This window comes from Glandiceps talaboti, chromosome 17, assembly GCF_964340395.1.
Source record: "Glandiceps talaboti chromosome 17, keGlaTala1.1, whole genome shotgun sequence".
NCBI lineage: Eukaryota > Metazoa > Hemichordata > Enteropneusta > Spengelidae > Glandiceps > Glandiceps talaboti.
The window spans coordinates 13,054,625-13,126,713 of NC_135565.1; the positions used below are offsets into that span (position 1 = coordinate 13,054,625).

General features: G+C 36.5%; 3 protein-coding genes across 3 annotated transcripts; all 3 read right to left on the reverse strand.

Moving 5' to 3' along the window:
- Positions 1–2,642: 2,642 nt before the first annotated feature.
- LOC144448505 (uncharacterized) lies at positions 2,643–5,683 on the reverse strand. Its single transcript, XM_078138768.1, has 3 exons — positions 5,581–5,683; positions 5,121–5,205; positions 2,643–4,931 (listed from the first exon to the last, which is right to left on the reverse strand). The coding sequence occupies exons 1-3, from the start codon at positions 5,678–5,680 to the stop codon at positions 4,559–4,561; spliced, it is 558 nt and encodes a 185-aa protein (XP_077994894.1). The 5' UTR covers positions 5,681–5,683; the 3' UTR covers positions 2,643–4,558.
- Positions 5,684–24,668: 18,985 nt separating this feature from the next.
- LOC144448476 (uncharacterized) lies at positions 24,669–32,755 on the reverse strand. The gene is made up of 9 exons (XM_078138739.1): positions 32,593–32,755; positions 31,794–32,084; positions 30,007–30,327; positions 29,368–29,562; positions 28,340–28,516; positions 27,838–28,008; positions 27,150–27,185; positions 26,707–26,791; positions 24,669–26,542 (listed from the first exon to the last, which is right to left on the reverse strand). The coding sequence occupies exons 1-9, from the start codon at positions 32,750–32,752 to the stop codon at positions 25,912–25,914; spliced, it is 2,067 nt and encodes a 688-aa protein (XP_077994865.1). The 5' UTR covers positions 32,753–32,755; the 3' UTR covers positions 24,669–25,911.
- Positions 32,756–63,478: 30,723 nt separating this feature from the next.
- On the reverse strand, positions 63,479–68,376 carry LOC144448437 (uncharacterized). The gene is made up of 4 exons (XM_078138685.1): positions 68,195–68,376; positions 66,745–66,813; positions 65,249–65,330; positions 63,479–64,940 (listed from the first exon to the last, which is right to left on the reverse strand). Exons 1-4 carry the CDS (start codon positions 68,262–68,264, stop codon positions 64,823–64,825), a joined length of 339 nt encoding a protein of 112 aa, XP_077994811.1. The 5' UTR covers positions 68,265–68,376; the 3' UTR covers positions 63,479–64,822.
- Positions 68,377–72,089: the final 3,713 nt, after the last annotated feature.

The window sequence follows — 72,089 nt, forward strand, 5'->3', positions numbered from 1 at the left end:
AGCCACAAGGTACAAATTCTCCAAATCTGAGAGATAACATAGAATTAGTTGAGTTATTGCTACCTAATTCATTGCACGTAACTTCTGCACCAGTAAACTGCCAATTAGGTGATCCTCCAACTACAGGTATCCATTCACGTTCACTTTCCAGGTACATTTCAACTTTGCCACTGTATGGAGTTGGGTCGCAAACCAATCGGACAGTCTTTGGTGCATCTGAAAAGAGGTTGTAATATTCAACCACTATTAAAATGTATAACACGCATTTTGAGAAACAATTCATACACTTAGTATAGTGAAGCTGTTCTACTTATTTCTGTATTATTCCAACATACTAAGTTACGTCAATAGAATTATTGGTATCTTGATTTTAAAAGTGATAAAAATACGAAAGTGCCTTATTAGTAAAGTACATTGTCAAAATTGATATTTTAATGGTAATCTAAGAGATATGTAACATATTAAGAATCGTGATAAAGTTGGTAATTGCAGTCATGTATATGTGGCCCATGAACAGTCAACTACCATCTACAAGTTGTTGGAGTTCATAACAGTTACTTGTTGATTTTAAATTCGATTATGCACAATATCTATATATATTTAGAGAACACATCCAGGAAGCTCATATCATTTTCAGATGCACTGTTAGATAACCTATTAACTTGAACAAGTATTCATATACTGTTTGCTCGTTTAACTTCCCAGTTTTTCAGTAGTCTCTTTTTATCATCCGTGCTTTTGTCTACCTGCCTGTCTGTCTGTCTGTCTGCCATTGTGAAGACGATATATCTCAAAAAAGATTCCACCACATTTAAAGACAAACACTGGCTTCACATCCTTCTTATGCTAATTTTAAGAAATGAATTGGGTGTTTTAACATTGTAAACATAATATGACTACTAATTACCAATTTACATAATGAATGATTTTCAGTAATTAGACCATATCTTTTAAAAACTCAATTCTAATTCAAAGCTCGTAGTTTTTGGGTCACTTGGATAATTAAACCATAGCAAAACGCACATAAAGCATGTTGAAGTAGCTTTCAGTTTTAATGAGTCATTTGTGTCATAAATTAAATGTTCAGAATGCAAGCCCCAAATTTCATAATGTTGGAACAACAAAGAACGCGTGTTTGATATATTTTTTAGTAAAGTAATTTTTAATTGGTATGATAACTCATTTGCATAATTAATGATTGCAGATAATTTCTTATAGTTTTCTGTAATTAATTTTCAAGTAATTAGGGGTACATAGTGTTTGATAGTTATATCTCAGAATTGTTCATTCCAACAAGATGTTTAGGAATAAAACTAGAACGATTTCCCTTTGGGAAGGCATTCCCTTTACATCCGGTTAATTATGTACATGTGATAAAAATGTACTCTAAACTGTCATTTTTAATATGTTCATGTGATTCAGGGACAGGAACAGTATCGAAAATTTAAAGTAGATAGGCAACGACGACTAAAAACTTGTTCGTAGGTGCATTCTACTTTACAATCACCATTGGAACTTAATCACGCCACTGTGTATAAATAGTATGTACTTACACAAATATATCGACTGTCGTATTTTTAAAATAAACCAGCGTGTACATCAGTACGTTGACAATGACATGAAAACACGGCATTTAAACTTCAACGTTGTATGAAATTACGAAAAAAAAGAAAGAAAGAAAGTACAGCGCAGTGCAAACTATGTTGTGATTGATGGCCATATAGTACAACACTTGTTTGCACTGTTCACTTACCTTGGGTCATTTTGATCGCCTGAATGATTTGTAGTAGCACTATGAAAATAAACAGAGCTTGACAGGCCATGACACTATATACTGGATGTGCTTTAGGTCACATTAATTACCACTTGGTGAAACCTATGGAAGCATTTTATAAATTTCATAATACGACGAAAGTTCCTGGTTCAAAGGTCACAGTTAATATTTATGAATGTGATTTTTCGGATCAGGGAAAAAAAATCGGACAAAAGGATTATATCAAGTCTATGTGTACAGTGTACCGAAACGTTGTAATACCAGAGTCGTGAAGGAGTGTGTTATCTCGACGATATGTGAAAAATGGAGATATGAACACAGCTTATTATAAGGGGCTGTCACTTCAAATGTTCGTTGTTATTAAAGACAGACTTTTGTGTGAAAGACAACGTTCAACGTCACGAAACATATATGAATATTATGTACGTACGGTTTTGAATTTGGGTCGCACACCACTATCTGAAAATTTGGGGAGTACCTACTCCTGTAGTTCAGTTAAAGCAGTTGGCGATTTAAAGTAAAGAATGAACGAGGGTAAAGTCGTTCCGAATATTGTTCGTAAAACCCGGTGTAGAGTAAATAGTAACATAAACCGGTGTTGAAGTTTTTTTCGAAAATTACTAAAATATTAACTCAGACACATAAAGGTCAACGATAATTGTATAATGTGAATTCAAAGCATTTAAATGCCACTTCTATCAACTTTCCTATTTGGCCGTGGTATTACAATCATGGAGACTTGAAAAGAATTCCCATCAGAGACGAGTACTAACACAAAAAAACACCAAAATTATAAGACAGGAAATTATCTTTTTATTAGAGGCTAGCGAAGTTTACTTTCATACCCATATAAATGGAATAGCCCGTATCAATCTCGTCCACAACAGCTGTACTATACAAACATTATTTGTATGACTTCACATATTCATGAGTATAGGTATGTGAGTCACATGCCCTTACCACTTCCTGGCAGTCACTCACTACGTTAATGTAATCGATATATACAGCTTTAGATCGCTCGAGTGATTTATTTCAGGCCTTAAATGTTTTTGTCTCTTATTTCCTCTTTTAATGGTTCTTTTTTTTAAAATCAATATTCGAGTCGAAGTTGAATGATTCATGCTACATTGTTTCCCTTTAGCGAGTGTATGGGCAGTACAGCTAAACATTCGTGGTATTTTAAATTTGACTTTAGGTCGCCAAATTTACATTTTTCCTGGAAAACCAAATAATATATTTAGTATTAAATGATGGATTCCAACTTGTTTACCATAGCAAAGACCGAGAAACACTCATTGTTTAAAGTGATGTGAGCGTCGTAATTCTGGTTATTTATTTTGTAAGACTTTCATATTTTCATGCATACACACTTTTAGCTGACGGTCCCTCGAGAAACTACGGGGTAATATCAGTTTAACAATTCCGGAGCCACAAGTAGACAAATATCATGACAAATCATCGGTTATTAGAATTGAAAAACGTTAAATTCTTACATCTGCTTTAAAAAATAAAGGAAAAAACCCCATTGTACTCACACTGACATATGTTTGATAGCCCCAGGGGACAGAACTGTTCGTGAAGACGTGGTCAAACAATTGTTTTACTGCAAGTGTAAGTGACCAACAAAATGTGTTTGTCAGCATTAACGTTTGTATATTATTTTGAATTGGATAAATACAAGTAAATAATGTAAAACCGCTTACATACAACAACAAAGTAATACATTGTAATTAGTGTAACGTGTTCAATAAAGTTCCAAAGTTGACATTATGGGTTTTGAAATATACCGTATAATTGATTGCCTTTCTCTCATAATACAACTAAATATTTTCATATTTACATTTACTTCAGTGTGAGCATATAAAACACTGGCATATGTTGTCATTTATTTAGTAGTAAATAGATGGTGTTATTAAATATAACAATTAAACCTAATTAATCATTTATCAAATTATTAGTAAGTAGCATCAAAAAGTTAATGATTGATGCAGACGTTACATTACAAACAAAATGATATATATGAGAAAATGAAACATATTGTTAATGTAAAAGGTTGATATCCGTTAGGTAACCCGTTAGGTTAGGTAATATTCACTCTAATTGCAGTGGTTTAGATAAAAATAATACACTAATACACTAAGCGTAAATATACAAACCATTGTTTGCTAACTGGCATTCTCAAATCTTTGGTTTGATAACTTCTTAAAACAAAACTTAACTAAGTTTGATTATTTATTTTGCAGTTGTCGAACCTACACATTTTCATCGTACATCGCATATTCGTGTAAGAAACGAAGGTTTGGGAATTACATAATTTCATAAATGATTCGTCTGGTACCCTCACCTGTAATGCACTCTGTAATCCATATAATCAAGAATTATGAGTGTATATTGCGACGTTTTAGTCAAATGTTTGATATTCTGGATAAGAATCAGTATAAGACCCATGGAGTGATATTGATATCTTAGTATAAGACAATACAACCATTCAATGTCAATATAGGCTCTGTAAGTATTTTAAATGGGGAAATCGTGTAGTCTTGCATTAGCTGTGTGAATTGCTGAATTATCACATTGAATAACTTCCATGAACTGATGATAGCCTGTGACTCTATTGATCACGATGAGTAGTACCTACATGTAGGTAAGATCAGTCACTCTCAGAGTTATTATTTAAAACAGAACACTATAACAATTCGTATGACGTTATTTATAATCTGTAATAAACCCAGTAATCAATAATCAAGATAGTTAATGTTAAAGAGAAAATTTATTTTGTTCTCTCTACTCCAGTGTAGCATATGAATCTTCATCGTTATCTCTAGCATCAAATGACTCATACGCGATATTTTCTTTCATTCCTCTTACTGTATCATCTCGGTTTGTGTCGTCCATCTTGTCAGCACAAATGTCATCAACAGATTCGTATGCTATGTTTCTGACCACTACAGATCCCTGGTTTCTTGTGTGTTTATCAGTGAAGCCATCATTTTCACGATTCTCCGTGGGTATTGGGGTATTTTCATTCACGTGCATACGAATGTGAGACATTTTAGCGCCACCCTTATCATTTATAGTTTCGCACGCCATTGCTTCATTTTGTGTTATCTCCTCTGAGTTTTCATCGTGTGTGTGTTTTCGACATGGCTGCATGCGTCTGCAACATAGTAACATAAACAAATATTTAAAATGTATTACTGACACAGAGAGGTTGTTTTTGAATTTCCATAATGATAGTATTATCTACTACATACAATACATCGTTCCCATTTTACTACCTATGCGTATCATTTAGATACATGGTCCCATCGTTGTTAGGTATGATACTTTGATAAAATAGACCCACCTTCTGATGAAGTACACCCAACAAACTAGTAGTACTGTAATAACAATTACAACAAGCACTCCTGCCGCTGATCCAGCTACAACCGCTATAAAATAATCAGACGAGAAATCAAGTAACTGTTTGAATATGTCACAAAATAATAGTTTTGACAGGCTTAGCATATTCTAAAGAGAGAATTATTCTACAGCAGTTGCGGAACATTTCTAAACACGTTCCAGATAGTCTTAAATATTAAGTCTATCGATACATGTGCATTTACATTCAAAAAATCAATAGATTGATAATAATTTATCATTATATTATAATTCATCATTACAAGCACAAGTTTTCTATGTCGATTGCTGAACAAAATATTTACCTGAATTTAACAAGGATTATGCCCTATCAAGTAAATATAGCAAATATAAACATTATATGGGCGCTTGACAAATTATACGTATTTCTATATCATCCTACTTACCAATGGAAAGGGCAGCGACAGTTTCTTGTGCTGCTTCTGATGGAGAAACAGACGCATAGCCATACTTGAAACAAACATGGAATAGTTTCATTACTTGCATGTAGGAAATCACTACTCAAGTACGGACGATCTTCCGCAACGACAATTGCGAACACTGATAGCACTTGTACATGCAAACTGAAACATTCTGTGTAATCTGAAATTGGATTCATAGTACTGATATTGATTGCTTTCCAAACGAGTTACAATGCACTAAACGTCATTGCAAAGTAAATACGACGACAACGACAACAACAACATTCTGTGATTAACTTATTTTAAGTTTCCATATTCTCCATATAGTTTAAATGTCCACTGAGCTGAGAGGATTGACACTTATAAGTACATAATGTTCATTACCTACATCAGCAGGTTTGAGACATGGTAAACACACACACACACACACACACACACACACACACACACACGGGCCTGGGCAAGCAGACAGACAGACACTTTGCGATGCCTATAGCACTACTGAACCTTATCAGTTCGGTTGTGCTTGTTTATATATGGGAAACTCATGAAGGTGATGTGTTGTATAAATTGAAATAAAAGAAACAGCGATATCAAATAATAGATGCCTAGGGTAAAGTATGCACATTGCAAAAAAAAAATGGGTACATAAACAGATCAACGGCTGGACCTTTCAGATTACTACTTGAATTGTTACTGCATAGTAAATTTGTCAGCAGACAAAGACTGACTGACGAAGCCCAAAAAAACTTATACATGTGTGTTTGGAACAAAAGCTTAATTTACAGTCAATTTCAAAATACTGTACAGCTTTTCTGTTTGATAAAACCACGCACAAATCAATAAGAAACTGGACATGTTACACTTTAAGATAGCAAGATTGAATGAGTACATTTTCTGGCTACATTTTGTCTAAGTGAAATGTTCTAGACATGCCACCATACAGACATCGAATGAACACCACAAAAGACACTTTACGCGCCCTTCATTCTGTGCTTGATACTGTGAAAGACTTTGCAATTGGCGCCCGAATGTCTGCATGGAGTTGCAATACATTTAAAGGGTTTATTTCACTTAGAATAAATGTAGCAAAAAAATGTGATCTTGCTACTGAAGTGTGGCATATGCAGTTTCTTGTTGGTTTCTGCATGGTTGTATCAAACAAACAAAAAACTGAATGGTGTTGTGAAAATCATTCTACAGTTTACCAGCATAATGGTGAAGTTTCACTTGAAAACATATACATGTACCATATACATGTACTTACTAGTACACATAGGTAAAGAGTCATTCCAAGTTCCATTTTTCTGGCACTCTATGACGTGATGAGAACTTCTTAATTCAAATCCAGTTTTACATTCTATTGAAATATTGTCACCATGGAAATAATGACATGCATAATTGTACTTGAAGCTTCTCGCCTCTAAAAGACCAGATGGTGGTTGGCAGTCTGGGATTACATCTAAAGTAATATAAAGTTGACATCGCCCATACACAGGCATATATTAGATATGATTCACGGAGTATATCTTGTCAAGGTATATGTTGATTGTTGTTTATGTGATAAAAAGCTCAGAGAAATCGAAAACCCAAAACATTATATACGCAATGCATTGTAAACAATGTTTGGTTTTTCACTATATTCCATTTCAAAAGTAAAAATATAAATTGGTATACATGATTATTGTGGTGATTGTGAAATAATGGACCTACATGTGCATAAAAAGTTGATCTCATCATGAGTAAAATATAGGAACTACTTCTGAAAAGACAAATATTGTTAATGACTGGAAGGCGCGTATATTATAATGTCTTATGTTTATTTCACAACATTCAACAGATTCCAAGGTTGACAGATATGTGCTTTGTAAATTGAATGAAGTAGTAAAATTGAAGCTAAAAGACTCACCTGAAAAATCCAAAGCAAATATCCCTCTACCACCAGTATCACTGTTGCTATGAAATTGTAAGTGGACAACATTTGAACAGGATGTTGTTCCGTAATTACCGAGTTTTAGACCATAATGTGACCCATTGAAATTTTCAGAAATATTAAATTGTTCCTCTCCGATAAAGTCATGTATAGAAAACATTAGATTTATCACATTTGATGCAGGTGATGTTATAGTCCAGCTACAAGATAACTCATCGGTGTAGTATCCAGGGAAACCTGGTGAGTAGATTGTACCTGGTGCTTCAACGTGGCCACCACATGCCCCTAGACTCGCTGTAAAAAACAGTAGAAACGTTAGATTTTAATAATTTATTGTAAAAATCTTTCATACATTGTAAAAATCTTTGAAATTATCCATTTTCTTGAATATTGAATAGATTCAGTTTTCTATGAGGTATATTTCAATGCAAATGAAAGTAAGCATTATATGATCAGGCGAATTGCGAATCGAATAATCGATTCGTGTCATTGTTATCCATGGTAGACGCCACCTAGTGTCTACTTAAAGAAACTCGAGAAACTTTTGTGGCGGTCGGTTGCCGATCGGGGGCCCAGAGGCGCGTTGTGTCCCAATCGCTCGACCGGTTTGCGCCTCGTGTTATCACTGCACACACTAGGCTCTCACACAACAACAACACGAGACTGTTCGTTTGAATTGTGATCGACACTTTGCTGGTTTAATTCTTCATCACCATCTACAACATGATGGGAAGGCGAAAGGTCAAGAGGGTAACAACTTTACAATAAAATACTAAAATACAAAGTTACAAGCTCATCAAAACTTGAAATACATCTATGACGCAATGCTAAATACAGGCGACTATGACAGTTCAATCACAGATGTTTCAATGTCTCAAAAAGTAGTAAAATCGCAATGAAAACTTTCCAAACTTCACTCGGACATCAATACATATGTCATCTTTCGTTTGGCATACATCAAGAGTCTGGATGCTTTGGATTACTACACAAATTAAATAGTTTTTCTGAAGACATGAAATCACTTACCTACAACATGATGGGAAGGCGAAAGGTCAAGAGGTCAAGACGAACATCGCCCTCTCACACATGAAGTGAATTACTTTTGTCTTTACTATATGCACAAAGGTATAAAGCTTACAACATAAATATAAATTAACAACACTACCACAAGGTTCTAAGAACCTGGGTCACATCCTCCCCTGGTTTGAGGAAAACGGCACACTTGTCGTTTAAACAAGAAATAGAAATACATGAAAATGTAACTAAATACGACTCTTTAGCAATTCGCATAGCAATGCCATGCTGTAGTAAGTTAGTCTGTCAGGTTGTCGTCGTTGTCGAACAGGATAACGTCGTTGTCCAGGTGTTTCAGTCATGTCTGGGGTAGCTTCCTTCTGATGTTCATCCCTTAACTGTACAGGTGAATCAGTGACAGTGGGCTCTGCACCCATAGCATCAAAGAATTCATCAGGATCATTATCAAGGTGACCTTCCTCTGCAATAGTTTCCATTAGATTAGAGGGTAAACCAGTCCTGCAACCAACACTGGGATCTGCTCCTATACATTCCAAAGGGGATACTAAATCACTTTGTAATTCATCTGAATGTCCAACAGCATCGATGGTTGAATCAAGTCTCTCAGCTGGAGTCGAAATACGTTCAGGCGCCACACCAGTAGCTGGCTCCTTTGTCATCTCTGGTACCTGAAGTGGGGACAATGCTGATTCACTCTCAACAAAAGATGTGTACAAGGCATCACCACTAGGACAATGAATTTTCACAATATCACCCTGATCAGACATGTCATCGTCGTCGTCACTACCACTACTTGGTTCAACATTACTATCATCATCATTGACAATAGCATCCTGCTTCTTATCTTCTTTACCATTAACCTGATATTCCCTATCCTCAGCTGTCAAAAATGTACAAGGTTTCAACATATTACGATGCAAAGTTCGCACTCTGTCACCATCTTCTACTTGGATGTCATAGACTGGGAGATCTGGATTCTTAGACAATACGATGTAAGGTATTGACTCCCACTTGTCTCGTAACTTATGCTTTCCAATGGTGGGGGACTTGTCTACTACCAGCACTCTGTCACCAGGATGGAGTTCCATCCCTTCCTTGGTACGCTTGTCATACGTCTTCTTCTGTCGTTCTCTCGCTTTATCAGCCTGTCGAATGGCCTCACTATAGGACTCTTTCAGTCTCCTACTCAGATCTTCAGCATACTCAGACTGGTCACCTGTCTCACTGGAATGTTCACTCACACCGAATGCAAGATCAACTGGTAGACGAGGGTTGCGCATAAACATCAGATAGAATGGTGGGTACCCTGTGGATTCATGACGCGTCGAGTTGTAAGCATGGGTCATAGAACCAAGGTACTCCTTCCAGTTCCTTTTACGTGTTGGATCAAGTGTCCCCAACATGTTTAACAGCGTCTGATTAAAACGCTCTGTCATCCCGTTGCCCTGCGGATGGTAAGGGGTCGTTCGGCTTTTCTTTACTCCAGTAATAGCACACAGCTCCTTGACCAATGCACTCTCGAAATTCCTTCCTTGATCAGCATGGAGTCTTCTGGGAAAACCATAGTGACAGAAGAATTCTTTCCACAATACTTTAGCTACAGTGACAGCTTTCTGATCTTTGGTAGCATACGCCTGCGCATATCTGGTAAAATGATCAGTTACCACCAGTACATTCTCTTCACCACCCTTGGACTTTTCCAGTGACAAAAAGTCTATACACACAAGTTCCATTGGTGCTGTAGTACGAATATTCACCAGAGGCACACGTGTAGATGTAGGAGGTGACTTCCTCAGCACACATCGTTTACATGTTTCACACCAATTCTTGACAAAGGATTGCATTTTCGGTAGCATCAAGTTTGGCTGTGGTCTTTACATATGCGAGAGGATTATTATCAGTCCACGCAGTAAATCTGTTTCCATAGAGATAGTCCTTAAACTTGTCCGTCACTGCCCACTTTAAACACAAGAACTCAAGCTTATGGGCTGGGTAACGCGTCTCTGCAGGCTTCAATCCACGACTGGCATATGCAATAACCCGCTCCTGGCCCTCTTGAGTCTGTGCAAGGACAGCTCCTAAACCATCTATAGAAGCATCTGTTTGCAGTGTAAATGGGAGGGAGAAATCTGGAAATCCCAATACAGGTGCTGTGGTCAGCTTCTCTTTCAACTGTTGAAAGGCATGCTCACATTCACTTGTCCATACAAATGCTGGTCTTTCCTGTACCTTCTTCTTACCCTTCTTCTTTCTGGCATCACCAGATGTAAGTCTGTTCAAGGGTGCTGCTATCTGTGAATAGCCTTTGACAAACTTGCGGTAATAGCCAGAGAACCCTAAGAACTGCAAAACCTCTTTATAGTTGGTTGGTCTTTTCCATTCTCTTACTTTCTCTATCTTCTCTGGATCAGTGTTAACTCCTTTTGCACTCACAACATGTCCCAGGTATTTTACTTCACTTTGTAGGAAATGGCATTTCTTGGGCTTCAACTTTAATCCATGTTGTCTCAGACGATCAAATACAAGTTGTAACCTGGCCAAATGCTGCTCAAAGGACTCAGAAAATACTACTATATCATCTAGATATATAAGGACAGTTGAAAAGTTCTGATCACCCAAACAGGACATCATTAATCTGGAAAATGTGGCTGGAGAGTTCTGGAGACCAAACGGCATGCGATTTGCCTCATATAGACCCATGGGAGTTGTGAAAGCTGTCTTATGACGATCCTTTTCAGCAACTTCCACCTGCCAGTAGCCAGATGTTAAGTCCAGAGATGAGAAATACTTAGACTTGCCAAGAGCCTCCAGTGCTTCATCCATTCTTGGTAGGGGGTAAGCATCACGGATGGACTGCGAGTTCAGCTTTCTGTAGTCGATGCAGATACGTAGAGTACCATCTTTCTTGCGTACCACCACTATTGGAGAGGCAAAGGGTGACTTACTTGGACGAATCACACCAGTAGCTTCCATATCCTTGATGTGTTGCAAAACATCCTGATACTGTGAAGGTGGTATCCTTCGGTGAGGTAGACGAAATGGTTTGTCATCCACAAGTGGTATCTCATGCTGCACTGTAGATGTACAACCATAGTCCAATGGATGTTGAGAAAACACATCAGTATTGCGACGTAGTAAATCGTGCAACTTCTTGAGCTGCCCAAGACTCTCAGTGGCTGCATTAGTCAGATCTACACCACAGTTATCATGCACTGTATTCTGAGAGGACACAGGCTTGCTACCACTCCTAGTTGGTGGTCTTGATCTGTGACGCAGACTGCCTTTGCTGTTACCATTTGAAGTCCGCTTTGCTGCACGACCTTTGCGATTATTTGTGTCATCACCATTGACGTCACTTTGTTTCGACACTTTAGTCACTCTAGGATCTTGACCGCTGGACAAAGTATCTTGTACTTGTACATTAATGTGTAGATCTGCTAGAGTAGTGTTGTGGTGAATCTTCACAGGTCTTGCAGACAAGTTGCATACTCTTACTACAACATGGCCATCTTGTACCGTGCCAATACTTCTACCAATAACCAAACCAGCTCCTTTACTCTGACACCTTGGTCCTTCCACCATTACTGTATATGGTCCATCCCCAAGTGCTCTGGGGGCACGACAACTAACATGCATCTCACTTTCTGGTGGGATAGTACAAGGACGCCGTCCAGTATATTTGGCACATCCAACACAGCCACTTTTGTCACCACATTCTGCTTTTCCTGTTTGTCTGAAAGCATCATACCACACCACAGACTCCCCCTTCACCAAACTCAGATAACTCCTACCACGAGTACTTTTAAGGTGGTCACGACTTGCTCGAATAACATTTGTACCAACAAGCAATGGCACTCTTGTCCTATACTCAGTAGTAGGAACAACAAATGCAGGGACTCCTTTGAACTGTTGACCAAGGAACTCAAGGTTAAGATCAATCACCCCTACATAAGGTACCAAGTGAGCGGTAGCCCCTTCAATAACAACACTGCTAGACTTTAATTGTTGATGAGATAGTTCTGGGTGCTGGGAAACAAAAACATCAGTCACTGACGTAATCTGGGAACCAGTATCAATTAAGGCACTGCATGTTATACCATTCACCATAACTGTATCCTCATTCACTGGACCAACTAACTGCTGATGCAACTCTTCTGGAGGGACAGTTGACTGCACTCCTATGTCACGTTGCAAGTTCAATTGGTTCTGCTTTAAATCTGCAGCTAATTTCTCAATAGGGCTGGTGTTAACAGGTGAGCCCGTAGCTTGCCCTTCAGCCACAGACTTTACTCGTTTAAAGGTGTGTTGGTTGATGCTTCCTTGCCTCTAGACTTTGATCGACATCCTGAGCTTATGTGGCCTTCCTGACCACACTTAAAACAAGTAATAGGCCCACTCGTTTGGCGGCGTTGACGGCTACCACTAGTACTCTGAGCCCTACCACTTGAATTACCTTTGTCTTTCAAAGCCAAACTTGAAAGTTTCTCTTCAAGATCAATCACTTTGCTTGCTTGCTTCTCCTGGGAAGTAGCAATCTGTTTTACCAATTCAGTAAGTTCTGATAGCTCTGATTTCAAAACATTCTGCTTAGCTGGCTTCTCATTCTTTGTCCCATGATCACCCCCTTGGATAACTACTGGCTGACTGCTAACCTTCTTTGACTTCGACTCAACTTTCACCCTTCTCTTTTCATGTGCCAATCTTCTCAACTGGTCTCGCAGATCTTTGAAAGTCATACGCCAAGGCTGCATGGGGTCCAGGCGGTTGTAAACCTCCTCCTCATGCAAACCTCTCATAAACTGGTGAGTAAGGCGATAATCACGATCTGGTAGTTGACGTCCACCATGCTGTCTTTCCTCAATAGATCGAAGTACAGCGTCAAGGGTGATGGCATACGAACAAGCTGACTCATTGGGTTGTTGAAGTCGTGCATAGAATTCAGCCATAGGATCTAACGGACAACGAAGATCACCATATTCTGCTCTAAGCTCTTCGAATGCTCGTTCAGCAGTTTGTTCATGAACTGGCAAATTCAAAACTAATTTTCTAGCTTCACCACCTAAATTTCTAACTATTGTCTGAAATTGTAAAGTAGTTGGCATAGCTCCTGCATTGAGTAAGTACTGTGTGTCTCTTATCCAGTCATCAATAAGGACCTTACAGTCTGGACTACCAGTAAAATTAGGTACATTCTTAATTTGGTGTGAAGATGTCATGTTAAAATGTGGAGTATGTGTAGGTTGACTGTTTTCTGGAATGTGTGTCATAGGTTGTCCAACATGCTGACCTTGGCCAATAATCGGTGCACCACTAAACTTCTGGGTACCACCAACAACAGGCTGTGGCAACCCACCACTAGATGGCACACGCACACTACCATCGACCAAACTTGGATAACTCACATTCCCAGGGCTCTGTTGTAAATTAACTCCCTGCATTGTAGTGCTGGACACAGGTGGTGGTGGTGGTGGTTGACTACCAGGACCTGACATACCAAGAACGTTGAGACCACTACCTATGGGTGTTGACAACGCATGACTGTGGGATGGAGTTGTAGTTGTATGTAAAGGAGTACTACTATACTGAGATCGGGATGTATGTCTAGGTAATTTAGGTGTTGAATAAAGGGGAACGTGTGTAACAGCTACTTGTGACGGATTCAAAGACAATGTACCAGGTTCTGGTTCATCCCTGGCTGCAGTCCCATAACCAGATTCCATTGCTGCAGGGTTTGTACCAGTTGCCATGGCAACAATGATTAGCGGACACAAACAAGCAATGAGACAAAATGAGTACATGTAGCACTTACAAACTACCAAAAATGTCTTATCAAGTTTACAATCACTGATAAAAACTTAGTCCTATAATTTAAGTTACACCACACAAAATGAACAAACTGACTTAATGTTAATGCTTTGTACATAAAAGTAGCATGTTCTCAAACTTGTGATGAAAAAGAAAAAAAAATACTGTGCACCTGCAAACCTGTATCTCTAAAAAGTTACAATGAATGCTGGGATACCAATACCACACTAGTGTTTACTCATGAGCAATATTAATACACAATGTATATGAATGCAGAGTAACACTAAAACTTAGTATATTCCATAGCAGTGTTAAAACTGAATCGAAATAAACACAGTTTGCAAACTTACTACACAGACAAATTTCACTGGCAAAAAAAATATATACTGTTGTCTGTGCAACAACTAAAACCACATCTATGAGTTTAGTTTTCAATACACCAAAAGGTCAAATTGTCTTTGCTTTAAGCTAATAAAAAACAAGAACCTGAAAATAAAAATAAAATAATCACACAAAAAATAATTGTTTACACGCTACAATAAAAACTTGAGTAAAGTATACACATCTTCATGTATTACACGCTGATAACTTCCGTTGATCAACAGCTGACTGCTCCCTTGCACTTGAAACTTGAAACCGGACGCGTTGCTTGGCGACGGCAGACGTCTCAGTTCCATGGATCCAAACGCAGTGATGACGAAATCGCTCACACTCTCCACAGTGTAGCACCCGCAACCAGCATGAAAATGTCCAAAACTCGTCTTCTTCGTTAAATAAAATCGCTCAGTCCTCCACACAGCAATATGTCAGAACTCACAATCACGTCGGGGTCACCATTTGTGGCGGTCGGTTGCCGATCGGGGGCCCAGAGGCGCGTTGTGTCCCAATCGCTCGACCGGTTTGCGCCTCGTGTTATCACTGCACACACTAGGCTCTCACACAACAACAACACGAGACTGTTCGTTTGAATTGTGATCGACACTTTGCTGGTTTAATTCTTCATCACCATCTACAACATGATGGGAAGGCGAAAGGTCAAGAGGGTAACAACTTTACAATAAAATACTAAAATACAAAGTTACAAGCTCATCAAAACTTGAAATACATCTATGACGCAATGCTAAATACAGGCGACTATGACAGTTCAATCACAGATGTTTCAATGTCTCAAAAAGTAGTAAAATCGCAATGAAAACTTTCCAAACTTCACTCGGACATCAATACATATGTCATCTTTCGTTTGGCATACATCAAGAGTCTGGATGCTTTGGATTACTACACAAATTAAATAGTTTTTCTGAAGACATGAAATCACTTACCTACAACATGATGGGAAGGCGAAAGGTCAAGAGGTCAAGACGAACATCGCCCTCTCACACATGAAGTGAATTACTTTTGTCTTTACTATATGCACAAAGGTATAAAGCTTACAACATAAATATAAATTAACAACACTACCACAAGGTTCTAAGAACCTGGGTCACACTTTAATTTCGGGTTGATTGACCAATGGGTGGATATGGCGCGATGGCGGAGTTCGGCAATTAAATTTGTGTCTTTAAAACCTCACGAAGAAAAGGTGTGCTCACGAATGGCTGAACGTTATTTACGAATGATATTTGGATGAGGACTAACATCATACCGGATTATAAGTGCTGGCGGATGCTATTGTTCGGTAAGTAAATCAGTAAATCAGTCGTACTATTGGTTACTTATTTCTACGGAAAAAGTAAGAGTTTTGCTGAGTGACTGTGTGACTATTTGGTAATATACGTACTTTGATATATTCCGATTCTCGAATTTCCTCCGCATATTTGACTGCGATCACCCCAGCATATATCATCACATTCAACATTTGCTACTCTACCAAGTCTATCGTAAGGCGTCCCCTCTAGACCACAGTAACAATAATCATCAAAACTCAGTCCAGCATAGGTCATATTTCGTTCTCGGCAGTAATTAAGACACCATTGAATAGTCATGTTATGTATATGTCTTACTCCAAAGTCTCCAATATCAGGTAGAACAGGATTATTCCAATAGTTTCTATAACATCCAAGGTATCCGTGATCTGTGAATAGCAGAGATATATTACACACGTCAAGAAATTAACTGTATAATAAACTACCCTTCCCAGTGATAACTGAGTTAGTACTTAACTTAGTACTACGAGTACACGGACAGTGCTAGTATGTCATAGTATGATACATTTTAAAAACATAATTGTTTCTTATAAACGAAAGTCTATTGAGTTGAACAAGTATGTCATCTGGCTTGACAACAGTCGTACGAAAATTACTCCATGGTATTGTTTTGCTTGCCTACGTCTTTTTCCCCTTCATTAAACATAAAATTGTTACATTTGATCCATGAGTATGCCTGGAAATGTAAAAAGTGTTGTGTTACATTCTATGCTAAGCTAAAGATTGCTCATGTATAAATAACGTAGCAATGTTGCTAAAATAATTGTAACACGAGAAGCAGTACAAGGCTATGACGACAACGGTTGGCTGACTTTATCAAAACATCTTATGACTACATAGGGTGACACACGCCACCGTGCTGGATTGAACAACAACAACAATACTTACTAGGGAGATAATCAGGTTAATTTTCCTATGTTATTTAACAACAGAAAACTCCCCATGGGGAAAAGTCGTGGTTGCCTTTTTCTAGTCACTTACTATGAATGAGTGTCATAAATTGCGATTTCAACACGATTTCAGGAATGCACAAGTTACTTTGGAAACAGAACAATTGAATATTAGAATAAATGAGGCACTAAAAAGCCAACTCTGCCTTGAGTAGCTGTAATATTATCAATAGATTACTTACAATTGCATCGAGTTGTAGCTGCATCTACGACGGAACTTTCACCATAAGTGTCATAGTCAGTACAATATAAAAGTGATGTCTCTTCGCCATTACATCTCACATCAAATATACTATCTCTTGGGTCATTTCTAAGAGTATCGTCTTCCCTCCCGGACCACATCGCTCCAGGGTACCCTTCATAGTAATGAAATTGAGGAGATTGAATTGTAACAATCGTAATTACGTGACTCAGACACTCACAGTTTCATAGGATATTTTCCTTAAACAATAATTAGCCCTTTAGTGTCAACTTTTCAAAAATATTTCAATCTTAAATTTAAACAGTTTCTAATATTTACCTAACTCATTGCACAGAACATCAGCCTCTTTCATTCCCCAATGCCAATGCCAATGCTGAGTATGGTAAGCAACTGGTAACCATCCACCTAGGTCTTCAAGATACATCTCAACTTTTCCTTCATATGGAGTTCGGCCACCAATTAATCTGACATTACCAGTCACACCTTAATGTTTGTTCAAACCAGATAAATGAAGTGCAACCAGATAAATGAAATGATACATTATATCAAAAAAGCCATAAATCTTAATATTCAATATTCTATATTGGAAGTTAGAATTTAAGGTTTCTTAAATCAATATCATTTACTGGTAAGAGAAACGTATTTTCAAATATAATCAATCTCGAACTGAAATACTGAAGTGAGAACAATAATAACATTGGTTATCAACTCATCTCTTTAACTAAAGGACGATCAGCAGAACATGGTAATTTAAAAATCATTGTATAAACGGTAACGTTATTGATATTGTCCCAGGAATAAATTATAATTAAAGGCTAAGGTAATAATAATATTAATAATAATAATGATGGTTTATTCCCAACATTATATTAATTACAATTTACAAATACATTTACCAGATAAATGCACATCAATAGCTAACGGGAAAGGGGGAATGGAAATAGTTGTCGAGCAACTAATCTAGTCTAGCCAATAATAATATTAAATATTCAAAATACCCAACTTTTGGAAAAAAAATGGTTCGGATGATTCATTCCATTTCCTGAAAGTTATAATTGTCATAAGTCATTTTTGTATAATGTTCAGTTCATCTAGATATCTAGGTACGAATAATTGTATACAATTTAATGACGAAAATATTTAAAATTGCACGGCCTGGAAGACTAACAGAAACTGGCGTACTTATGTATTAATATGCATATCTTCTTACTACACTTAATTTACTGAAACGTTGGATTTTGAATGTATATGTATTAGTATTAGTATTATAATGCACTGTTATGAATGGGGCAAATGCACTGAATACATTGACTGAAATGATTGATAGTAAATAAGCAAGCTATCACTGAATTCTTAGTAAATCAACAACATGAAACAGGAATGGAATTATTGCCTTCTTTTAATGACCCATTTTCAGAGATTCTTTTGAAAATGAATAGCATTGAGGGGGCTCTATCTTGATATTAAATGAATAAGTTATGTAACAGATACAATCCGACCAATATGCGTCGAGCGGTAGCGAGGCGCATATTGGTCGGATTGTATCTGTTTTGTACACCGGCTAATTTCCTTTGTTGTGTATTGACTTCCGATTTCCCATATACTCCGGACATAACTTTGTTGTGTATTGACTTTCGAATTCCAATATACTCCGGAGATAATAATAACAATGTCTGTGCGGGGAATTTATACACTCTAGCTAATACACATGCACCAACAAAATTAGACACTACACACTACAAGTTCTCAAACGAAATACATATTTCTTTATTGAAATGCAGCAATTGGGAATGTATAATCCTAAAAAAATGTATGCCATTACCATGGTTACATTATGTAACGGTCACATTCAGCCAAACGTTAGCACAATTACAATACTACAAATAACAATGGCCTCAGAATACAGTGCATGGTATTTATATTTTGTCATTTTTCACTCTGTACTTTATTTGCAAGGACACGGTTATGACCTTTTCATCGTTTTCTTCCGTTGTTCTGCTTTCAAGTTTTAAACCTGTTGGATCGATCTCAGTGTCTGATGAAAACAGTGGGTCAAAGTTAAGGTCAAAGTTAGGCATCATCTCCTTATCATTATCGATCTCAAACAACAAGGGCCCTGTTTCAGAGCTATCACCCGATATTTCGGCTTGTCCTACACTTATGTTGTGTCTGAATTTTTTATGTTTGTAATCATGGTCATTCTTCTCTCTATTTAATACACTCACTTTCAATGCAACTGGCTCGGTTGGTATGATTACTTCCCCCACTTCTACACTTTTGGATTTGTCATGACCAATACTATTCCCAAATTCTCCAGATGTTTCCCTGCCACTTCCAATAATGTTTTCTTCATCGTCATTCTCTTCTATGATGCTTGCAAGCTCTGATAGTGATGAAATATCAAGCACTTCTCGTTCTTCTATTGGCGTTAATTCTATCCATTCACGACGATTAGGACAACTGATGGGTTCGGTTGCCGTTGGATTCGTCCCTTTACGCGTACGTTTGGCCACCTGTTCGTCGGGTTTCATGGTTTTAGCTAACTCTGATGCCATGCTAGCTGTTAGTGTATATCGCATGGATGGATTCCACGAACTCTCAAAGGTCTGGGATTGTCTGGTTAAAAATGGATGGCTAGTGTTTCGCTGTGTCTGTCCTTTCAATTCCTTGACTTCACATATTTCCTTGGGTGGGTCCAGCATTTTACTTATCATTTTTTGTTGTTCATTGGATGTTCTCTTGTACTCTCTCACTGCTAACGAACGGTGCTGAGTTCTCCCAACAATCAGTTGTTCGTCTATTCCCTTTTGATACAGAGTAGTAGCAAGAGTCACTCGGATAGAATGGTTGGTGTAATGTCCACTATAACCAGCCCGACGCATCATACCACTTACATACTTCTCAAGTTTGTGCTTACCGACCGTCTCGTTGAAACGAAACTCTATTCCATGGCCAGTGTCTGGTAGAGGTTTCCGATACACACGACCGTAAGGTGGAATATGCCTCAAGTACGTGTATACAATATTGTATACGCATCTCTCATTATCCCTATCCTCATAATGTTTAACCACTTTATTTCGGAGATGACGCTGTTCCAGACTTGCATTGTATGTTTTGTTTGTGCGTCCTATGAAAGTTACATATTTTCCAACTTCATCTTCACCAATTTCAAACTGTTCTACTTCTAAATGTACATGTTCATCACAACCTCGAAGTCCGAAAGCTTTACATATGTAAAAGAAAAAAGCGTGTGACATCCCGATCGCGGTATTCAAACTCATCTCTCCGATATCCCACAATTTCTTTTCCTGTTCCTCTGTGATCGGTTCTGCCTGTCTTCTAACTGCCCCGACACCTTTTGACATCAGAGATTTACGTTGTGCATTCAAGGCAGCATGGAAGTCATGGAACTTTCCATTTGTGGTGTCCATAAAGTTTATTTCTGGACGTCCATTCTCCTTCAAATACCTTTGTATCCCGGCACAAAGTTGGGACAGCGTGTCACCGGGGTATTCCTTGCCGTCAGCTCACCGGGCCTCCACTACAAAATGCACAAGGAATACTTTCAGATCTTCTTCTTTTACTTCTATTACATCTTGTAACTTTGAAATGAAGGGGAAATCACCGACTCTGTGCTCATTTCTCTCCTCTGACCAGCTATTCCACACTCGCCCAGCCCATTCTGTACTCTTCTTGGTATTTCTAGGAATTCTTCCTTTTATCTTTTCCTTAATTTCAGTGTCTGTAAACTGCGCGAAGCGACGCTTTCGACAAGACATGCTTTATAGCTACTGGACACACACACACTAACCAAGCTATTGACGTTTATTTGGTTGGGCTTTCGCCACCATCAATCATTCATTTTTGACAGCTTTTTCTGATTGATAACAAACTGGATACTTTTTAGTTACAAACATCTTCCTGTTGGAGTATATTGCGCACACAGTCAATGTCTATCTAATATACTCCGGATGTTGACATTTCATTACCATGTCTGTCTAATATACTCCGGGTATGGACTTTTCATTACCCGGATGGTATTTCTCATATTCTCAGCTCCCTGGATTTTGGAGCGGGAAGTTTGCGGACACCTGATTGGCTGATCGCCCGATTAGTCACTGTCGCTTGACAAGTAACGCCCACGCCGGTGTACAAATCCTGATAATATCAAACTTACAGTATATGACATTGCATGGCGCATGGCATGGCATGGCGCAATCTGATTAAAATCCGATGTAGATGTCGGCTAATCGTGCATTGCTATCTTACCATCGTTATTTAGCTTGAATTGACCTTCGTAGTACATGTTTACGTTCCTAGGAGGCGATCAGGCTAAAAATGTAAACAATGTCATGTACCAAGAAGGTCAATTCAGGCAAAATAACGAAGGTAAAATAGCAATGAACGATTAGCCGACATCTATATTTGATTTTAATCAGTTTGGGCATGGCGTAACATGACTACACTACATGACATAACATAACATTACATGATAACGAAGTAATATAATTATAATTTATCCTACTGAACTTGCTGTTGTTTTGAATGGAAATTGTTTCGTGTCCTATCCTGGACGCTTCTTCAGGCCGACTGTTGATCTGATGACAGACGGTTGATGACACCTGACGGAGTTTACATGACTTGACATGGCATGACATGACGTGACGTGACGTGATGTGACGGGAGGTGACGTAACATGACGTAGCGTGACATGACATGACATGACATGACATGACATTGCATTACATTGCATTACATTACATTACATTACATTACATTACATTACATTACATCACATTACATGTGTTGAGTCGACAACGTCAAAAGTTATCAAGACCAAAGAAATTAAGTTTACTAATGTGATGGCGCTGTAACACCCAAGCCTCTTATATCGAGTGCATTACGAAAGCACGTCCTTCAGTAAACACGACTTGTGATATGTATATATGATAAATATAATCGTCCATACTATAAATGTATTGACGTAGGGATTCCATAGCTTTCCCCGGGATGAAAGTTTAACGCTGGTGTAGATTTAGTCACTTCCTGAGGCTGATCCTCGTAGTCGACGAACGCGTGACATTAATATTGAATGATTGAGTTCTTCAAAAAGATTTATAACTTCTCCACTTAAAACATGTTTCATTGGTTAATAAGTTTGCGTTGTAAATGTAGACGCCGAATATAACAAAATTCAAATTTATGAATAAAACTATAACAGTGACAGCTTTTCTTGTATACTGCTCTGAACATAGTATTTAATTTCGATATATATATATATATATATATATATATATATATATATATATATATATATATATATATATATATATATATATCATGATAATATTACGTAATTTCATATCAGAACAAAATTACACAGTTTCTTGGAGAAAATTCATAACATCTTATAAATCTATCGAGTTGTGATAGTAAAGCGGAATTTTTCAGTGTACAGGAAACAAATCGACCCATTAGAAGGAATTGATTTGTGAATGTTAATGTTTCTCACGTAGGGCAACAATATGTAATCTAGTATATGAATGATGGTGAATTTGTTGTCCACATTGCATCAGGATTTTTCTTAATTTTATGAGCTACAATACATAGCTATTTAACATTCATATGCATGCAATATCCTACCTGGGTTCATTTCGATTTCCTGCACGCCCATTGTTAGCAGAATAAAGACCACTAAGTTTGATAAATGTAGCATCGCTATTGGTCCCATGTCAACCAACTCGTCAATGTCTGCCCATCCTGTAGAAAGTGAAGTAAATAACCTGCAAAGTTCCTGGTTCAAAGGTCACGGTATTCATTCAGTCGCATCCTGATCCTGTATTGATATTTGTTGTTCCTGTTGTCTCGACAAGGAAGAACATTAACAACCCCAGTGGCTATTGTCCCAATATCGTTCGTTTTTACTCTAATCGTAAATACTTTTCATTTGTTTTCACATGTCGAAATAGTGTGGTCATCTTCCTTTTGGCTTGCCATTATTCATTGATCATGGCCAGCATAAAACAATTTTGTGTACAGGTTGGACAATAGTGATATGAGCATAATGAATACCCAATCCTAATGGAGCATAATGAATACCCAATCCTAATATGGGATAGTATCTCAGGATAAAATAACATATTGCAACTGGATCCGGAGTTGTAACATTCCTACTCTCATCAGAGTACTGACACCAAGAGCTTTGGATATACGGAAAGTTCCAAATGGGCAGATGTTTTTAACATGGTTACACACCCATTCTGAAAATGTCCCCCCAGCTTCTGGAATGTAGTTAAAACAGTTGGCAATGTACACTGAAGAATGAAGGAAATTCAAATTACTTCGATATTGTTAACAAAATCATTTCGAAAATCTTCTAAAATCAGACATTTAAAAGTCAACGATAATTAAATGATGTGAATTCCCCACAATCATGTAAATGCCACTCCGGAATCCGTGTGTTGTTATTAGCTGTAGTACTACAGTCATTTAGACTTTGAATTCCCACCAAAGACAAATATGGAAATAAAAAACAAAGAAGCGAATTTTTTTATTTGAGGCAATCGACCTTTTAGTTGCGTATTCACCATTAGTACCTTGTATCTCATCCACCTCTTCAGATCTATTAGCCAAATATGATAATTTTATGTATGATTTCCCATGTTTATGAGTATAGTAATGTGCTTCACACATAGCCTTGCCACTTCCTTATACTCGCACACTAGGTTAATAAAATTGACTTACATAGCTATCGATTGATTACTAGCTATATAAACGTTTTTTCTACTTATTATTTTCAGAGAAATACTGATTGTTTAAAGTGATGCCAGTGCCATAATTCTGTTTATGGATTGTACGAATTTCACATTTTCATGCCTACAAACTTTTAGCTGACGGTCTGTTGGGAAACTAAGGGGTAATACCACTTTAACAATTCCAAAGCCACAAGTCGACAAGTACTAGTATCATGACGAATCATCGCGAGATTATTAATTAGAAATGGAATACCTTAAATTCTTACATCTGCTTTAAAACATGACGAAAAAACGTTGCACTCACACTGACTGATTTTGTTAGCGCCATAGGGGACGGAACAGGGATTGATGCTCTACAACGTTGGACCCCATGAGTCTGTTCATCCATCGATGCGTGGCCATTTTCGACCAGACCATGCATGCATGCATCCCTCCCTGCGTACGTACATACATACATACATACATACATACATACAGACAGACAGACAGACAGACAGACAGACAGACAGACAGACAGACAGACAGACAGACAGACAGACAGAAGGACGGACGGACGGACGGACAGACAAACAGGCATACATACATACATACATACATACATACATACATACATACATACATACAAAATGACTCGTTCGTGAAGACGTTGTCAAAACATTGTTTTACTGGAAGTGTAAGTGGCCAATAAAATGTGTTTCTCAGTATTAAAGTTTGTAGATTATATTGAATTGTTGGATAAATACAAGTAAATATTGTAAAACCGCTTACATACAACAACAAAGTGATACCGTAACTGGTACAATGTGTTCAATAAAGTCCCAAAGTTGACATTATGGGTATTGGAATTTGGTTTACATATAAGTTTCATATTATATAATTGAAGGCCCTTCTCTCATTACACAACCAATTATATTTATATTCATATTGATTTCAGTGTGAGCATATAAAACACTGGCATATACTGTCATTAATCTAATTTAGTAAATAGATGATATTATTACATACAGCAATTTTTAAATGTAATTTATCATTTCTCAAATTATTACTAAGTAGTACTATTAATAATTATCCAAAAGGTAATGATTGACACAGACATTACATTACAAATAAAGTGATATATATGAGAACATGAAGTATATCGATATATGTAAAAGGTTTATGCCCGTTAGGTAACCCGTTAGGTTAGGTAATATTCACTTTAATTGCAGTGGTTTAGATAGAAAACAATACACTAATACACTAAGAGTAAATATATAAAGCATTGTTTACTTACTAGCATTCTCAAGTCTTTGGTTTGATAACTTCTTAAAACAAAACTTAAGTAAGATTGATTATTTATTTTGCAGTTGTCGAACCTAAACATTTTCATCATACATCGCATATTCGTGTAAGAGACGAAGGGTTGGGAATTACATATGTAAGGATTAGTCTGGTACACTAATCTGTAGTGCACTCCATAATCCATATAATAAAAAAATTGTGAGTGTATATTGAGACATTTTAGACAAATGTTTGATATTCTGAACAAGAATCAGTGTGCAACCCATGGAGTTATATTGATATCTTAGTAGAAGACAATACAGCCATTCAATGTCAATATAGGCTCTGTAAGTATCTGTAATGAGGTTAACGTGAAGTCTTGCATTAGCTCTGTGAAGTGTTGAATTATCACACTGAATAACTTCCATGAACTGATGATAGTCTGTGACTCTATTGATCACAATGAGTGACACCTATATGTAGGCAAGATCAGTCACTGTCAGAGTTATTATTCAAAAGAAAACACTGTGACAATTCATATGACGTCATTTATAATCTATAGTAGGGGTAATAATTGTTAAGCGCTTTGAGCACGACGTGGGAAAGCGCTATATACCCAGTATCCAATATTCAAGAAGATAGTTAATATCAAAGTCAAAATGATATTTTCTCTCTACTCAAGTGTAGCATATTCATCTTCATCGTTATCTCCAGCATCAAATGACTCATACGCGATATTTTCTTTCATTCCTCTTACTGTATCATCTCGGTTTGTGTCGTCCATCTTGTCAGCACAAATGTCATCAACAGATTCGTAAGCTATGTTTTTGATCAATACAGACGCATCTTCCATCGTATGTTTATCAGTGAAGCCACCATTTTCACGATTCTCCTTTGGTTCTGGGGTATCTTCAGTCACGTCAAGCACGTAATAGGTATTGTCGACAGACGGTACTGCATCGTCTGATATCTCGTATGGATTGTTCTCTGCTCTGATCCTTTCCTCATCATAGGAGCACATATTGTCGTAAACATTTGCTGGAGGCTCTACCATATGAGTGTTTTTGGTCGTCTCCTCTTTAATATCATGGTAAATTATCTGTTCACCAGTATCCTCCTCTACTACTTTTGCATCGTTGACTGTCTTCTCTCCGTTGCTGTTTACATTTAAATCCTGCATACGAATTTGAGACACTGTAACGCCATCCTTACCACTTATTACTTCGTACGCCATTTCTTCATTTTGTACTGTTATCTCCTCTGAGTTTTCATCGTGTTCGTGTTTTCGACATGGCTGCATGCGTCTGCAACAGAGTAACATAAAAATATTTAAAATGTATTACTGAAAAGTTCCATTATAGTATCTACTAGCTAAGTATAATACATTGTACTACCTATGCATATTATTTAGATATATGGTTCCATCGTTGTTGGTAGTTATTATAATTCTTTGATTAAACAGACTCACCTTCTGAAGATGTACATCCCAACCAGTGCAGCAGCAACAACAACAATTAAAACAACCACTCCTGTCACTGACCCTGCTACAACCGCTTTAAAATAATCAGACGAGAAATGAAATAACTGTTAGAATGGAATGACAAACTTAAAGTTCTGATAGGTTTAACACATTCAAATGAGAGGACAAACCTACAACAGTTGCGGAAGATTTCAAAGTAGGTTTTAATGTTTAAGACTAAAGAAGCACGTGTTTTGCATTAAACATTCGATAGTTTGATTGGAGTGTAGCATAACATTATGTAAGCATGCGTTTTCTATGTCGATTGCACAACGAAATACTTACTTTTCCAAAATGACTTTAACAACTTGAAGGATTATGCAATGACAGTTAAATAAAGCCAATATAAACATTATGGGCCCTTGGCAAATTATATGTATTTCTGTACTTACCTGTGGAAAGGGCAACGACAGTTTCTTGTTCTGCTTCTAATGGAGAAACAGACGTATGGCCATACATGAAATATACACGAAATATTGTCATTACTTAAATATATTTAAATCAGTACTCAAGTGCCAAAACTGGTAGCCTTTGAACTTGATAGCAAACTGAAAACATAAACATTATATGTGATATTTCATTGTTTAGTCAATTTAAAAGTGGAGTAATGGTAATGATTCTGATTGCTTTCCAAATGAGTTACAGTGTCCTACATGTCGTTGAAGAAGAAAAGACAAAGATGACGACAACAACAACAACAACAACAACAACAACAACGACAACAACAACAACAATGACAACAACAACATGATTTTATACTGTAAACTAAATACAATTTTAGCGGGTACATTGTAGAGCACACACCGCCACCAACATTGAAAATTTATCTTCTCATCTCAAAACTGTCAATGTTGGTAATGAACGCTATTTACTTATCAGTGTCGATCCTTTCAGTGGACATTTAAACTTGTTACATTTGTCTACTAATTCTTTATATTAAAATATAAATATATTACTTCGTGTATGTGTAAGTTTTCATAGCCTTAAAAACTTCAAATATATGAAAATCGTCACATAGGGTTTAATTGAAGCCTGTTCAAATTATTTGTATATCATACATAACACTAATAGTTCTCTCACCAATTTCTAGACATGTTGGCTTGTTGGTCCAATGTCCATCAGACGTACATGATATAACAATGTCTCCATCACTATGGAAACCTTCATGACATGTATATGTCACAGTATTGTTGTAAGTGAAGTCATCTCCTTGACGAGTGGCATTCTCAACATCACCTGGATCACCACAACCTATCAAGTAAGATACAGGTAAAAATATGATGGTCAACAACAGTTTCAAATATAGGGTTTAATTTATCTTGCTGTAATGACACACTTACATGTTAATACGGACATTATATTAGACTATTGAATTTTAAATATTCAATAACAAATTGTAAATTTCATGACATACCTTAAAGACGTATGGATATTAAAATTCATATTTTTTTATTTAAATAAATCTTATGATTTCCAAATGTTCTCAGACTACATTGATTTCCAATATGAAATATACATTTAGTTCTTGGTCTAGTTTGAACTGTTCAAAGGTGAGGCTGCCACTTCGTTTTTCAATGCTTACTTTTTCTAAGGCAAACTGGTTTAGTTGTCCAATTTCCATTCACAGTACACACAACGATGCTATCTTCATCACCATAGAAACCATCGTGGCATTCGTATATTACGGTACTATTGTATGTGAAGATATTTCCCCATCTGTTCGCGTTTTTAAGTTCACCTGGATCACCACAATCTGTGACTGAAAGACCGAAAACAAAATGTTATGTTTTTATTAGTAAATACTGTTATATTTATGTGAAACTCAGGAAGGTGATGTATTTTATAAATTTTAGCAAAAGAAACAAATGATAAATGCCTAGGCTAAAGTATGCAAATTGGAAAATAAAACGATTTAAGATTAATTTTCCAAGACACTAAGTTTTAAACTTGAATTACTACCTGAATGGCCTTCTGCTTCTATAATGCTCCTCTAATGTGTGGGGTAGTGAGTGGTTAAAGAAGCGGTCCAACGACTGGACCTTTTAGATTACTACCTGAATTGTTCGACTGCATAATTTTATCAGATTTTGTCAGCAGACAAAGACTAACGGACGAAGTACAAAAAACTTACAGATTATTTGCGTTTTGAACAAAAGCTTAATTTACAGTCAGTGTCAAAATACCGTACAGCTTTTCTGTTTGATACAACCACGCAGAAACCAATAAGAAATTGGACATGATAGCAAGATTGAATGAGTACAGTTTCTTGCTATATATTGTCTTAGTGAAATGAACTAGACATACCACCATACAAACATCAAATGAACACCGCAAAGGACATTTTACTAGCTCTTCTCATCCGCTGTTTGATACTAATATTGGCGCCCAAACGTCTGCATGGAATTGCAATACATTTAAATTGTTTATTTCATTTAGAATAAATGTAGCAAAAAAATGCGATCTTGATATTGAAGTGTGTCATATACAGTTTCTTGTTGGTTTCTGAGTGGTTGTATCAAACAGAAAAGCTGCATAGTATTGTGAAATTCACTGTACAGTTTACCAGCATAATGGTGAAGTTTCACCTGAAAAATATATACATGTACTTACCAGTACACACAGGTAAAGAGTCATTCCAAGTTCCATTTTGCTGACACTCTATGACATGATGAGAACTTCTTAATTCATATCCAGTTTTACATTCAATTGAAATATTGTCACCATGGAAATAATGACATGCATAATTGTACTTGAAGCGTGTCTCCTCTAAAAGACCAGATGGTGGTTGGCAGTCTGGGATTACATCTACAGTAATATAAAGTTGGTATCACCCATACAAAGGCATATATTAGACATGATTCACGGAATGTATCTTATCAAGGAATATGGTTATTGTTGTTTAATTAATAACAAAAGGTTAAAGCTCATATGCAATGTTTGGTTTTTCAGTATATACCATATCAAAAATGAAAATATACATCGTATCACGATTATTGGGATGATTGTGAAATAATGTACCTGCATGTGTATAAAAAGTTGATATCATCATGAGTATGATAATAAATTCTTACATTATAGGAACTACTTCTGAAAAGTCAAATATTGTTAATGACCCGGACGACTCGTATACTATAATGTCTTATGTTCATTCCAAAACATGTGACAGATTCCAAGGTTGACAGATATGACGTTTGTAAATTGACGTAAAACTCTTCAAAGAATCTGTAAACACAAAGATAAAAGACTCACCTGAAATTTCCAAAGCAAACATCCCTCTACCACCAGCTGTATCACTGTTTGTTTGGAATTGTAAGTGAACAACATTTGAACAGGATGTTGTTTTGTTATTACTGAATTTTAGATCATAATGAGATCCATTAGAAATTTCAAAAATGTTAAATTGTTCCTCTCCGATAAAGTCATGTATAGAAAACATTAGATTTATTACAGTTGGTGCAGGTGATGTAATAGTCCAGCTACAAGATAACTCATCGGTGTAGTATCCAGGGAATCCCGGTGAGTAGACTGTACCCGGTGCTTCAACTTGACCTCCACATGCACCAAGACTAGCTGTAAAAAAGAAAACAGTATAAACGTTAAATTTTAATACATTGTAAAAATCTTTGAACTTTTCCAATTTCCTGATTATTAAATAGATTCGGCTTTGTCTGAGGTATATTTCAATGCACATGAAAGCATTGCATGATTACGCGAATTGCGAATAATCAATTCGTGCCATTCAATTATCTATGGTAGACGCCACCTAGTCCCTAGTTAAATAAACTTGAGAAACTTTTGTTTCGAGTTGATAGCCCAATCAATAGGATATGACGCGATGATGGAATTTGGCATTTACATTTGTATCTTTAAAATCTGTCTTCAGATTTTTATATTTAAAGTGTGCTCACGAGTGACAGAACGTAATTTACTATGAAGCAACATACTATCTTTCCACCGATACACATACAGATAGATGGGAAAGTTTATAATTCCCGTTAAAACATTCATACCCATTGATACTCATTTTCCCCATGTACTTTATATTTTATCATGTTTTATCATATTTTATCATATTTTGTCATATTTTAAATAGAAATAACAATTTTTGTTACTGATTCTTGTTGGCAAATTTCTACGATCGAAGGCACCAGCCGTCTTAGCGACAAATTTAGATATCTCCAAAATGTACAGTACATGATAGGCACCATAAAGGTTTTGGTGAAACGACAAATCTGCCGTGTTGTATTATTGGTATGATATTTGGTTGAGGGACTAACATCATACCAGATCATAAGTACTGGCTGGTGCTATTGTACGGTGAGTAAATCAGTAAATCTGTCATACTTTTGGTTACTAATTGCTGCGGAGAAAGTAAGTGTTTTGCTGACTGACTGTGACTAATTGGTAATGTACATACTTTGATATATTGCAATTCTCGAATTTCCGTATATTTGACTACGATCACCCGAGCATTTATAATCACACTCATCATTTGCTGCTCTTCCAAGTCTATTGTAAGGCGTCCCCTCTACACCACACTAACGATAATAATGGTAACGCAGTCCAGCATAGGTCATATTTCGTTCTCGGCATTAATTAAGACACCACTGAATAGTCATTTGAATATACGTTACTCTAATATCAGGCAGAACATTGCATTTAATTCATGAATATACTTGACAAAGTAAACGTTGTTGCAATGTTAAGTTTTCTCCTTAACTAATGATAGCTAGCACATATTCCTTATTTTTTTTAAATATTTGTTACACACAAATCAGTATTACAAGTAATAAGATACGTGTCCTTCCACGTACACGACTTCGACGAGGACGGCTGGCTGCCTTCATCCAAGCAACAAAGTAAAAAATCTACCTACCAGACGTATTTTAAAATTGAATGTAATCGGAACCACACAATTTTTTTACGCCTTAGGTTCAATAATGGCTTATATAGTAGGTTGTAATAGTTATATATAATGAATATGTAAACGATTTCGTAAACAAATATATATGATTGGAAAAAGAAATTCTACTTACTTCGATATATTCCAAATTCATAAAACCCTCCACACATTTGACTGTCATCACCCATGCATTCATAATCACATTTATCATTTGCTTCTCTATTAAGCCTATCATACGGCGCCCCCTCCAGACCACAAAAGCAATATTTCTTGTCGTTTAGTCCAGCGTACGTCATATTTCGTTCTCTGCAATAGTTGAGACACCACTGAATCGTCATTTCATAATCCGTAATACCATATGGTCCAATATCAGGTAGAACGGGATAACCCAAGTAGCTATTGTAACATCCCAGGTATCCGTGGTCTGTGAATAACAAAAGGTTTATTGCACACGACTTCAAGATGACTGTACAATATACATTAGCAGCATTAAAGTTTGAAAATTTATCGCTCGATGGCTGACTGCCTTTATCAAATGATCTTATGAGTACATGGGGTGAAAATCTCCATCGTGATGGATCGAACAATAATAATACTTAACCAGGGAGAGAATCAGATTAATTTTCTTATGTTATCTACGTACAGGAAACTCCCCATGGGGAAAAGTCGTGGTTGCCATTTTCCAGTCACCTACTATGACCGTGTGTCATAAATTACAATTAAAACAGGATTTCAGAAATGCACAATTTACTTTAGAAATAGAATGCAGAAATGCTAAACGAGGATAGCAGAGACGTATTATATTAGATATTGAGGAGCTTAACACACAGAATTAGAACATAATATTAGAACTACATTAATAAATGAAGAACTAGGTATTGAATAGCCAACTCTGCCTTGAGTAGCTGTATAGTTATCAATAGATTACTTACAATTACATCGAGTTGTAGCTGCATCTACGATGTAACTTTCACCATAGGTGTAATAGTCAGCACAATATAAAAGTGATGTCTCTTTGCCATTACATCTCACACGAAATACATTATGTCTTGGGTCATTTGTAAGAGCATCATCTTCCCGTCCGGACCACATCGCTCCAGGGTATCCTTCATATAGTAATTAAAATGAAGAGATTGGACTGTAACAATCGTACTTAAGTGACTCATACACTCATAGTGTAGCAAATAAACCCGAAGCTCTTTCATATCAACGCGTTAAACATACAACTGGAGACACGTAATATGTCAGTGTTCAATAAAATATATCAGTATCTATATTTACCTAACTCATTGCACACAACATCTGACTGTGTCATACCCCAAACCCAATACCAGTTCCAACTTCTGTAAGCAACTGGTAACCATCCACCTAGGTCTTCAAGATACATCTCAACTCTTCCTTCATATGGAGTTGGACCACCAACTAATCTGACATTACCAGTCACTCCTTGATGTTTGTTCAAACCAGATAAATGAATTGATACATTATATCAAAAAAAACATGAATCTTAATATTCAATATTCTATATCCCAAGCCCCCTTAATAATTACACTAACAAAATGTATTTAAAATTTAAGTCAGTTACTGGTACGAGAAACACATTTTAAAATATTATCCAACTAGAACTGAAATATTGAAATGAGAAGTCTCATATATAAACGATAACATTATTGGCATTGTCCCAGGAAAGAATGTAATTAAAGGCTAAGGTATGAGTTATGGTATAAAATGTAATGACAAAGTGTTTAAAATTGTAAGTCCTGGACGAACAACAAAAGCAGCTGTACTTTCTTTTAATGATCCATTTTAAGAGATTCTTTTGAAAAGGAATAGCATTGACGGTGCTCTATCTTGATATTACATGAATAAGTTCTGATAATATCAAACTTTCAGTAAATGACATTGCATTTCTTCGCATGGCATGGCATGGCATGGCATAACATGACTACACTACATGACATGACATGACAAGACATACAATAACATTACATGACATGACATTACATGTGTTGAGTTGACAACGTCAAGTGTTATCAAGACAAAGGAAATTATGTTTACTCTTGTGATGGCGCTGTAACACGCAAGTCTCTTTCTCGAGTGCATTACGATATCACGTCCTTCAGGAAACAAGACTTCTATATATATATATATATATATATATATGATTAACATAACCTTTCATACTGCAAATGTATTGACGTACGGTTTTCATAGCTTCTCCCGGGATGAAAGTTTAACGCTGGTGTAAATTTAGTCACTTCCTGTTGCTGTTCCTCGTAGTTGACGAACACGTGATATTAAATGATTGAGTTCCTCAAACAGATTTGTAACTTCCCCGTTTGGAACATGTTTTATTAGTTAATAATGTTGTGTTGTAAACAACGGCCAATATAACAAACTTCAAATCTATGAATAAAACTTTAATAGTGGCAGCTTTTCTTGCATACTGTTCTTCACTTAGTACTCAATTTTAGAGAGATACATCTACCAGGATAATATTGTGTAATGAAATCATATTAGAACAAAATTACAGTTTTTAGGAGAAAATTCATGATATCGTCTAATCTATCCTATTGCTACAGTAAAGCTTAATGTTTCAGTGCATAGGAAATAAAAAGACCCATTAGAACGAATAGATTTGTGAATGTTACTGTTTCTCACGTACAGCGACAATATGTAATCTAGTATATGAATGATGGTGAATTTGTTGTCTACAGCGCATCAGGATGTTTCGTCAACGGTATTTTTTATCGCAACTGGGTCACATATGTCAATAATTAAATGAAAGGAAATATATCATGTCTTTATATTCGTACTTGCACGTATCTGAGATTAATATAATAGTCGACGTCGTCAGGGCCTTTTTCGACCACTCCTATGAGTCAATAAATAGTTCGTACACCGTATGACGAATCTCACTGCCAAATTTTACAAACAGTCCAATTACTATGACAACCGATTTTTTGATGATGCAGTGGTGATAGTTTCTATAAATGGTTTTGGAACGGGTACATGTAAAGTTACATATAAACATGAAGACTTTTGTCAACCACTTCTGTGCACCGACACACAGAACTATACCGTATGATGTATCCCGCGGCAAGTTGTTACATAATCCAAGTATTGTACGTTGCAATCCTGTTTCTGTTATTCAAAGGGTGATAACTTTTTACAAAAACAAAGAAACAAACTAACTAACATACTGTTGTATTGAAACGGGTTGTTTCAATTCAGGTTAATGCAGTATTTGAAAACTTGATTTGGCGTAATTTTATGAGTTACAATATAGCTATTCAACATTCATGTGCATGTAATATCCTACCTGACTTCATTTCGCATTCCTTCACGCTCACCGTGAGCACAATAAAGACCACTAAGTTTGATAAATGTAACATCGCTATTGACCTCACATCAACCAGCTCGTCAATGTCTGCCCATCCTGTAGAAAGTGAAGTAAATAACCTGCAAACTTCCTGGTTCAAAGGTCACGGTATTCATTCAGGCGTATCCTGTATTTGTGGCTCCTGTTGTGTCTACGTCGACAAGGACATGATTTGAAGAGACACATTTAGCAACCCCAATGGCCATTGTCCTAATGCCTTTCGTTTTTACTCTAATCGTTGCATTTGTTCGCACATGGCGAAGTTCTTTGGCCATCTTTCTTTTGACTTGCCGTTATTCATCGATAGTGGCGAACATAACATAAATTGTATACAGTTTGGACAATAGTACTAGTGTTATAATGTCTCTGGATAAATTAACATATTGTAACTGGATCCGGAGTTGTATCATTCCTATTCTCATCAGAGTATTGCTACCAAGAGGTTTGGACAGATGTTTTTAACTTGGGCCATACATCCCGTCTGTAAATGTGGGGAGTATCCCCTCCCGTTCACGGGGTTCAGTTAAAGCAGTTGGCGAAGTAAACTGAAGAAAGAAAGACGTTACTTCGATATTGTTCACAAAGTTTGCGTAGGAATTTCCATGTTTCTTTCGACAATTACAAAAGTCAACGAAATTGAATGTATAATCATATTTTTTATCGAGTATATGTCAAAATTTGACCCCTAAGTCCACCAGGTATTAATAATTATAAGACTAGATATTTCCCCTTGCTAGGGAGTCCTTTGTCAACTTTTTTCACTGAGATAGGTAACCCACTTGTCTTTTTCTTTCACTTTGAATTATAATTCAGTACAGTATTGGTATTAAATTTTTCAGCCACTCCTTCTCTCTGTTAAGCCCATTTCACCCTTTTCAGAGCTTTTCATTCCACTGCCTTCAGCTACATAGTGTTATTCATTTGTTACCTTTTTACATTCCCGATGTCATTTTACTGCTACACCAACACTGTTGTTTACATGTCACTGTGATTTCGTACCACAGTTTCAGTATTTAATTTGTCTGGGTTTTTAAAAATTTATTTTAACAGTTTCAGTTCTTGAATTTCAGTTCTTGAAAAAAGGCCGTTCAGTGTACAGCCGAAACGTCAAGTACTTTTATTTAATTGTTTTTATTTGAAGCAATCGATAGCTGCAATAGTGGCTTTTATCTCATCTACTTCAGATCTATTATCCAAAATTAATAAGTATGACTTCCCCTATTTATGAGTATAATTATGTGCGTCACACATAACCTTGCCACTTCCTTGCACTCACACACTAGTTTAATATACATATACATAGCTATCAATTGATTACTGGTCGTAAACGTTTTGTCTCATTTCCTCTTTCAGTGATTTTTTATCATTAATACTCGGTTTGATAATGGTCTATGGTAATATATTTCCCGCTGAGCGACTTTTTGACAATCAACTAAACATTCATTTTATCTAAAATCTGATTTTATTTAGCAAAATCTACCATATGCAGTTTTTGGGAAAACTAAACTAACGATTTCGGTTTTAAATATTCGAATCCAACTATACCACTACAAAGACAGAGAAATACTGATTATTTGAAGTGATGCCAGCGCCAAAATTGTGTTCATTTATTTTTGTAAGGATTTCACATTTTCGTGCATGCAAACGTTTAGCTAACAGTCCGTACATAAACTAAGGGGTGATGTCAGTTTACCAATAATGTCGTAGCCACAAGTAGACGATTATCATAAAAAGCCATCAGTTATTAAAAATGAAAAAGCTCAAATTCTTAATTCTGCAAAGTTCTGCCCTGTACACAAAGAAATATGTTGTTAGAACCCGGAGGACAAACTCGGGGAGGGGTGGAGCGATACTACGAAGGATCCCGTGTGTCTGTCCGTCCGTTCGTCCGAGTTTAATTTGAATGTATCTAACTGTATCTCAAACATACATGGGCAAATTTCAACCAGGCCCCAACTAATTTGATATATATAGTTAACATATGCACGTCACGTCGTTCCGAGGCCACACATACATACATACATACATACATACATACATACATACACACGCACACATACATACATACATACATACACACATACATACATACATACATACATACATACATGCATACATGCATACATACATACATACATACATACATACATACATACATACATACATACATACATACATGCATGCATGCATGCATGCATACATACATACATACATACATACATACATACATACATACATACATACATGCATGCATGCATTCATGAATTCATGCATGCACGCACATACATACATGCATACATACACACGTACGTACGTACGTACGTACATACATACATACATACATACATACATACATACATACATACATACATTGCACTTCTCATATTATAATTAAACATTATTTATATTCATAAATAAAAGTTTGTCGTGTGAAGGAATAAGAACACTGATATAAGCTGTCCTTGATCTAATTTTCTATTAGATGAATTGGATATATTTCAAAAATACATATTTCAACATTCAATAATACTATAAATATATTTATCATATGAGCCAATGATTGATGCAGACATTACATTGAAAATAAAGTGATATATATAATTATATATATTATATATATATCACTTTATTTTCAATGTAATGAATATATATATATATATATATATATATATATATATATATATATATATATATATATATATATATATATATATATATATATATATATATATATATATATGAGGAAATGCAACATTTGGATATAAATGTAAAATGTTAATACCCGTTATAGATCACCAGTTAGGTAAATTTCAGTGGTTTTTAGACTTTACAAATCGATACACTAATACACTTATTATACACGGCGATTGTTTACATAACACTCTCAAATCATTGGTTTGATAATTTAGTAACACATAAATTCGATTATTATGGTGGAACATATGCATTGTCATCGTAGATCACATATTTGTGTAAGAGACGAAAAGGTTAGGATAAAATAAATGATTCGTATAACATCATTGATAACATGCAATACACGTAGTAAACTGTCATCTTCGAGATATGTTTAGTAGAAGTTCACAGAATCATCATCGTTGTCGTCAATTGTCTCTACTCCAGTGTAGCATACACTTCTTCCTCGTTATCTCCATCATCAATGACTCTAGCTCTTACGTCACATTTTCCTCGATTTCTCTTATTATGTCATCTCGGTTTGTGTCATCCATCTTGTCAACACAATTATCATCAGCAGATTCGTAGGCAATGTTGCTAACCAATACACATTCTCAACGCCGTGCGTGTTTATTAATGAAGCCACCAATTTCACGATTCTCCTTGGGTTTGGGGATATGTTCATTCAAGTCAGGCAGGCAATAGGTGTTGTCCGCACTCCGTACTGTATCGACTGATATCTCGTAAGGATTGCCGTCAACTTTATCCTTTCATTATAGTTTATACAAATTTAGGAGCACATGTTGCCGTAAACATTCGCTGGTGGGTCTACCATATGAGTTTCTGTGGTCATCTCCTCTTTAATATCATGCTAAATTTATATGTTCACCAGTTTCCTCTACTGCTTTTGCATCGTCCACCGTTTTCCCTCCGTTGCTGTTTACATTTAAATTCTGCATACGCATTTGAGACATCTTTACAACATCCTTATCACTTATTGCTTCATATGAAATTTCTTTATTTGGCGTACATTTCCGTTCCGAGTGTTTATCATGTTTGTGTTTTCGACATGGCTGCATGCGCCTGCAATGGAGTAACATTAACACAGATGTAATATTTGTTACTAAAACAATTATCATTATCCACAACGTATAATACCTTGTTCGCATTACTACCTATGCATATTACTTAGCTACATGCAATTCAATATTCAATATAACTTGATTATTCTCATCGGAAATATCTCTTTAACTTCACCCCAAAGATACATAATTATAATTTACACACAAAACATAGACATCTGAAGACTATAACACTGGTATATATGTAATAAAGGAAATGAAGAACAGAATACAAAATGACATTAAGATTCAACACAGTAAGACGTTGATATGTTAATTCTAAAATACCAGTGAATTATGAACATGAATTAATTCTATTTATTGAGCATGGTGAAAAAAACAATTTCTTGAAAACGTTCTTGTTTGTGAGCAAGTAGTATTCTATAGGGCCTGCCCGAAGGCAATAGTTAGAAATGAGAACGGTCCAATCGTTGGTAGTTATAATACTTTGATAAAACAGACCCACCTTCTGATAATGTAAACCACAACCAGTACAGCAATAACAATTAAAACAATCACTCCTGCCACTGACCCAACTACGGCCGCTGTAAATAATCAGAGGAGTAATTAAATAACTGTAGAACTAGGTAACAAACATACATTTCTGATAGGCTTAACAAATACTAATATGAGGACAAATCTACAACAGTTACGGAACATTGCAAAACATGTTTCTGCACCACATAGCGCATGCATTATTTTCTCATAAGGTATCTGTATGTCGACAACACCTCGACATATCTATATTTCTAAACTGAGGATTATGCCATAACAAGTTAAATATAACTGATGTAAAACATACTGAGTATCTGTAAACTCATTTCAATATATATCACTTACCAATAAAAAGAGTAGAGGCACCTTCTTTTGTTGCCGGTAATGGGGAAACAGTCGTATAGCCAAATATGAAACATAAATAAAATAATTCATTACTTCGTATGTTAGAAATTACAACTGAAGTACAGTGGGTATATAAATGCTGCATGGTGTTTTGTCTGACCTTTTGAAAAGCCCTGTGTCATTATTTACACAAATAAACTAAACACGTTGATAGCAACTGTGCATGCCAACTGAAACACTGTATGTGACATTTCATTAAAGAAATCTGAAAATGGATTTATGGTAGTGACGTTGATTGCTTATCAAAGGAGTTAGAATGCATCAAAAGTAGTTGAAGATAAAACAACAACAACAACAGCAACAACAACAAATATAACAGCAGCAGCATCCCCCCCAAAAAAAACCCCCAACGCCCCACACCCCTAAAACAACAACCACAACAACAACAGCAACAGCAACAACAACAACAACAACAACAGCAACAACAACAACAACAGCAACAGCAACAGCAGCAGCAGCAGAAGCAGCAGCAACACGTTGTGATTAATTTAACCCTCCATATTTTCCTTACTTTCATAGGAACGTATTACTGTAAAAGTAAATAACTATTTGGCATACGATCAGGTCCTCAATTCCGAAGCACTGGTCAATACCCGCGTGACGCGATTAACAGCTAGCGAAATCATTCAGCCCACTGAAGAGGTCAATCGAGTCTAGACGAAATATTTAGACAAGGTACCATTTCCTACTTGCGATAATATAACCTTTATTTTATACTATAAACCCACTCTGGTAAATCTCTTCAATCTTTAGAATGTATACGTAGGTAATAATTGTAAAGAACATTATCTGTATCGACCCCGTTTTATAGTGGACATTCAAATATAAGAGATTTCTTAAATTTGTATATTTACTTGAAAGTATAAATAAACAACGTCCCGATATTTCCAAGTTGTCCCATCGTAGTAAAAATACTTTTAAAGTTGCTACAGTTTTATGTTGTGCCTACTGTGTTGAGATACATTAATTGTAAATCGTCATAGACTCATAGGGTTTAATTGGAGTCTGTTCAAATGGCGTGTATTCATATCATGCATAACACTAATAGTACTCATACCAATTCGTAGACATGTTGGCTTGTTGGTCCAATGCCCATCGGAAGTACATGATATAACATCGTCACCGTCACTATGGAAACCTTCATGACATGTATATATCACAGTATTGTTGTAAGTGAAGTCATCTCCTTGACGAGTGGCATTCCCAACATCACCTGGATCTCCACAACCTATAAAGTAATATATATGTAATTATATGCTGATCCACAACAATTTAGAAAAATGTACAGCTTGGTCTCTGATGTAGTTACATAATACACTAATAGTCTTTGACGCCTTTGTAAATTCAACATTTCATGGAACCTCAGGACAACTTTTTAGTGGTCTAGGATATAACAAAACATAACACACCATGAACTATCTGAACGTGCCATGGATACTGTATAATAATTTCAAGATACTGATTTCAAAAGTGAAATCATACTTACTCTTTCTTATACAAGTTGGTGCTGTTGTCCAGTTTCCATCTCCTGTACATACCACAATGTTATCTCCATCACCATAGTAACCTTCGTGGCATTTATATCTCACGTTACTATTGTATGTAAAGATATTCCCCTGTTTATCTGCATTTTTAATTTCACCTGGGTCACCACAACCTATAACTGGAAAGAAATCACAAGACACCTTTATGTTTTAAATAAGGCGATATATTTATGGCAAATTTAAAAGAGGTGATGTCTTGTATACTACAGTATACGTGAAGTGAATAAACATGTTCAAACTTACACTAATAAGCTTGAAAATCATTACATAAAATTGTCGACTGTCGTCTTCATACGTCAATGGTTAGTTAGCCAAAGCCTGAAGGATACAGTCGGAAATTCCAGCTAATAATTTTCAAGTTTGTGTTTGGAACAAAGTCTTGACATTATACAATAGTTCATTGACCTACATGTCTTTGAAAGCATATACTTACTCGTGCACACAGGCAGAGAGTCATTCCAAGTTCCATTTTTCTGACACTCTATGACGTGATGAGAACTTCTTAACTCATATCCAGTTTTACATTCAATTGAAATATTGTCACCATGGAAATAATGACATGCATAATTGTACTTGAAGCCTGTCTCCTCTAAAAGACCAGATGGCGGCTGGCAGTCTGGAAATGTATCTATAATGATATTAAGTAGATAAAAAAAACCTCATAGATAGGATGAAAATACTGAATGCATTTTATTTCAAGAATAATTTGTTTATCATCTTGTACCTGATTAAAAACAAACATATGCCAAGTTGATGTGTACCACGTGTGATTTTTCAGTGTATTTATTGTTCAAACTGAAAACATTGATTATGCTAATTGTGAAATAATGCACCAACATTTGCCTAAATTGTTGACCTTTCCATAGCCTTGTTATGAAGCTAATAATATATTCAAAATGTCTGACCGAAAGACCTGTTCTTGCGTTCGGTTTTCTTATTTAAACCTTTAATACCAATATTCGAAATTTGTGAAGTGATGCAAAACTGCCCTAAGAATCCATGAATGAAGATAAAAAAAATAAAAAACTTACCTGAAATTTCCAGCGCAAATACCCCTCTGCCTCCAGTATTTCTGGGCAAATGAAACTGTACGTGGACAACATTTGAACAGGATATTACTTCGTTATTGTTCATCTCTAAATCATGTTGTGTTCCATAAAAGGTTTCAGAAATTTTAAATTGTTCCTTTCCGATAAAGTCTTGTATAGAAAACTTTAATTTGATCAATGACGTGTCAGGTGATGTGATAGTCCAGTTACAAGATAAGTCATCAGTGTAGTATCCAGGGAATCCTGGTGAGTAGATTGTACCTGATGCTTCAACATGACCTCCACATGCACCAAGACTAGCTGTAAAGATAATAGTACATGTAGAATGTTAATTGCAATCAAAATGACAGATATGTACGGTACATTTTCTATTTTGCTATTACGACAGTGCACTGGAAATAATATACCGATAGGGTGCGTGACTAACGACGGCAAAGTGAAATCCTGATCTATCTATAGAAATGAAATGATTCGTTTTTGACGAAATTTCAAACTATGAATTCGTATTAAGTAATCAACATTTAGAATTACATGTGATTTCGGGGTGTTATATTTTTTACATTTGTTTTTTTTTTTAAACTGGAATCGAAAATCAATTACGAGTCACGCGCAGGTAGGAAGAGCATAGGGTCCTATTGTTTTTATATTTTTCGCGTATTCTCCTTGAGTTCCTATGAGTAGGCATATGACAAATTGGTTATTACCCGATATCACTTCTTCGTTTGACGTATCACCGTTAGTGCCGTTTCCACAATGTCACACAAGTCATATTTGGGAAACAGCGATATGAAGAGGTGATATCGGATAATAACCTTGTCATAGTGTTATATCATATCTGTCTGTAATTTAAATTACAGGTTATACTTACTTCGATATATTCCAAATTCAGAAAATCCTCCACAAATTTGACTATCGTCACCCAGGCAATCATAATTACACTCATCATTTGCTACTTTCCCAAGTCTATCATAAGGCGTCCCCTCTAGACCACAAAAACAGTACATCTTAAAGTGCAGTGCAGCATAGGTCATATTTCGTTCTCTGCAATAGTTCAGACACCACTGGATAGTCGTCTGATTATGTGTAATACCAAATTCTCCACTATCAGGTAGAACAGGATCACCCCAATTGCTATTATAACACCCCATGTATCCGTGATCTGTGAATAACAAAGATTCATTACAAACAATTAATGAGAACTGTACAATATATTAGATGTGATATGTAAGCCCTTAAAACCAGTATCAATATGTTAGACCAAACAAAAAAATGTGTTTGGTCGGTTTGTCTAAAATGGTGCGTCGACGCGATTTTTTTTTCAATTCTCAACAAACCTGTCACTCAGTCTATTATTTATGGTAGTTAGTGTTCTTTTTATTTAGTACTTTAGAGCAAGTGTGTATGTGGGGGCAGATGTCATATGCTTGTTCATGATTGGCTCTGTAGCTGTCTTCACTGAAGTAGGATGGGTTATTTTTGTGCTTCACCATAGTTCTGCAGACTGTATAAGCTGGGCAATGACTCCTCTTTTTTGGCCTTAGTATGTCATGATATGATAGTATTGCAAATTTCATTAATTGTATATCATGCAATGATCCTAAGAGTACCTCGGGTCAAAACCGTTTACAAAGTGTGTACAAATCCTCACTTACCAAAAGCATATACAAGTCTATAGAGACGGAGTCAGAAATTTAGCATCTATGATATGTGAAAATGGTTTAAACAAATAAAGTTTGTATCACATTGAAGATGTAATCATTGATAAGTGTGATTGTGATAATTGAAGTGAACAGTCATTGCACGTTGTTTGAACAAGATCTCTAAAATAAATTTCATCTCAATTTGAGTCGTCCAATTGTCACTATCAATCAGCTGATGTAAAACTTTCAGTTCAAGGAATCATTTCTCTCTTTTTCATGTCACATGCAATGACTGATACATCAACACTATTGTTGTCAACAAAGTGTGTTCTTCCTACATTTGAACTAAATTTAGGACCAGGTCCCATTATATTTTCAGTGCATAACTTACAATTGCATCGAGTTGTTGCTGAATCTACGGTAAAACTGTCACCAGATGTAGAATAGTCACCACAATTTAAAAGTGATGTCTCATTGCCATTACACGTCACAGTAAACATACTATCCTGTGGATCATGTTGTAGAGCATCATCTTCCCTTCCGGACCACATTGCTCCGGGATAACCTTCAAATGCATGTGAAGAGAATAGTTTAAAAATTGTGCTTGATAGTTGCTTTAAAGTGATCTTACACACTGTCTGTCTTTTAGCCGAGGGTACTGTCATATACCACAGGGTAAAGGACCAATGATCAATTTTGTACTCGCGATTTTCCGGATTTCTAATATTATTTTCTGTATATTTCAAATACAGTTTTAAATACTGTTTCCCCTTACTGTTTTTTTTCTATTTCCTACCTGATATCAATGTCTTATCTGAGTTTATCAGCTTTACATTAATTAGTAGCTTGCTAGAACAAACTCACTATTTGACCAAATTAACGCATTATGCCGTGAGTGTAAACATCTACTGATCCGACTATTACCATTTAGTCGGATCAGTAGATGTTTACACTCACGGCATAATGCGTTAATTTGGGCAAATAGTGAGTTTGTTCTAGCAAGCTACTAATTAATGCAAAGCTGATAAACTCAGATAAGACATTGATATCAGGTAGAAAATAGAAAAAAAACAGTAAGGGGAAACAGTATTTAAAACTTTATTTGAAATATACAGAAAATAATATTAGAAATCCGGAAAATCGCGAGTACAAAATTGATCATTGGTCCTTTACCCTGTGCATATACAAACAAATTTGGAAGATTTGGCATATTATTTAAACATATTTATGGAAACATGTAAAGGTGTCGTATGAATGTCACAGTTAAATGATAACACATGCCAGCGAAGGCAATATCACAATTTAGTACCTGGCCGATGATTTGCACTCATTACCAAATTTTGATAATGTCAAAGCCAAAGGCGAGGGCATCATGAAAATTTTGGTAACGAGTGTTAGCCCGAGGGCAGTGATATTGACTAGAGCGTTTGTTATTCATCTTATATTACATCGTCCACAAATTTGTTCAGACATTCACCTGTCCACTTACTGTTCATCATCATCATCATCATCATCATCATCATCATCATCATCATCGTCATCGTCATCGTCATCAACAGAATGTTTTCCCTTCATGGTACATTTCGAAACTGTTTACTTGCAGATAACCATAGAATGCGGACACGACATTATTTGTAGGAGCTCGAGTGTCCCTACAGCTCATTTGTAATTATTTTTATTCTGCAGGGAATATGTTTTTGTGTTTCTCTGTAGTGATTTTGTCATCATGAGAGGGCAACACTGGAAAACATGCACAGAAGAGCGGGCAATACTGCCGGTCAATAGTATATGCACGCGCGGGCAATAGTTTAGAAGGTCATGTGATTCGATTCTGACCAATGACAGATTGTGCAAGAACATTGCGGTGCAATAATTATATTTACCTAATTCATTGCACAGAACATCCGCTTCCTTCATACCCCAAACCCAATTCCTGTTCCAATTTCGGTAGGCAACTGGTAACCATCTACCTAGGTCTTCCAGATACACCTCCGCTCTACCTTCATATGGAGTTGGACCACCAACTAATCTGACGTTCCTTCTCACTCCTTGATATACATACCGACGGAAAAAAAAAACAGTTGAAAAACATAAACAGTTCCCTAAAATACATGATCGATCGTATCTGACAATTAAGGTTCATTCTTTTGTAAACCCAAACATGTCGAGACGGTGTTATAATTCATTGGTCCATCAACAAATACTGTACAACGGAAGACATTAAAATGAAACTAGAATCTTCTCACACATGCCAAGTATTCAACATCGCTTTTCATCACTAGCAGAATATCTAATTGTGTGTGTATTGATTGGTTGGTTGGTTGGTTAATTGGCTGATTGATTGATCGATTTATTCATTTTATTTCTATATCTTATTTATAGTTAATCTGCGTAATTTTTGACGAGAATTTAACGTGATGGCAGTGTGTCAAGGCTAACCTATTTTGTAAAGTTTTTCCAGAATCCTTGTCTTTATCCCAATGTTTAGGGAAATGTATCTTCCATCTACTATTACATAAGTACCAGTGATTACTTGCACAGGTGCGCACACGGTAGTATTGGCACTACAGTGCAATACGAACACAGTATTGCATACCTGCAGGCAAATAATATGCTAATGAGGTTGAGATCGTTGGTCGTACGCGAAAGCGTTTGATCTCACAGTATCGTTTTACAGACCTTCGCTGTTTGGATAAATATATGTAATAATAACATAAACCCCATGCTGCGTGTGTGTCAGTGTGGATACTCAGGGGGTATTTGCGCTTGTGTTTGCAGTGTTTTCTGTTGCACTTTGACCCTCTCCGCTCGTGAAAATACGGCCTTAGAGAACACTGTAACTTGGCACTACTATAAATACCCTGAGTACGCCACACTTGAATTCGCGCGTCACGTGGGTTCTCTCGTAACCTTTCATGGTGTAAGTGTGTTACTGTTAAATTTATTGCACATCACTGTTGTAGATTTTACCACTATCCCTAACAATTCGAAATATTTACGACTACACGCATTTTATTAACATGTGACATTGGAGATTTGTTTACATGCAATGTAATGGTTCTTCAAGGAGTTTTCTAACTTCGCTATTTCACATGTACATGCATAGTTTATGTTATTACGTAAGAATGTATTCATTTCTGTTCTAATCTGGCCAATTAGTATTACACTTAAGTTGTAAATTGTGACAACGTTGTCAAATTCGAAATTACAGCAATTAATAAAACTAAATGTACAATAATGAGGACAAATGAACTCATTCTCCTATACAGTACTGCTCCTATGCATTCAACTAATATGTTCTTAACTGGACAGTGGACACATTGAATGAAATTACATAATTAATTGTAATTTGGCAATACAAATATTTCCAGTATTGTGCAGACAGAACTTAGTTGTCATCAGTTCACAGGCGAGTAACATGAACCTATCGTTGAGCACGTGTCTGAATTTTAACGTATACCACGTATAGTGTCGAATTGTAATTGTATATTCTCTACATGAAATTGAAGATGATGACTATACCACCATACTTTAAGATCGACCTTGAATCACACGTTTACGCCCATGGTATGTTATAATGGTAACTGGGACACATAATATGTTAATGGTGAAAGCAAAGGAAATATGTCCTGTCGTTATCTAACATGACTTGATTGTATATATGTCTTATTAAGAACAAGGTCATGAAACCTCTTGTCAACCACTCGTTTGAACATATTAAGTACCGTATGACGGATCAGAATTAACGTACAGTGGCAATTCTAGTAGTTTCTACAAAAGAAACTGCTTAAAATTCAGACCACTACGTACAGTGACCTCAGACTAAACTAGACATCACTTCATGATCTTCGATCTATCAATTCAACATCATTAAGGGGTGTCCTACCTGACTTCATTTCGAATTCCTTCACGCCGACCATTAGCAGAAGAACGACTACTAAGTTTGATGAATGTAGCATTGCTATTGGACTCATGTCAACCGGGTCGCTAATGTCTGCCAATCCTTTATTTAGAAAGTAAAGTAAACATACATCACACTTCCTGGTTCAAAGGTCAACGTATTCATTTAGGCGAATCTGTTAGATCATGTTACGTCGTCGGCAATGAACAGACTTCTACAGACACACAATGTACAACCCCAATAGCTAATGTTCTTCTTTTGTTTTTGCTTTTTTCAATTGTTTTCACATACTTTGGCCACCGTTCTTTGGAATTGCATTTATTGTTTTTGTTCATGGCGCGATTCAGAGTGTACATAACTTTGACTCGGACAGTATACACATAACTGAATACTCCTTCCTTCGGATTATATAACGTCCGGAGAGGAATTAACTATCGCCAATGAATCCGGAGTTGTAATATTCAAGGACTCGTCAGTGTATAGGTACTTGTTTGGAAATACTAGAGAACCATAGACGTTAAGGAGAGACATCTCCAACGTCTAAGGGAGAACAAAATGTTCAGGCTCTATGCATTCGTAGTACGAAATGCTCAAATCTGATTAAAATCCGATGTAGATGTCGGCTAATCGTTCATTGCTATTTTACCTTAGTTATTTTGCCTGAATTGACCTTCTTGGTACATGTTTACATTTTTTAGCCTGGTCGCCTCCTCGTCTGTAGACTGAGGCGATCAGGCTAAAAAATGTAAATATGTAAAATAGCAATGAACGATTAGCCGACATCTACATCGGATTATACTTAGATTGGAAATACTCTTGACTACATAACGTTCTGACAAACGTCAATTGCAAAGCATATAGTAATTTATTTTCAAAATTTGCAATCGAAGATTAAGACAATAATATCAAACAATAAAACTCCAAGTACTGAATTTAAAATGTTATTATTTTTTTGGGAGTATTGTATGCCTTTGAAATAATCTGTAAATGCCATGATTATTGATGTAAGCACGTCATTGGTGAAAAGTTGATTAGTAATATTATGGGTTTTTTTAATTTGATCTGAAAATGATTTGCAACTTACTTAAATTGAGTAATACAAATATCATAGTCGAAACGTGATTATAATTGTACTATCAGGAGTACAAGGGATCTTTATCTACAAAATAAGTTAAAACTACAATTAAAAATCAGATAATTAAACTTATACTAGGATCATGTGCTCTGTTATTGTTAGTCTAGAGTTGCATGAGTGAACCACCAAGCCCAGAACATAATAGCTATAAGTATCAATATAGAAATTGACTAGAGAGTGAGTGAGTGAGTGAGTGAGTGAGCGAGTTAGTTAGTTACTTTCCTACATCACAGAGTATAATGAACGGTACAGTTTGCCAACTAGTATGAACACTTTAATGAGACATATACTTTTTATTTTAAAGAGCGAGACAACATTAGAAGTAATTAGATATGAGATCCTTATCAAAATTGACTAGTTCATCTCCACTGAGTGACACAGTAGAAGCACACATGCACTCAGTTACTGAAATAGATACACAGCAACTGAAATTTTCATGAAGACACACAGCTTTAGTCATCTTACTACCCGACTGAGAGAGAGAGAGAGAGAGAGAGAGAGAGAGAGAGAGAGAGAGAGAGAGAGAGAGAGAGAGAGTGTGTGTGTGTGTGTGTGTGTGTGTGTATTGTGTCTCATTGGGGAAGACTGGTCAGATTTGATAATGATCTCATATTCAATCATCTTTAAATATTGTCTATGCTCATTAATTCAACCAGAATGGATGGAGAATGCGCATAGCCTTGTGAACATACTAATCACATACTAGGTTTATCCAGGTAAATTTCAAAAAAAAATATATATAAGTGAGCGCTTGCTATGGAGTCGGTCATTCAAATGAACAGATATACACGATCGGCTATCTACTTGGTAATGCTTTTCTGGCGTATAGCACTACTCAGTCCGATGCCCACAGTCGCAAGTTCAGGGTTAAGTCGGCTACCCATATCAAAGTCTTTCCCTGCAATACAAACATGTCTCTATCGTTGAAATTATCAATAAGATATTAAAGGCACATGGTCTGCAACTTGTAAGTATTTGTCATCATTTTTGTTTCCGAATGAAAGGTTACTTATATGTTGCCCTTCACTGTTACTTGTTGAATGACTAGTAGTCACTGACAAAACTCCCATCGTATAAACTGCTGTGATGCTGTATATACTACATGAATAAAATGACGTCATTTTTATTCTCGTATATTACACTACAGTATCGCAGCAGTTATACGGAAGGAGGTTTGCCAGTGGCTGCTGGTTTTTTAGTCAAGTGATAGTGAATGGTAAAATACTAGTAATATTTATTGGGAAACAGAAACGATGAAAAATACAAGTTGTAGACCATATCCCTTTGATTATAATACGTGGTGATATCAGCATATTTTAGATCACTCATATACTTGATACAACATATTCCAACATACCACCATCAAAGCCTCACAAACCTACTAAATAGGTCCTTAGCAGCAGTTTAAATTATTGAACATACCTATCTTTAACGTGTTTACAATAGTAAGATCAGTTAGGTTTTTTATGCATGTGGTTCTTCACCCACTGCGATGTATGAGTATCTCACACAGTTTATTGTGTAACCAAACATGTACATTGATAGTTTTATCGTTTCCACTTCTTAGTCACTCATATCAATGTCATCGTATATGTAGCTATATAATAGTGTATGTCAGGGTCGACTTAGTCTAATGTTTCATCTCCGATATCCTCTCTTCGTGATTCTCGAAGGTTATTTACTGGGTATATATAAAAGGAGTCCGTCAGATGCGTGTATAGAGGCTGAGAAGTTTCCCTGTGGTCTTGGGTTTGGCATGCAGCCTCCATTTGTTGTGTAGCTGGACGGTGTCTGGTTTCATCTTCGAGGTGTTTGACTGTGTTTTCTACGCTCCCATGTTGTTGGGATGCGTCCTTGCCCTTCCCTTCACCACTTCTTCGTCCTGTTTTGTTCGGTTGGTTTTGTTATGTCACTATGTCGTGGAAACGAATAAGGTGCATATATGTACATGTATGTTGTGTTGTTTCCTCCTTATTGACTGTTTGATCGTTTGTATTGACGTTCTCTTCGTCTGTGTTATCTTTTCATTTTCCCATTTTTTGCACTTTTCTAGGGAAAAATGAAATGGTTACGATACATGAAAGGAAAACAATGCAATTGTGTTCACATATAAAAATTAGAATTGGTACGGATATAAAGTGGTTCCATACATGTCTTGTTCCATAGTTTAATTTTGACAGTGTCTCAACAATATGGCATTAACACAATGTATAAGCAAAAGAGTGCTTCATATATATTAGGGCAAACATATGCATAGTACTTTACAGTGTCATGAGATAATGTATGACAAATATAGAAAGAGTTACAGTACAGCAAGACACCAACAGCATAGATCATATAAAAATGAACTCACCGTCTGATCACATAGATCACAACCAATATTGCGTGGATGATAATAACTACTCCCACTGCTACTCCAACTGTGCCTGTTACACATGAAGCAGTCGTGGTATCATCATTGCAAAATATACATAATAGCAAGCAACTGAAAGAATTGTTTCTGATTTCGGTTTGATTAATGTATCACGCAGGGTGAATATGCTATCGCTGATATACGTTTCAGAAATATCTGAACTCGGTATAACATACAACAAATTTACCCCTAAGTCTCATACATTTCTTTGAATTTATCCTCACTGACACGGACATTTGCACTTACTTACACAGACATAGACACAGACACAGACACAGATGCAGACACACACATACATAACATAACACATAAAACTATAACAGAGAAGTAGTAATTAGTTTTTGTGTGGGTTTTCTGTGTAGTAATATGAGGTTTTGCATAAATCATGTACTTTACATATTTCTATATAAATACTTACCTGTTCCATTGGTGGCTCTAGCTGATGTAGCATCTGTTGGTTTGGGTGGAGTAGTAGTGTTTGTCGATTCTGCATCGAAATAAATTTAATCGCAGGTATCATACATTTGAAAAGTACATGAGTAATCTTGCACATTATGATTTAAAAAAATGTCGTTCCAAAATGGGCAAAAGGCATAGGGTAAAATGACCAGGGGAAAAGGGCTGTGTGGCAACATACCAGGTTGCAATGCCAAGAAAAAGAAACGAAAACCGAACAATAGGGTTAACAATTTGGTAAATCCACGTAAATGTAATGTTTAACAATATTGCATTTAACGTACGGTTTAATTTATAACTGATAATGACGTATGCAATGCCACTAGTTCTAAGCTAGTGACATCAGGTGAATTCTTATCAGGCTTGTTCGACATTTGGACTCAGGAGCACTGCGACAGGTTGGCCCCATTTGATTTCTCTCAGAAGGTAAGAAATTGTATCATTTTCCGCATATGTACGCTCAAAATCTTTATTTATTGTCATATTTGAAAAAATCCGACTTGATTACAATGTTTATATGTAAATATTATGCGTATCAAAATAATTCACGTTTGCCATTATATGTCCACCCGGAAATAGGAAATAAAATACAATTGTATTTACATTTCCCTTTACTTGATGGTCGGAAGAAACATGTCCGAAACAATTTTCCTTTATAACTCTTACGACATATGGGTATCAGTTCAGGCATTAAAAGGACAAGTTTTTACGAGCGCGAGATCACCGATCGTTTGTGGCTGAAATTCAATATACCAATACGCAAGGCTTTGAAAATTTTCACAACAACTTACTCGGTATTTCCTTTAAATATATCGGCCGATACCTAATGATACGACTGGGTTCACTTTTGTGCCCTTTTCCCCCTTTTTATTGGCATATTTTAGAAACATGGACAATGGTATGAATATTGAACTTTGATGTGTTGTTTTGGGATGGTATACCTATAAATAGCTCATAGGCGTCCTGTTTAACTAGTCAATGTTTAACTCATAACAAGTCAATGCCTAACTTATAAAACAACATGATAATAACACACTTATACTGTACACCGTCACCTGCGACTACGAATTCATTTCTTAAATGTCTAAATATATATTCCGTTTCATTTACAAATAATAATATACATTATTAAAATCACTTTGGTGTAATACTGTCGAGCGTGGTATCGCGCACCTCTCTAAAGACTGCAATGCGTTTGCTTATGACAGCCTTATTACACAATTAGGGAGTACGTTTTCTGTAGCTCTGTGGTGACGTATAGTGTAATATTATCACTCAAAGTCCGATTCATACTGATGTACAGCAATGTTCATAATATGTTTTGTTCTAGTTAAGCAACATTGTACCCTCCATGGCCGTAATTTCGATATCAATCACAAATGTATATATTTAAGTTCACTATCAAACATACATACATACATACATACATACATACATACATACATACATACATACATACATACATACATACGTGCGTGCGTGCATGCATGCATACATACGTACGTACGTACATACATCCATACATACATACATCCATACATCCATACATCCATCCATGCATACATACATACATACATACATACATACATACATACATACATACATACATACATGCATGCATGCATGCATGCATGCATGCATACATACACACACACACACATACATACATACATACATACATACATACATACATACATACATACATACGCATGCACACATACGCATGCACACATACATGAATGGAGGGGCTGGTGGACAGGGGAAGGCGAACTGGTGGGTGGGCGGACTGACAGACGGGCAGATGGTCAAAGTTATAAAATTATTTTTTCCTTGTGGGTTATGAAAATCAGTGATGTAGACTATTGCCGTCATCGATGCCCCTTGACAAGGGAACCAGGTCTGGATCAATATGATTAGATGTCAACGGTAATTAGTTGTGCACGGAAAATTAAGGCTATGGGGTATCAACTAGTTTTGCTCATGAACCATACATTTATATTCATGGTATACCATGGTTGAAACATACGGAAGCCCGGAGGGGACATTTGCATTGAGCAAAATGTTAAAAATTATCTTGTTATCTCGACTTATTATGTCGTTATCTCGACTTACTATCTCGTTATCTCTACTTACTATGTCGTTAACTCGATATACTATCTCGATCGTTATCTCGACATAGCTATCTCGTGATCTCGACATAGCTATCTCATTATCTCGACATAGCTAATCATCCCATACGGTGTCAGCTTGTCATATGAATCCAAATGCCATACAAAATTGGGACCGGGAGAACCATATTTTTTGGCGCCAGAGACGATGCCTTGTTCTTGCATTGACTCCTCTGGAAACCTACCTTGTAACTACAAGTCCATTCTGCATGAACTTTTAAGTGCATCTATTTGTACCGGTGTTGTCTGCCAGACCCGTTGATTTGTTCTCTTATAAAAGATACGACTTCCGCGTCTGCATCCGAATAATGTCTTCTTCTATGCAATCAATGTCGGAAGCCATGTGGGAGACTCAAAGTCTTGAACAATCTCTTGTGCTAACATTGATCATTAATCATAAATTCCCCAAACATATGTTGCTATTTAACATTCCCAAAGTATGTGATCATTTCCTGTAGATACACATCGATACCCATCACGTAATCTTGATATATACTTATGATTGAATAAAGTTCTTCAGTAGCTTTCTAGTACCCTAACGTAACGTCTGGTGTGTCCTTCACTCTCCTACGAACCTACCCCCACAATCGTTTCCTCTTAAGTATTCTCTTGAGGTGCTGCTCACATGCTCACAATATAGCCATGATTGCATGCTAAACAAGCCAAGATTTCATTGTAACTGAAACCCATTGAAAAATATAGATGGATTGCTTCACCTCTGTCCATTTACAAACTTGAAAAGAAATAGGGATTCTGTCTTAAGTTGATGTGTATATCATAATCAAAAATGGTATACTTTATTCAGTCGGATCTAATATCTATTTGAAACTGGAATTTCCGGGTCCCAGCATTATATTACACACATTAAGAACTTAGAATGAATGATGATCGCAACAGAAATGAAAATAATGAAATTGGAAGGACATCACCTGGAACTACTTGATAGCTGGGAAAGGTGATCAAAAGTACTGCTATTGTGCCAAATGGTGCTAAATACTTCATTCTATTATGTCGAGATAACGAGATAGTATGTCAAGATAACGAGATAGCTATGTCGAGATAACGAGATAGTATATCTCAATAACGAGAGAGTATGTCGAGATAACGAGATAGTAAGTCGAGATAACAAGATAATTTTTAACATTTTGCTCTACGCAAATGTCCCCTCCAGGCTTCCATAGAAACATCCCAGGTCGTCCTAAATTGAAGATTTTTTCCCACAAAGATTGCACCTAAGTCATTGGTAGAAATTTCATGTCAAATGTTGGTTAATATAAAAAACACTTTCCCATTTCAATTTCAAGATATTTCTGAATTTTATTTTTACTGAGATTTCTCTCGTTTGCAGGAGCGTTGTATTATCAAGAAAACATCAGAATGCATCAACACATGGTTACATCATTTGTTTTGCTGACTCTTTTGGCAATCAGAAGTATTGCATCCTGTCCTTCCCAATGTAATTGCTATGCCACGCATGTTGATTGCAGATACCGGGGTTTGACTGAGATCCCGACAGACATTCCATCCGAAACAACACATTTAGATTTGGATAACAATTGCATTGCAATCATAGAAAACGATGTATTTAACCATTTGTCAAGTCTTGTCGTCCTTTCAATATCCGAAGGGTGTGTTGAAAGAGTAGAATCTCAATCGTTTAGCGGCTTACTTGGTCTTCAGACATTAAACCTTCGAGGAAACAAACTTGTTGATTTACCCGAGGTTCTTTTTAAAGAGTTAGAGGCGTTAACTAACCTTTATTTATCAAACAATTACATACACGACCTGAAATCTGGGCTCTTTAATGGAACACGAAATTTAGTCAGAGTTGAGCTTGCATACAACAGCATCGATGGAATACCCAACGCTTTGTTTCAAGGACTGGATTCACTTCAATATTTATCTTTAAATGGGAACAAGATCTCATCGTTATATAGTAACACTTTCCGCGGGCTACACGACCTTGAAAACCTTTATCTGAACAACAATGAAATTGTTGAATTGACTGAGGGTATATTCAATGAGCTCATCAGCATAATCGTCCTATACATTTCTAATAACCAAATTACTACGTTATCAGCCGATGTCTTCCACGGATTACAAACCATGGAAGAATTACACCTGAGCAACAATAAACTGACACTTCTAAACGGACAAATATTCAAGGGTTTAGATCATTTACGAAAATTATTCATCTCGGACAATGATATAGAGTCTTTGCCTGAAAATATCTTCATCGATCTGGTAAGCCTTGAAGATCTTCGTTTGTACAATAATGAGATAAATGTGTTGAATGAATTAACATTTAATGGTCTGACTAAACTACTTGATCTGTATCTCTATGGGAACAAAATTGAAACTCTACACGATAGCGTATTTGCTGATTTATACAATCTAAGAAATTTGCGTCTCGACGACAATGAAATCAGTATGCTGCACAGTTACTCTTTTGAAGGCCTCGACAACCTGGAAGACTTGAATCTCCAAAACAACAGAATAAAAACACTTTTCAAGAACGCGTTTTACGGCCTCATGAAGTTGGAGGAGCTGAAACTATCTGATAATGAACTTGAAATATTGCCCTCAGATGTATTTGTTGGCCTCTACAACTTGCTGAAACTGCGAATCGCGAATAATAAAATCAAAACACTTGAAGAAGATACATTCAATGGACTCCCACAGCTGACAGACTTGACCCTTACGAATAACGAAATTGAAACTCTTCCCGATAAAGTGTTTAGTTGGTTGACAAATTTGAAGAAAATTGAGCTCCAGCATAACCATGTCAATTTCTTGCCGGAAAATGTGTTCAATGGCCTCACGAAGCTGAAAGACCTCTTTATGGACAATAACGAAATTAGCGAGTTGCAAACCAACTTACTTGCTGGATTATCTAGTTTAGAATGGATCAATGTTAAAAACAACCAGATAAAAACGCTTTACAGCAATAGTTTTAACGGCCTGACTAAACTGAGAAACCTATATGCAGATGGAAATCAAATTGACACACTGGAAGATGGGGCATTTAATGGACTTCGTAACCTAAACCAACTCCACATTCATGCGAACAGAATTAGCACTTTGCAACCTGACATATTCAATGAGCTGAGAACCCTAACGCACTTGCAACTTTCAGAGAACAATCTTACAGTTCTTCCAGAAAATATATTTGACTACCAAGGCACTGTGTCTTACCTGTATCTTAATGACAACAACATCGAAACGTTACCAGATGAAATATTAAGTAAACTAACCAACTTGTATTCTGTTAATTTACATAATAATGCAATCCGTGAGATACAGTCAACTATATTTAATGGACTGAGTAGATTGAGGTATATCCGTCTCCATTACAATCGTCTCACCAAGATACCTGTCACTTTGTTTGATGGACTTGGCAATTTGGACACATTGGATATCAGCTACAACCGGTTAAGCTCTTTGCATCCTGATATTTTTCGTTCATCAGATGATTGGCGATACCTCTATTTGCAAGGAAACAGATTTGAACTGCTGCCATCATACATTTTCAATGGGCTAGCAAAGTTGCAACGACTTTACCTTCACAATAATGAACTTTGTTTCATTCATCACAGACAATTTGAAGGGTTAGAAAAACTTCGATACTTATACTTGTACAACAACTCGATTATGTCCCTTGCCGATGATGTTTTCAATGGTCTGAGCGATTTGCAGCGACTCCATATCCAAAGTAATAAAATGACACATCTATCAAATACTACATTCTCTGGATTGATCAAATTGCAGCAACTTTATCTTGATGAGAACAGACTACTCGATCTAACACGTCACATTTTTAATGGCCTAGATAATTTAGAACAGCTACACCTTAATGATAATCTACTTATGACTATACCTGATGACATCTTTGAAGGCTTAGGAAACCTTGAATATCTGTACCTTCATGACAATCCTTGGTCGTGCGATTGCCGCTTAAAAGAATTTAGGGTTTGGCTAGACAAATATCATGATATCCTCTTCTACAACCTCACATGCAACAGTCCCTTATGGCATGAAGGATCCGATCTGATGGAAATCTCACTTGAAGAATTTTCATGTTATCCGGCTCCAGTATTCCTCCATCCCGTTGAAGGCATCACTGCACATGAAGGTGAAGATGTAACACTTAATTGTGTTGTTAGTGGCGTGCCAAAACCTGCAATCTATTGGATTGCTCCAACGGGGAAGCAAATTTCCTCCCTCATTCAAGAAGTGTTCACAACATATAGACGTCTGGAAATACAAGAAGACTATAGCCTACTGATACCCGCAGCTCATCTCGAAGATGAAGGTGCATACACATGCATAGCCTCAAATACCGCCGGTACAACGTCTGCTTTGAGGTACCTAAAAATTAATGAATCAGTGGCTACAACTGACCACAGTAGGCTGACTTCGTCAAAACTGGTCACACAAACAGGGAGTATTTCTTCAACCGCACACGAAACTAAACCTACCGAAGCCCCCATACACCTCAGCACAACGGTTACAACCACGTTCGATTTAGACAAAGAAGGGGTGCATAATTCTTCTGCAAGATCCGCCGTTTTTGCGTTTATGTTTGGCATTATCTTTGGCGTTCTGTCTCTCTTACTGTTCGTTCTTATTTATCGATTATGTAAAGCGAAGACTTTCTCAAGTGGGAATGGTACAACAGGAACTCACTTTGATGATGTTGGAAGAGAAGGTGGTAATAGAGATGAACGACAATCTATTTACAGCATACCTAGAGCAGAGGCGACATATGCATACATCACACCTGGATATGAAAATGCTGAAGTTATTGATCAAGCAGACAGAAGATATACATCTTTGTCTCTAGGTACGAAATCGCCAGAAAATATCTACGAGGCACTAAATTTCAATGGAGTTTTGTACTCTGAGGCATATGAACAGGACCTGGTTTAAATGACTCGTCACTTTCAAAACAAAGACTTACCAAAACTCTTTAAGATGACACTGATCATGTAACGCGCATGACGTGGTATTTTCATGCTAGAACTTTCGTGTGATAACAACTTTTTTGTGTTGTTGACATAGTGCACGTGGGAATCGCTAAAGCATTTTTCATGAAGTATTTTTTATGGAATAATTTGTAGAGACGGCCTGATAGCTTTAATAGCAAAATGAAAGTCAGCGATTTACAAAATATGTTTCACTACAAACTCGGAAAGATTAATTTTAGAAATTTATTTTAAAAATCCTGAATTGTTAGCTTTTCTGTAATTTCATCTTCACTTCTGAACTGTAAATTTTTTGAAAAGAAAATATATTAAGTCAACTACTTTGTGAAGAAAATATGCTTAAAATATTCCCTACCTACTTCAATTTTGTGTTATTGCTTGTTATTTGTTTTATAGTGTTCTGTTTCTAACTGCTGGCAACGTTGATAGAATTCGCGTTATTTGAATTGATATGAAATATACAAACTAAGCTTTTGATCTACATAAAAACTCTCAAAATGATATATTTAGTGTGTTAGAATAATTGATGTTGTCATATCAAAACAGCGACGAATGTGTTATAATAATTAATTTTACATATGCTTGTATTGACTTGAAGACCTTTGAATCTTGGAGTGTTGCATAATAAATCGATAATATGGTGATCGTGCATCATTTCTAAATAAAAATAAAAACATCAGATACATCTCTTATGTCAGATGTTAACCCCTGTTAACTACACTTCTCGTACTTCTCTTGCTTACAACGATCGAGACTTAGGGGACCACCGGTAATTACGGGGAGGGGAATCAAGTGTGACCCCCCCCCGTCCGTTATGCTAAAAAGTGACCCTTCCTCTCAATTTCCTTACTCTGAAATTTGGCCCTTGTGTTCAAATATGTCAATGAAAAAACACTGTTTACCAATACTAATGCCTTAATGTAGAATAGTTGTTAGAGCTCAATATTGGTAGTCTAGGAGGTCCTGGGTGGCTTGCATTCCAGTAAAAACGGAATCTTTGCACACAAAGGAGAAATTATGTTAATTAACTGGTATTTTCCATAAGCTAAGATGTATGGTTCCACGTTTTACTCTTGTCATGCTCTATAACACTTTCATACTGCCACATATTAGTTATGGACTAGAAACTTGGGGAAGTGCGTATGAAACGCATTTAAAGGACATTTTACTTGTACAAAAAAAGATCGTTCGGATTATAAATGGTAGTAAGTATAATGCACATACGAATGCCCCGTTCAAAAAAATTGATATACTTGACATATATAAACAATATGAGTTTCAAGTAGGTATTTTTGTGCATGATGCACTAAACAATAATCTTCCACCTATCTTCCACAACTACTTTTCTTTTATTGCACATGATCGTAATACTCGCTGTAAATTAAGAGGAGATCTTCATGTTCCAAAATATACTAGCCGACTTGGCCAGTCTTCAATTCAATTTGCCAGTCCCATGCTATGGAACAAAATACCCAACGATATCAGAAATATCCCCAACAGGGCTAGGTTTAAATCAAAATATAAGCACTGGATTCTAGGTACATATTAAGGCTATTAGTTATTTGTGTTTTCATTATGCTCCAGTTGACATGTACATTTCGTACCACCGTAGTGTGTTTTTCTGTTTTCGTATTAATGCAAACAATTGTTTGTTGTTTTCTGACTGTGTAATCAGTGTTAATTTGAGCAACTACAGTCACAATATTTTTTTATGATATGCAATTCGATGCTTTTGAAATTGAGTGGCAAGACTCGATTAGTTTTCCGAAAACTATTTTCTAGTCTCTCACCCACAACTTGAAATCGTTTTTCTTTTGGATGTTATCATTTATTTCTTTTCTGAATGTTTATTTCTTGTGGGGAATAAATGTCAATTTCAATTTCTGTAGTGAGATCCAACCACAGTGATAATTTGTAACGGCATATGTTGTTTCGCACATTTACCACCATAGTGAGTTTTTGTTTGTATTAAATCAATGCTTGCATTTCGATCTAACTGGTTGAGCTGAAGGCTAGTACTCCCAATGGCGAGTGCATCTGACAACCTCAGGACTGAGGTCAACATCTCCACTCCACCGCATTTTCGCCAATACCTTGCCATACTGTTCCCCTTTACTATTAAGTTTCACAGAATCGATGTATTAATGTTTGAGATATCACACGTGTTTGATGAAGTTTGTTATGAATTTTTCATACATAATCTTTTTAGATAATTAAGTAATATCTTTAGAATGCAACCTTTAAATTTAATTTAGTATATGCATTGATGATGAAGACGAGTGTGTCATATTGTATCCTTTGAGGCTTGTTGATGTAGCTTATAATGGTAATGGTTAATTAGCATGGTTAATGATTTTTCGATAATTCGGCAATATCTTCACTTTTAAGCTCTGAATTTCATATAGTTTCAGGTAATTAATTTTCCAGTTACGGGGTACATACTACTGTACCTCAGGATTTTGCATTCCAACAATGTATGTAAGACCAATAATCTATGGTTTTACCATTGCGGGAGGCATTCAATATAAAGCTTGTCATAGCTGCAATATTAATGTACCGAATGTTGAATCTTGACTGATTTTAGCGAAAATCGTAAAGGTCTATACCGTCTAGTGTTAGGTTTACTAAAGGCTATTAAGTTTTTTACTAGCCTCGTGTCAGTGTATAGTAATCACATGGATGAATACAAAAAAGTATGCGTTTTCTGCAAGAGTCGTTGCAGCTAGATCTTGTACAATATAACACTCTGACTTATGCATAGAGAATGTGTACAATTTATTCCCAGAATTTCCAACTTGATGTTTTCCCTTGTTAAAGGTACTGCAAAAGCAATACACACTGTACATGGAGCTGTGTATGTTTGGCAGGTATTGGTCAGCTATAGCACTACAACTTTAGAAAGTTCACTTGAAGATTTCATCTGCACTTTCTGTTAACCCAGACATTCCCTCTTTTAATCTCATTTTCATTTTAGTAATAGTAAACATGATTACAGACTGTTGGTTGTCGATTGAGTGATTAATTACATTCTTGCCTCTTGCCACTGTGGTCGGTGCTATACCATAATGATTTCCTTTATTCGGGTCATTAAAATGTCAAATGAAAATGGAAAGAAACTTACAGGTACAAATGATTAGACCATCTTACCAAAGTAGCTTTTTCATGATCTACGTCATCGACCTTGTCGTAGCCAATAGTTGTATATCTTCATGCTCCAGTGGTCTTCTTCTCAACATTGTTAATGTCATCAGCTGATTCATATCCCACGTTGATAGCCATGCCAGATTTGGGATTTTCATGATGTTCAATAGACACCGCATCGTATGTGGCATTACTACTATTGGTGACGTCAACAGATGTTTCACGGATTCTTTGGTTGTTAGAAGTTGTTTGTTGACCAAAAGTGGGCACAGTTTCTTCAGGTGGACCACCTTCATAGATGATGTTGTCAACAGCTCCAACATCAACATCCGATAGTTCACATTCGTTCATGTCAGGACTGGTCTGATTTACTACTTTGTCACTGATTGTTTCATAGGAGTTGGTATGGATGTCGTTATTATGCCTGCTTCGTTCTTCAAGTTCGTTGTCATTATAGTGTTCATTTTGTCTCCTCCCCTTTCGTAACCCGAGATTTCGACACAGTAACAAAATAATAATGCAAAGATAGAGCCAGTGCTCACATTGATCATTCAGATTGAGAAGCTTCGTCAAAAAGCCAAACACCGTTTTAATTTCGTTGCTGAATTTGGCGGGGTTGTTACTTCGGGCATGTCTTTGGGAATTTGTTCCAAAATGATCTCACCGTAGTTGCGTGATTTGGGATTTTTGATAAATAAAATTTAAACTCAAAAAGCATTGATAGATTGGTTTGATATTTTATTTTTGGAAGGACTGGGGTGTTCCCAGCGGTGTCTAGATGAATAATTATTTATGACAAGATGATCTCATCGTCGATATGAAAACAAGGGCTGAAAAGATATGATTTTTGGTCAAAAATCTAACCCAAAAGCTATTGGGCCGATTGGTATGAACTTTGGCTTCGATATCTCGCTGGGTGTCGAGATGAAGAATGGTACATCATCAAATTAATCATTAATATGCAAATTAGATCTACAAATGTGAATTTTTGTCATAAAATTCAGTCTTGAAACCTACTGGGTAAACATGTTGGAGAGAAATATATCCACAGTCTAAGGAAGATCAAACTCTTTGATTTTAAGCTTATGCAACTGTACGACACTTGATTACAAAATAAACACTGTTCTCCGACAGACATCATAAAAGCGTAACAGTTTATTCTCAAATGCAATCATATCAACAGTCAAATCAAACAAAAAAGTCCGCACTGAATTTGATATTTGATTTTTGCGTAATATGCATTAATTTGGAATGAGCAAATTATATATATGTGTGTGTGTGTGTGTGTGTGTGTGTGTGTGTGTGTGTGTAAGCACGTTAACAATGATCATAAACTGCTTAAATAAGGCCTAGAGTCAATTAGTGTAGAGTAATTCAAATATAATAGCCAAAACGAGATTATTAAATATGTAAACATGCATATACTATTGAAATGGTTGACTTATTTGGATCTTGCGACAATGAAATGGTTCCGCACTGAACTGCCTGCCCTCAACGTCCGAACACAGTCTCTTCTCTGCAACACAAGCCGTCCTGTTTCTCGACAATTGCAACCAGTCAACAAATATCTCCACAGCTCACTAATACGGGAATCGGATCTGCTGGACTTAATAGTATATGCGAAATAATGGAACACGTGATTCAACGAACGCCAAGTTAAGGCGGCTAGTTTGATTTTACTCATCACCCCCCCCCCCCCAAACGAGCCCAATTGCTCTCTTATCTATTTCAACAACTACAATTGTTCATTCTTCCATACATTACGCGATATTTCATCATCTATGTTAGGTCTACAGCATAGTAAATATGAATCTAATTAAAGCACAACCCTTATTGAATCTTGTCTTCTCAATGGTGTATTTAAATCATAAGACTTTCATAAAAACTGAGTATATAATCGAATTTACGTAGTTATTCGTACAATCATGAAATAGTTAATGACCCATGGTGATGTGATACTTAATCCGTGTATTCAACACGACGCCAGAGCAATACCCCAATGCCAATGATGTTGTAAAGGAAAGTATAACATTATTTAAACCGCCAAAATGGAGGAAATGTGGGTCTAAGACTTGTAACTACTATCAAAATGAATACTCTAATTTTAAAGTAAAATCTTATTATAACTGGAAAGAAATAGATAAGTCAAAAATACAATTAAAAACCACAAGTACATGTACAAACATTAAAGGAAAGGTCCAACCGAACACATTTGAATTTTTAGAAAGCTTTTCTTTCTATACTTTGATTGCGATAATAGTTTATATTTCTGTGTACTGTTGTTGCCACTTCTTATTCAATCATGTGAATGGCGACGTTTATGTCGATATCTTGGATGCTGACCTCGTTATAATCTAACGTTTCATCTCTGGGTGTATATCAGAGTGCGTCAGATGCATGTATGTAGGCTGAGAAGTTTCCTTGTAATCAAGGGTTTGATATTCAGCCTCCATTTGCTATGTAGCTGGACGGTGTCTGCTTTCATGTGAGATGGTCATTTTCTGCTGTGTTATCTACCCTATCATAATCGTCTCCTTGATGGGATGTCTCGTTGCCTTTCCCTTCGTCACTTCCTCGTCCTGTTTTCTGAGGTTGGTTTTGAGATGTTACGATTAAGGCGCATGTACATGTATGTGTGATGTGCTTTTTCCTCCTTATTCATTGACTGTTTGACGTTCAGCCTCTGTGTGCTGTTGTTGTTTGGGATCGTTCGCTTCGACATTCTCTTCTTTCTTGTCATCTTTTCCACATTTTCCCACTTTCTTACATTTTCTAGAGAACGATTATGATACATGAAAGGAAAAAAATGTAATTGAGTTTTCATATCAAAATTAGAATTTGTGCGGATATACAGTGGTTCCATACATGTTTTGTTATATTGAGTGTCTCGACGATATGGCATTAGCACCAATGTAAAAGCACAATAGTGCTTCATACTTAAGCTTATTAGTGAAAATGCATGCATAGTACTGCAGTTGATTAACTTATCATATACGTACCATGAAATAAATTATGACAAATATATATAAAGAAAATTACAGTACAGCAACAACATTGATCTTATATTAAACTGAACTCACCGTTTTTTCGTCACACAGATCGCAATAATCATTGTGACGGTAACAGCAACAAGTACTGATAATACTCCTCCAATTGAGCCAGCTACAAATGAAAGTCGTGATGTTATAAATGGGAAAATAAATAATAGCAAACAATATGAATTTGGTTTTGATTGTGTATCACGTATGGTGAATATGCGATCGATGAGATAGGACATTTCAAAAATAGCGCAATTATTGCGTTGTCACACAACTTCATGTTCAGGACAATGATAGATGTATAATTATTTGAAGATTTAAAGTTGCAACCAGAACAAAATTTTCATACCTAATTTCCATCATCATAATCCCTAATTTGCATATCATTGATGGGCTCATCATGTTACGAACAATTCTTAGTATAAACACCCTGAAGAATGTTTCACCCAAATTTCAGCCCAATCTGCCCAGTAGTTTTTAAGTTCTGGATGTTGCTAAGGATGAGGTCATGGTTGCTAGGGTCAATTTTGTCAACATGTTTTGAAGAAAATCTGCTGAATAACACTTTCAGAAACATCTCACCGAGTTTCAGACTAATTTTTGAGATATAAGTTTTTGACCAAAAATGAACATTTTTACACCTAATTTGCATATCGCTCATGGAATCATTGTACGCATAATATTTCTTCGTCCATACATTCCTAAATGCATTCCCATTAAATTTCAGTCCAATCTGCTCAGTGAATTTGGAATTACATGTAAAGATTTTTGACCAAAAAGACACATTTTAGCCCTAATTTGCATATCACTGAGGGAACCATCATATCATGATCAATTCTTAGTAAAAACACCCTGAAGAATGTTTCACCCAAATTTCAACCCAATATGCCCAGTGTTTTTTTGAGTTTAAGTTTTTTGACTAAAAAGCACATTTTTTGACCCAAATCACAAACCGGTGGTAAGATCATTTTGATTTGAACAATTTCCCAACAAGACACCCAAGGTAATAGACCCATCAAATATCATGGCAATCGGTGGGTTTTGACTTTAAGTTGTTTACACAGACAGACAGACAGACAGACAGACAGACAGACAGACAGACAGACAGACAGACAGGCAGGCAGGCAGGCAGGCAGGCAGGCAGACAGACAGACAGACAGACAGACAGACAGACAGACAGACAGACAGACGCCGGGCGATCCCTACAACACTACTGAACCTCAGTTCAGTTGTGCTAAAAATGTCAGAACTCGGTATAACATACTAAGTATTCAGCAAATTTACCTCTAATTCTCATACATTTATTTTTATAGTTGAAGTTATCCTCACTGACACTAACATTTGCACAGACACAGACACAGACAAAGGCACAGACACAGACACACACATATCCACACGGAATGAACCTAAATACCACATGAAAACAGAGTAGGAGTAATTAGTGTGTGTGTGGGGGGGGGGGTTCTCCACATTATTAGGATGTTTGCATAAATCATGTACTTTACATATTCCTATATAAATACTTATCATTTACTTACCTATTTTATTGGTGGATCCACCTGATGGAGCATCCGTTGTTATGGATGGAGTAGTAGTGTTTGTCGATTCTGCATGAAAATAAACAATCACAAGAATAATACATTTGAATAAAAGTACACCAATAATCGTGCACATTATCATTTAAACAAATGTTCTTCCAAGAAGGGGGTGGGGGCAAAGGTCGGGTGCAACGAGCCGGGGGGGGGGGCAAAAGAAATGGTGGGAGCGGGCGTGTTTCAATGTATTCCTGCATTCAATGGAATGACATGGCATTTCATTGCATGGCATTGAATTGAATTGAACTAAAATTTCAACTATTTCATATGATAAACTTAGGACAACAAACTAAATAACATCATGTATACTTTTAGATAACATTTTATTATCTAGGTAAAATTTCGATGAGGATAACCATTTTGTTATGGACATTTCCAAATGAAAATAATTGTAGAGGTCAGCACCCTTGAGGAGAGAGTAGATAAACCTGTAATAAAGTCTGGATATTAACATACACGGTCAAAGGTGAAAACAATGTATGATGTGACTGAATGTAGGAAAATGTGTGAAGACTTTGTTGATTTGTATCACTGTTAACTGTTAAAGATGCAGACCATGCAGACCATACAGGCCTACGTGTCGGCCTACTTGGATTGACAAAAATTATACTACCTCTCAATCTCATGCCTCTGGCATGCCTGGTTGGTTATCCTTTGTGAGAGAAACCCTACAAGAGCATGATGTATTGTGTCTTTGAATACATACCGTATTAAACAACATTGCTATGATTTAATTTAACTTATTAGTATATTGATGCATTCAGTCACATGTGTGATATGCTATCGCGTGACGATAATTTCTGTGTAAAATGTTTCTCACACGGGCGTTATGGTTACGTGGGCAATTTAAGGCCGTTACTAAGGCTAAGCACCCCTTCTACAGAATGGTATATTCCAGGAATCAGGATGGCGCAGATAGACTGTACAGAGATCTCGGTGAACGCGAACGAAAGGTTTTTAGCCAGGAAAAAAAAAACGATAAAAGAAGACTTGAATGGTCACCACTTAGGTTAGATAGGGTTCGTAACATTCTAGTTTATTTACGAATCGACTTTTGATATCGATTAGACGTCTAAATTTGGCCCGGGCAGGCCAGATGTGTCCCGGGCATACGGTAGCCATGCACTGTCTGTAACACGCTAGAAAATTTAAGACTGGAAAAGCAGCAATCGGGAGCTTGAATCTACTGAATTTTAGTTAATATAAATTAGAAGTGGGCCAGTGCACATAAATATGACATTTGGCCACCAGTTTAAATTTGCTCCCGACTTCTACTTATATATGTCCCATTTAGTAGGACCACCAGCACATAGCACTTACAGCTGTATTTGTATCCCCAGCGTGAACAAGGGACTAATTGTAAGACGGTGTCGATAATCATAAATGCCCTTACCTGAGTTAATTTCAATCTTATGAATGCATAGTAGTACTAATAGGATAACAAATATATCTTGACAGGCCATATCGGGTCCTTTTTCCCAAACTCTAAGCAGTTGGTCTGTAAGGCCTGTTTAACTGTGTGTTTTACTCGCGAGAAAGCGAAATCGTTCAACAACAGCAACCGATGTTCTTGGTTCAAAGGTCACATCGCGTGTGACGCACGTGATGATGACACACCTGAACGAGGTTAGGCAAGGGTAACATTCAACCATGATATATTATGCTACTCAGTACAGAACATGACTGATATTTGCCATGAGCGGTTCAAGTTTGACTTAGGAGCCTGCAAGTCGGGTGTCATAAAAAATTGTTTGCATCTCTAAAGTTATTTCAATGTCACTGATAATGGGCAGGGTTAGTACAACTGATATGACATTGTTAATAGCTTTGCCTGATGTGTTATAGCTTTGCCTGATGTGTTATGTAATAGTGCTTTATCACATTTGTAAACATTGCCAACAAACACTATTCAGTGATAAGAAAGATAAGAAACCCCATTTCCTTAGCTACCGACTCGATTCTGTAATGAATAGAAGTGTTGTAGAACGACACAGTGTATGTATCCAGGAAGAGGAATGTTCACTGTCCATAGGGATATCTAGATAGAGAGCTACTTACCATTCGTATAGAGTGCAGTTATTATATGTACAGTGTATATTAATCAATACACATCTAAAAATAGATTTGTCGCACAGGCAGACATCACAACTAAGGACTACACGCTAAAATTAGGTTTACTCAACCGTTGGATTTACTAAGGGCTATACTCCAGCATTGGGTTTATTAAGGGCTATACTCCAGTGTTGGATTTACTAAGGGCTATACTCCAGTGTTGGATTTACTAAGGGCTATACTCCAGTGTTGTATTTACTAAGGGCTATACTCCAGTGTTGGATTTACTAAGGGCTATACTCCAGCATTGGGTTTATTAAGGGCTATACTCCAGTGTTGGATTTATTAAGGGCTATACTCCAGTGTTGGATTTACTAAGGGCTATACTCCAGTGTTGGATTTACTAAGGGCTATACTCCAGCATTGGGTTTATTAAGGGCTATACTCCAGTGTTGGATTTATTAAGGGCTATACTCCAGTGTTGGATTTACTAAGGGCTATACTCCAGCATTGGGTTTATTAAGGGCTATACTCCAGTGTTGGATTTATTAAGGGCTATACTCCAGTGTTGGATTTACTAAGGGCTATACTCCAGTGTTGGATTTACTAAGGGCTATACTCCAGTGTTGTATTTACTAAGGGCTATACTCCAGTGTTGGATTTACTAAGGGCTATACTCCAGTGTTGTATTTACTAAGGGCTATACTCCAGTGTTGGATTTACTAAGGGCTATACTCCAGTGTTGTATTTACTAAGGGCTATACTCCAGTGTTGGATTTACTAAGGGCTATACTCCAGTGTTGGATTTACTAAGGGCTATACTCCAGTGTTGGATTTACTAAGGGTTATACTCCAGTGTTGTATTTACTAAGGGCTATACTCCAGTGTTGGATTTACTAAGGGCTATACTCCAGTGTTGTATTTACTAAGGGCTATACTCCAGTGTTGGATTTACTAAGGGCTATACTCCAGTGTTGGATTTACTAAGGGCTATACTCCAGTGTTGGATTTACTAAGGGCTATACTCCAGTGTTGGATTTACTAAGGGCTATACTCCAGTGTTGGATTTACTAAGGGCTATACTCCAGTGTTGGATTTACTAAGGGCTATACTCCAGTGTTGGATTTACTAAGGGCTATACTCCAGTGTTGGATTTACTAAGGGCTATACTATAGTGTTGGATTTACTAAGGGCTATACTATAGTGTTGTATTTACTAAGGGCTATACTCTAGGGTTGTATTTACTAAGGGCTATACTCCAGTGTTGGATTTACTAAGGGCTATACTCCAGTGTTGGATTTACTAAGGGCTATACTCCAGTGTTGTATTTACTAAGGGCTATACTCCAGTGTTTGATTTACTAAGGGCTATACTCCAGTGTTGGATTTACTAAGGGCTATACTATAGTGTTGGATTTACTAAGGGCTATACTCCAGTGTTGTATTTACTAAGGGCTATACTATAGTGTTGGATTTACTAAGGGCTATACTATAGTGTTGTATTTACTAAGGGCTATACTCCAGTGTTGTATTTACTAAGGGCTATACTCCAGTGTTGTATTTACTAAGGGCTATACTCCAGTGTTGTATTTACTAAGGGCTATACTCCAGTGTTGTATTTACTAAGGGCTATACTCCAGTGTTGGATTTACTAAGGGCTATACTCCAGTGTTGTATTTACTAAGGGCTATACTCCAGTGTTGTATTTACTAAGGGCTATACTCCAGTGTTGTATTTACTAAGGGCTATACTCCAGTGTTGGATTTACTAAGGGCTATACTCCAGTGTTGGATTTACTAAGGGCTATACTCCAGTGTTGTATTTACTAAGGGCTATACTCCAGTGTTGTATTTACTAAGGGCTATACTCCAGTGTTGTATTTACTAAGGGCTATACTCCAGTGTTGTATTTACTAAGGGCTATACTCCAGTGTTTGATTTACTAAGGGCTATACTCCAGTGTTGGATTTACTAAGGGCTATACTCTAGTGTTGTATTTACTAAGGGCTATACTCCAGTGTTGGATTTACTAAGGGCTATACTCCAGTGTTGTATTTACTAAGGGCTATACTCCAGTGTTTGATTTACTAAGGGCTATACTCCAGTGTTGGATTTACTAAGGGCTATACTATAGTGTTGTATTTACTAAGGGCTATACTCCAGTGTTGGATTTACTAAGGGCTATACTCCAGTGTTGTATTTACTAAGGGCTATACTCCAGTGTTTGATTTACTAAGGGCTATACTCCAGTGTTGGATTTACTAAGGGCTATACTATAGTGTTGGATTTACTAAGGGCTATACTATAGTGTTGGATTTACTAAGGGCTATACTCCAGTGTTGTATTTACTAAGGGCTATTTCCAGTGTTGGATTTACTAAGGGCTATACTCCAGTGTTGTATTTACTAAGGGCTATACTCCAGTGTTGGATTTACTAAGGGCTATACTCCAGTGTTGGATTTACTAAGGGCTATACTCCAGTGTTGGATTTACTAAGGGCTATACTCCATTGTTGTATTTACCAAGGGCTATACTCCAGTGTTGGATTTACTAAGGGCTATACTCCAGTGTTGGATTTACTAAGGGCTATACTCCAGTGTTGGATTTACTAAGGGCTATACTCCAGTGTTGGATTTACTAAGGGCTATACTCCAGTGTTCGATTTACTAAGGGCTATACTCCAGTGTTAGGTTTACTAAGGGCTATACTCCAGTGTTGGATTTATTAAGGGCTATACTCCAGTGTTGGATTTACTAAGGGCTATACTCCAGTGTTGGATTTACTAAGGGCTATACTCCAGTGTTGGATTTACTAAGGGCTATACTCCAGTGTTGGATTTACTAAGGGCTATACTCCAGTGTTGGATTTATTAAGGGCTATACTCCAGTGTTGTATTTACTAACGGCTATACTCCAGTGTTGTATTTACTAAGGGCTATACTCCAGTGTTCGATTTACTAAGGGCTATACTCCAGTGTTAGGTTTACTAAGGGCTATACTCCAGTGTTCGATTTACTAAGGGCTATACTCCAATGTTAGGTTTACTAAGGGCTATACTCCAGTGTTGGATTTATTAAGGGCTATACTCCAGTGTTGGATTTACTAAGGGCTATACTCCAGTGTTGGATTTATTAAGGGCTATACTCCAGTGTTGTATTTACTAAGGGCTATACTCCAGTGTTGTATTTACTAAGGGCTATTTCCAGTGTTGGATTTACTAAGGGCTATACTCCAGTGTT

Coding starts and splice junctions, on each gene's coding strand:
- LOC144448505 (XM_078138768.1), bottom strand. CDS start 5,680: ATGCAAGTAATGAAACTATTCCATGTTTGTTTCAAGTATGGCTATGCG. Junction 5,206..5,580: donor TGTCGCTGCCCTTTCCATTG/GTAAGTAGGATG, acceptor ATTATTTTATAG/CGGTTGTAGCTGGATCAGCG. Junction 4,932..5,120: donor TGGGTGTACTTCATCAGAAG/GTGGGTCTATTT, acceptor ACTATGTTGCAG/ACGCATGCAGCCATGTCGAA.
- LOC144448476 (XM_078138739.1), bottom strand. CDS start 32,752: ATGTGGTCCGGACGGGAAGATGATGCTCTTACAAATGACCCAAGACAT. Junction 28,517..29,367: donor CTCTTTACCTGTGTGTACTG/GTAAGTACATGT, acceptor TCGGTCTTTCAG/TCACAGATTGTGGTGATCCA. Junction 26,543..26,706: donor GGGATGTACATCTTCAGAAG/GTGAGTCTGTTT, acceptor ACTCTGTTGCAG/ACGCATGCAGCCATGTCGAA.
- LOC144448437 (XM_078138685.1), bottom strand. CDS start 68,264: ATGGCCTGTCAAGATATATTTGTTATCCTATTAGTACTACTATGCATT. Junction 66,814..68,194: donor TAAGATTGAAATTAACTCAG/GTAAGGGCATTT, acceptor ATTTTCATGCAG/AATCGACAAACACTACTACT. Junction 64,941..65,248: donor ATCTGTGTGACGAAAAAACG/GTGAGTTCAGTT, acceptor ATCGTTCTCTAG/AAAATGTAAGAAAGTGGGAA.